The sequence below is a fragment of the Salvelinus fontinalis genome, chromosome 22, assembly GCF_029448725.1.
Source record: "Salvelinus fontinalis isolate EN_2023a chromosome 22, ASM2944872v1, whole genome shotgun sequence".
In the NCBI taxonomy this organism is placed as follows: Eukaryota; Metazoa; Chordata; class Actinopteri; order Salmoniformes; family Salmonidae; genus Salvelinus; species Salvelinus fontinalis.
Window position 1 is genome coordinate 9,181,113 of NC_074686.1, and position 69,170 is coordinate 9,250,282.

The 69,170-nt window shown below is 44.3% G+C and overlaps 2 protein-coding genes and 1 pseudogene across 5 annotated transcripts; 1 reads left to right on the forward strand and 2 right to left on the reverse strand.

Annotated features, from left to right (window-relative positions):
• The window catches only part of LOC129819722 (ladderlectin-like), a 12,618-nt pseudogene extending 11,067 nt beyond the window's left edge, over positions 1-1,551 (forward strand).
• A 3,350-nt stretch (positions 1,552-4,901) lies between these two features.
• Positions 4,902-21,755, reverse strand: LOC129819724 (glycogen synthase kinase-3 beta-like). Of its 2 annotated transcripts, none has more exons than XM_055876258.1 (10): positions 21,327-21,755; positions 17,173-17,360; positions 12,078-12,161; positions 11,756-11,866; positions 11,409-11,539; positions 9,901-10,105; positions 9,473-9,568; positions 9,150-9,336; positions 8,733-8,804; positions 4,902-8,121 (listed from the first exon to the last, which is right to left on the reverse strand). In XM_055876258.1, exons 1-10 carry the CDS (start codon positions 21,499-21,501, stop codon positions 8,051-8,053), a joined length of 1,320 nt encoding a protein of 439 aa, XP_055732233.1. In that variant the 5' UTR covers positions 21,502-21,755; the 3' UTR covers positions 4,902-8,050. The 2 variants fall into 2 exon arrangements, with proteins under 2 accessions (XP_055732233.1, XP_055732232.1); XM_055876257.1 differs by having other exon boundaries at positions 4,902-8,118; positions 21,327-21,598.
• A 4,105-nt stretch (positions 21,756-25,860) lies between these two features.
• Positions 25,861-60,068, reverse strand: LOC129819725 (protein capicua homolog). Of its 3 annotated transcripts, none has more exons than XM_055876260.1 (20): positions 59,880-60,068; positions 52,563-56,491; positions 48,978-49,109; positions 48,288-48,456; positions 47,229-47,328; positions 46,751-46,933; positions 43,640-43,772; positions 42,891-43,066; positions 42,462-42,600; positions 40,485-40,567; positions 39,286-40,180; positions 36,764-36,903; positions 36,348-36,508; positions 34,142-34,662; positions 33,678-33,886; positions 33,361-33,503; positions 31,249-31,400; positions 29,266-29,409; positions 28,876-29,001; positions 25,861-28,659 (listed from the first exon to the last, which is right to left on the reverse strand). In XM_055876260.1, exons 2-20 carry the CDS (start codon positions 56,320-56,322, stop codon positions 28,373-28,375), a joined length of 7,653 nt encoding a protein of 2,550 aa, XP_055732235.1. In that variant the 5' UTR covers positions 56,323-56,491; positions 59,880-60,068; the 3' UTR covers positions 25,861-28,372. The 3 variants fall into 3 exon arrangements, with proteins under 3 accessions (XP_055732235.1, XP_055732234.1, XP_055732236.1); XM_055876259.1 differs by having other exon boundaries at positions 34,100-34,662; XM_055876261.1 differs by having other exon boundaries at positions 34,100-34,662; positions 39,724-40,180; positions 59,880-60,067.
• Positions 60,069-69,170: the final 9,102 nt, after the last annotated feature.

Consider the following 69,170-nt stretch of genomic DNA (forward strand, 5'->3'; position numbering starts at 1 on the left):
AAAAGACAATGGACTTTGAGCAGAATTTGCATCTGGGTAATTGTAGTTTTTAATCTCTGTCCAAGAAACTTATGTCAAATGTATCTGCAGTACCACTAGGTAGACACCTCTCACAGGTTGATGGTTCTACGAAACAGAATAACAGTTGTGTGCAGGGGCGGTTGTTTGTGAACAACATTGCTATGACTTGTCCATTTGAATTCCTGCCTGTCTGTCCTTCTTCCAGGAGCTAAGGGGGCAGAGGAGGGAGTAGTGGCAGCAGAGAACAGGAACCAATGCCCCACAGGCTGGTTCCAATTTGGATGACGCTGCTTCATGTTCGTTGAGACTACAAGGTCATGGCCCCTAGCAGAGGTATTATGGTTACTCTCAATCGAAATCAACTCGCTTATTTGGTTTGAGGTTACCCTTAAAGGTGATTTGGCCTAATTTCTTTGTAGGCACCGCATGTGTCATGTAAAATACTGAACCTCCCCTTGAAGTTATTGTTTCATTGGAATTTTCTTTACCGTGGCATATTAATTGATATATTTATATTAATTAAGGCCAACTGTATATTGGAACCTGCAGGATATTGGTTAAAACAGAGATAATCTAATATCTCCTGGAGTATTTTTAAAAGAGCATTAATTGCGATGGACAATATTGGATTGTGAGAGTCCAGAAGATAAATTATCACAGACTGGACTACTGACTAATACTTACATTATGAAATGTCTTTGTCCCTGTCTACCTCTCACTATAGCGCCACTGTGTGTCCCTCGGAGCAAACCTGGCGTCTGTGCACAGCTCTGCGGAGTATCAATTTCTACAGGCAATTGTGGGGTGCAAGACTGGCGGTTTCTCAGCTACCTGGATTGGAGGATTTGATGCTGTTCAGGTGGAGTATACTCACAGATCAGTAATATCTTTGGTAAACTCATCAATATCTCAAGGGTCACTGATAAAGTCCGATCTCGGTTTGGAAGATCTTATAGATATAGGCAACAACAACAAAAGGTCACTGCAGTATCTATTGGCATACTATTATAATAATACCATGGGATTTCTTTGAAACTGAGACCTCACTGCTTCCCCACAGGACAGGCTATGGTTTTGGAGTGACGGCTCCGAATTTGATTACCAGAACTGGATGAAAGGAGAGCCCAATAACAGCGGTGGCAGAGAGCCATGTATGGTGATCAACTGGGGAGGTACAGTAAGCCCAGTATCATTCACTGATCCATTCATCAAATAAACTGACACGCACGCACACACACACACACACACACACTATTCTATTGTTGTGTGAACATCTGAGATTAATTGAGAGGTCATTTCTGTGCCGTGTTTCTTTTTAAGATGAATACCGCTGGAACGATATAAACTGTGGAAACAGATATCCCTCGGTGTGCTCCAAAAGAATCTGTGAAATCCAGAAAAACTGAAACAACAAATGCTACTCCATAGTGCCAACATCTAAATGAACAGTCTTTATGGTGAAGTCAAATATTCAGTAAAGATTATTTGTACTGGTTTTGTTTATTGTCAATAAAACGGGTGTAGACATTGTGTTTTCTCTTGAGTCATTATTAAACATGAATGATACTGCCATAATTGTAAGAGGATTATTAAAGGTACAGTCTAGGATCTCAGAGTTTGTTCAAAGAATCATACAAACAATTTCAGGATAAATACAAGGTGAGATAGCCACCCGCTAGCTATTAGTAGCTGCACGTCAACCAGTAGCTGCATGTCAGGACAACATACTTTAGCAGTTTGCATGAAAAGAGCAGAAACATAGCAACCAGAGCAATCTCAAATGAGTTTCAAAAAAGAGAAGCACTGGTTAATTCATTCATCCAGTCTGGAAATTCCACGAGACTGCGATGAGCCAGCCTTCAGAAAATTCAACCGAACATTTGATACCAAATGTAAAACTCCTGCTGCTGTTAGAGCAAACGGCTTGATTGCTTCGCAAAACTATACAGCAACCCAGAAAGTTAAAGCGATTCTGAAAGAGGCATGAAAAATAACCATGTGGATAGATGGATGGGCATATCAGCCTGCTTCTATCACCCCAGCTCCATCAAGGAAATTGAGCAAGTTGAGGAGATTTAACTGCTCGGTGTAACCGTGGATTGGAAACTGTCGTGGTCAAAACGTATTGATGCAATGGTAGCTTAGATGGGCAGAGGTCTGTCCGTAATAAAGCGCTGCTCTGCTTTCTTGACAAGGCTATCAACAAAACAAGTCCTACAGGCTCTAGTTTTGTCGCACCTGGACTACTGCCCAGTCCAGTGGAGGCTCCGCAGAAGAAGAATGAGAGTACCATCCTCAGGGAAATTTCATTAAAATAAAAATAGTGAAACACAAAGTTATCCTTTTTAGATTAAACTATACTAAATACATTCATATGTCACAATAATTGATTAAAACACATTGTTTTGCAATGAAGGTCTATAGCAACAGTACTCTCTGGGGTAGCACTATGGTGTAGCCGGAGGACAGCTATCTTCTATCCTCCTCTGGGTACATTGACTTCAATACAAAACCTAGGAGGCTCGTAGGCCTCAACCCCTTCAATAGATATACATGGTAATTATGACCACTTCCGGAGGATGACCTCCATCCAGTCAAAGCTTTTGCAGTATGAACAGACATGTTGTCCATCCAATCATAGGATTAGAATTAGAGAATTAACCTAATGTGTTGTATTCGGGTTGTGCCGAATACAAGAGATGGAGGAGGTAGATTATAAATTGTTTTCTTGGTTTTAGAACTTTATTTTTGTGTCCAGTTAGTGCAATTTATTTCAATTTGCCTTGCTAACTTTAACAATTAAATAGCAGTTTCAAACAATTGTTAGCTGGTAATGGTGTTCCATAGAGCTGATTTGAGGTATGATCAAATTCCAGATAGTAATGGCTTTTCATGGCAATGTTCTTTGAAATGTTGCCATGTGAGCTACAAAGGATTATCATTTTTTTTAAATGATTAACTAGTAATGGTGTTCCATGGAACTACAGTAGTATTCTGTTGAACAAAGTTCAAATACCATGTTCATGGCAATGGTATTTGGAATGGTTTTACATCCAGGGTTGGGGCCAATTAAAATAGAAATTCCTATTCAATTGTTGACATCACTTTGGAAGAATACTCTATGTAACGATGAGTCAGAAGTATAACTTTTTGGATGGCATGGGTCCCATTATGCCTGGCGAAAACCAAACAGTGCATTCCACAGTAACAACGGTCAAGCATGGTGGTGGTAGTGTGATGGTTGGCTTCCTCAGGACCTAGACGACTTAATAGAAGGAAGCATGAATTCTGCTCTGTATCAGAGAATCCGATAAGAGAATGTCAGGCCAACAGTCTGCGAGCTGAAGCTAAAGCGCAGCTGGGTCATGCAGCAAGACAATGATCCAAAACACACAATCAAGTCTACATGAAAATGGCTAAAAAGCAACACATTTGAAGTTTTGGAATGGCCTAGTCCTAATCCCAATTGAGATGTTGTGGCAGGACTTGAAATGAGCAGTTAATGCTTGAAAACCCACAAATGTCGCTGAGTTTAAGCAGTTCCGCATGGAAGAGTGGGCCAAAATTCCTCCACAGTGACATGAGAGACTGATCAACCAGCCAGTTTACAATTGGCTCATTCATCCCCCTCCTCTCCCCTGTAACTATTCCCCAGGTCGTTGCTGCAAATGAGAATGTGTTCTCAGTCAACTTACCTGGTAAAATAACGGTAAAAAAATAAAATAAAAATAATAAAAAAACTACAGGAAGTGTTTGGTTGGGGTCATTGCAGCTAAAGTTGGCACAACCAGTTATTGAGTGTAAGGGGGCAATTACTTTTTCACACAGTGGCATTAGTTGTTGGATAACTTTGTTTATTAAGTAAATTAAATAAGTATGTCATTGTGTTATTTGTTCACTCAGGTTCCCTTTATCCAATATTAACTTTGGATTTGATAACATTCAGTATCAAAAATATGCAAAAGTAGAGAACATTTGAAAGGGGGATAATACCTTTTCACAGCCCTCTATACATTTTATTTTGGAAAAAAACATTTGGGATGTTAAATGTTTTCAGTGTAAACTTAAAACTATAACCAGATCAAGTATGTAGAAAAGATAAATGGACCGATATATTTTAATAAGATCTGAGAACTAACAATCATTAAAATAAAAGCTAAACAGTCAGGGAAAATAAACAAAATAAGTTATTTTGTCATGGCATGGGGCCCCAATGGATTTCGTTATGTTTGAGAGACTCCGATAGCATTGCAGTAAACTAGCTTTCCACCCGCAAATGCTATCAGCCCCTGGCATTAAATGTAAAATTTGCTTTGAAACTGCACATTTTCCTCTCAGCCTGATGGAAAACGGTAAAAATTGTAGGAAATTTGCATTAAAACTGCAAATTCTCTCAGCCCCATGGCAAGATGTGTAGAATTGCAGAAAATGTGCTTTAAAACCGCAAAACTATCACTGCGTCCAACAGGAGGACCTCAAAAGAATTTGGTCGGCCACGGCCACCACCTAAGCCCCATTTGGATCCAGAAACGGGCCGGACACCATATCATACTAATTTGAGTGTCCCAGATTTACGTCCACCCCTTCGAGGTTGCAGCAAGAGTTGGTCCAAGTGGCTGCAGCGCACGATTCCATATAAACACTGTTCCATTGTTGGACCTCTGCACTTGTCTAGTCATTGACCAAAAACAATTAACTGATAATGAAATGGTACATATGCAGAAATACACTTCCATTGGAGCTGCTGTCTGTTAGGAATCAATACTTCTGGATTTGTAGGATATGTTTGTTCTTTTATAAAAAATTACCAAAAGGGTGACATGTGAAAGTGATGTTTCGAACATGTTACTCAGTCTGACACAATAACAACATGGCTCACAGGAGTTTCATCACTTTATTAAATGAGCTCATTTCATACAGACAAAAACAGAGTTGGGTTCTCTCCCTCCTTCCCAAAAGCACACCAGGTCTCCTGACCAGGAAGATACAATAGAAACAGGATTGGAATGAAAAATTACCGATAACAATTTTACTCACAGAACATTAAAAAGTGACCTCACTTGGTTTGCTATACACAGAACAGGGTACTTCTAGTATAATTGGCTAGTAGCCTGATCCTGCTGAGTTATGAAACCAGCAAACAGGCATGTACATCAGCACACAGAACAGGAGGGGGTTGATAACTGGTTCGTACTGCAGTCGCTGCATTTTGTCCATGGCGGACATTTTGAAAGCGGCAAAAGTCAGAAATGTCCGTGATGGGCGTAGGCATTGTCAAGGGAGGGAGGCTGGCTGCACCATCTGACCCCGTGTCGCCATCAAGGCCCTCAGGTTTACCCTACACATTCAGCGGGTATTATTATTTTTTAATATTATGACTTCTCTGCAGCACAACATGACAATTTCACACAATTTAAATCTCTTACATTGGGCGCCCATTGTAATGAATGGATACAGGGGCAGTGCATTGGCCAAATGGTTGTCTGGTAAACTCAAACAACCCACAATCACATTTCCCTGTCAAAAGGTCAGTACGTAGATGACTTAAGGTAAAAAATTAAATATATAAAAAAGACCAGGGAAATATATTCGTTGGAATCGTACCACAGATATAGTCTGATCAAATCTGGATATATCCAACCAAACATTTTCAGTCCAACTTTCCAAACATATCAACGTTGTGGGTTCCAAGTAGAGTACATGTATTCTGGAACATTCTACATAATGCCCACAAAACAGCCGGTGCCTCAACCTCTCCCTACACGAGAACACCAAGTGAGGTAATAAATAAAGCGGCGAGATACAGTACCATCACACGTTACGGGTGCGCACAACCAGAGAGAGACGGAGAGAGAGACATCAACAAACAGGGATTAAAAATGTGGTCTTTTTTGTGTGGGGGGGGGGGTATTTACATCTTGAAATCAGGGCATTGAAACTAATGTACTTAGACTTTTGAATGGGACTGAAACTGGTCCGTGACGACTTCAACAGGTAACGGAAAATAAAACACTGTAATAAAAACAATGAGAGGAAATTAAAAGTTGGTGATATTTACAGGGCGGAAAAAAATTATATATAAAACGGAATCCAAACCAATATGCTCCATTTCACGCAAATCAATAGGGATTCCGGGCTAGGAAGAAGATGGCTTCAGAGAGATAAAAGGAGGAAAAATGTGTTCTTTAAATCAACGTCAGAACATATGAGGGTTGTTTGTACAAGTGGGTGGTAGAGGTGGTACAATAATCAGAACACGCTTGTACTAGAAAGCTTTCAAGTGGTCAGTACTGAGAACTGATCTAAGCCTACAACACTGGCTTTTTAAAACGGTGCAGATTGGATCCGAGTACGATTACTCACATGAACAACAACACATTATCACACACAACAACAACAACAACTCAGCCATTCCCTCACCCGCTTCAATTTCTCACTCATTCACTCCCACAAGCACACGACTGTAGGGCTACTGTGAACTCACTACGGGCCACACTACACCAGTAACAGAGTACGCGTCTTCACACACACACACACACACGACCTCGACTCCATTTGAGAATGAACAGAACGGAACTGGAATCACGGTCTGTTTCAAATGTCCAAACTGGAGTCGGCTACTCCATGTAGGATACATTTATGTCCACATGGCTGAACTCATAGTTGATAATCCCTTTGTCCTCTACAATCTAGATGGGTGTGACACTGACAAAGATTCTTAAAAGTGTGCTGAAAGCACGGGGTGTATACACTTTCAAAAAAAAAGAAAAAGGTCCCTCTTACAAATCAGGAGTTCTGGAGAGTTCATGCTATGAATGCATGAGTGCCAAATTAGCCAGAACCAGATTTTGAAATCAAACATGTAACCTCACCATACAAGATTTTTATGGTATGCCATATATTGAAGCCAATAGGAAGGTGACATTTCACTACCACAGCAGCAGTCTTAACCATCTATAGGACCTTCATTTCTGTATTTGATTTGTCTTCCCATGGACAGTAAAGGGAGGCTCAGTTTCGGACTGTCTGAGAGATGCTGCTACACAGATGTGAGTCCTGGACGTCTCAGTCTTCACACGAACACCACCAGCCTCACCATCTGTCAAACCCTTTTCTTCAGATCCTCAACACACACACACACACCGGAAATTTGCTAGCAAGTATGGCTACCAATTATAAACTTGAACCCCCCCTTTCCATGTAAAAGTTCACAGTGCCGTCAAAGCAAATAAAACATTTAAATACATTTACAATTAAAAGAAAAAAAGCAGCTGTCATTTCATATTTTTTAATATAATTTTATAAAAAGTATTAAAACAAACACAGCCTCTTCCTCCCTCCATCTGGCAACCAGAACCATTTTATCCCATTTGTCTATAAATGACTGTTACTGGGAAACACCTCGATTAGCTTCTAGAGACAAACTCCTGTAGACTTTGTGTGTGGTTGTTGCAGAACTCTTCATGAAGTCTTCAGTCAAATAAATACACATTAGAATCAAAAGACAAAAAAAAACTTGATTTAAAAAAAATGTAAAAAATATTATAGAGAGAGGACCTGCCCCACCTACTGAACCTTTCGAATGCCACCCTCAATAGCAGGAACATGAGTGTTATAAACAGCCAGAGAGAAAGAGAGAGCTGGGCCAAAGGAGATGCAGCCAGGGAGTGGAATAATACTTAAGGTGTCGTCAGTACATGAGAAAGTGTGTGTGAGTGTCGAATTCTGCCTATAGTGCTGATCTAGTTTCAATTGAATGTAACAAAACTACCTTGTCAGCTAATGATACCCTCTAATGCTATAAATGGTTTGTTCAATGTATGTACAGTACAAAAAGGTATGTTTGTAACCAATGGGGAGAAAGAACAAGCAGTGAAGTAGAAAGAAACACTATAGTGTGTGTGTGTGTGTGTGTGTGTGTGTGTGTGTGTGTGTGTGTGTGTGTGTGTGTGTGTGTGTGTGTGTGTGTGTGTGTGTGTGTGTGTGTGTGTGTGTGTGGCAGACAAACAGAGGGTTTTGCAGGGGTGTTTCAGGTGCTGTTGTTGAGTGATCCGGGTACTGAGCTGTGCTGAGAGGAGCCATCTAACGCAGAGCCATCTACTGAGGGATAGAGGACAGAGAGGAACAGAGGGATGGAAGTGGTAGAGAAGAGGACAGATAGTGTTAGATATTTTGAATGGGTATAACACATTGATTTTGCTAGTCAAGAATAAACGGTAAACATATGCAATTACACAGCTAAATTGTAGTAAGACCTCCAATAAAACGGATCAGAAAACATTTTCTAGATTTACAATTAGAGGACCTCCTTAAGACTACAAAACATTTACAATGCACAAAGGTGTGGTTACTAAAACATAAAGAGACAGACATGTGTGGTTCTCAGGCTAGTGCCCCTTTGGCTGGCTGCTGTCTTATACAGAAAGGTTACAATGACCAGAAACATGGACAAAGAATATTTAAAGCAATAATGGAAGAGACATTATTTTTGCCATTTGTAAGAGCAGTCATCTTACTATCCATTTCCCTCATTTCATGTGGATTTAGCCTAGAACTCCACCGAACCTAGAATGTCTGCAAGACAATTACTACTCCATGACACTAGCTGCAGATATGGGAATGAATGATTGACAGCTACTCTATCCACTGTGTGGCACTGAAGTGACATGGGTAGCCAATTACTATATTTGGAATTGGGGATTGGGTCGTACCAGATGAACTGGTCTGTGCGCGGGCATGAGGAGGAATTAGGGTGGAGTTCAGTTGGGGCTGGATTGACAGCTCTGGAAGGATAGGAGAGAAAAAGAAAGTTGGAAAAAGCATTAGATTTATAAGAAAGTGCTGGTACAAGACTGTGGCAAGGTCATAGTGTTTGAAATGGGGTAAAAGTCTTACAATTTTAAACACCGCAACATATCGCTATACAACATTACACATGGAAAACAAACAAATATATTCAAAACTTCCTATTGTAGATATCCTAAAAGGACGTGCAGAATATATGTATGGGTCACAAAACAAAGTTGTGGTCAATTCTTGAATGGGAGTTTCAATTGATTCCCTGAATTTGAATTGAATCAACCACTTTTGGGTAACAAAAAGGTCAGGGGTCAACATGGTGTACAGACCGGTGGTGCTGAAGTTGAAGAGCAGGGGCAGCTGTCGGCCGCTAGGCAGCCGGGCGTTGGGCTGGCGCAGCTCGTCGAAGAAGGCGTGAGCGCAGGCCTCCAGGGGCGAAAAGCGGGTGACCGGGGTGTACTCCAGCAGGCGCGAGCACAGGGCGACGGCCTCCGGAGGGGAGCGAGGCTTAAACACCTGCGAGAGGAGGTACAAGTACACACAGCATGAAACAGTTCCAGAAAAATATATATATATAAAAAAAAAATGTCTTTACTTGAAAGACAAAAACATAACCAGGTTGACATTACTATTTATTTTTATAACCATTTACCTTTGTCCAGGGATGTGCTTTGATTTGGGGGAATTTGAACTCTGTGTAGTTGGGGTTCATTTCTCGGATCTGTTCCCGTGTCGGAGTTCCCAAAACCTGAGTGGCAGACATACAAGTACACAGTTAGTAGCGTACAATGGTTGTCATTTTGAATCTCTCCACGTCACTGATTATTAGAAACTGGGTGGTTCGAGCCCTGAATGCTGATTGGCTGACAGCCATGGGGCTGTTCTTAAACACGATGCAACGTGTGCCTTATTGATTAATTAGATCACCGATTATTACTCCCCTAGCTTTCCCCCACCACTCACACAAAACATTCTCATAAGTCAAATGTCCTCCTAACGTTGGTATGCAATCAGAATGGCAGGCATTTTGTGTCTGCAGTGTAAACCACATACAAACCCACATTCCTCCTATTTACTCACCTTGATGATCTCCACTAGCTGGTCCACTCCGCTGTCCCCGGGGAAGATGGGCTGTCCCAGTAGCAGTTCGGCCAGCACGCAGCCCGCCGACCAGATGTCGATGTTGGCCGTGTAGTCGGTGGCGCCGAAGATGAGCTCTGGGGCGCGGTAGTACCGCGAGCAGATGTACGACACATTGGGCTCCCCACGAATCAGCTGCTTCGCGCTGAAGGTAGGGTAAACCGCAGAGGTTGAAGGTTAGACTAATACAGCCTTCTAAGCTAAGTCTAGGTTAGGCTAATACCAAAGATTTTTTATAACTAACCCAAGATAGAACAGAGCCTGTCGTTTCCAATGGGAGCAAATTAATCACAGTGGGAAGAACAAGTAAGGAGATGGGCAGAGCCAAGCACGAGCTAGTGAGATCCTATTGGTGCGTTCTAGCGTTTATTAGTATATTTGCACAAGGGAACACCTACTCTGTGAAGTGCCCGTGTGCAATAACTCAATTCGTCCTAAACACCCCCATTTTTTAAAGGATGCTTTGGCAAAGGGTAAAGTCTACAGAACACAATCCACTCTGTTACAGATTCTAGTTCTCTCAAATAAATCTAGCTTAAGCTCATGCAGTCTTCTAAGCCGAGTCTAGGTTATTCTAATGCAGTCTTCTAAGCCGAGTCTAGGTTATTCTAATGCAGTCTTCTAAGCCGAGTCTAGGTTATTCTAATGCAGTCTTCTAAGCCGAGTCTAGGTTATTCTAATGCAGTCTTCTAAGCCGAGTCTAGGTTATTCTAATGCAGTCTTCTAAGCCGAGTCTAGGTTATTCTAATGCAGTCTTCTAAGCCGAGTCTAGGTTATTCTAATGCAGTCTTCTAAGCCGAGTCTAGGTTATTCTAATGCAGTCGTGTTCCAATACTTCCATCTCTACCCACTGCAACAGTTGTCACTGGTAAGATAAGCAGTAGATGCTCAGCAGTAGAGGCTAATACTGAGCCCTGCAGGTCTAACCACGTGGTACAGGATTATACCCGACTCTGGTGTCTCCATGAGACCACCTGACCCGTTGACATTTGGTGGAAACTGTTATATAGTGCTTGATAAACCCGATGAATGAGGGGTGGGGCTCACATGTCTCAGTGTAAATTCTTTTTTCATGCTGAAGTAAATATAAATATTTATACTTATTGACTTACAATTAAGACAGTCACAGTATACTTCCTATTGAAAGCAGCCCTGTCTCTGCACGGTAACAGCAATGGATGTATTATGGGCAAAATATACAATGAAAAGGGTGTAGTAGGAGATTGTAACTAAGGATACAACTGGATCAGTGTTACAACCCCATTCAAGGGAGGGCATAGATCCATTTTACATTGTGTCTGGTTGAGCCCATTTATTCAACACATTCAGTCAGGACACATATGACCCAGGTTTACTTCAATATTTCGGTACCAGTCAGTCATATCGGTTCAATAGTATATAAAACACTGTCTATGTGGAGGGAAATGGGAAATACCTGACCAGCTTACCTCCCAAAGTCACAGAGCTTTAGGATGGCAGTTTCAGGGTCCACCAGCAGGTTCTGGGGTTTGATGTCTCGATGGCAGACACCCTGGGAATGGATATAGGCCAGGCTGCGAAAAAGCTGGTACATGTACACCTGAGACGACACAAAATGGCCGACGTAGACCAATTAGAACCATAAACAAACAAATAAGGTGGGTTATTTTGTGTCAATGCCAAGCCTGTTTGGGAGAGTAAAAAAAGTATAGTTCATAGTTAAATGACTTATGCTAGACAATCACAGTCTAATGAAAAGACATTGAGGCAAGCAAAAGTTGGGACAATGAAAGAGAAAGGGAGGGAGTTGACATACCTTGACATAAATGATAGGAATGATGCTTTTGGCCTTGTTGAAATGCCGGGCCACCCTGTACACGGTCTCTGGGACAAAGTCCAGCACCAGGTTGAGATACACCTCATCCTTCTGTATAGGGGGAAGAGAACTGACAAATCACTATACGCCAAATGACTGCACCAGCCATAACTCGATATATACTCAAATTATTCATGCGTTTTGAAAATCCCAACTTTGTAGTAAGAAGAATGACTCATATGAAGAGGAAACAGACCCTTCAGGCCCTCCGCATTTTCATTTCTGCTTTAAGGTGTGCCAAACACAACGGACGGCAACCTACCTTTTCACCACTAGAGTAGAAGAAGAAGCGTAGCCTCACAATATTGCAGTGGTCCAACTTTCGCATGATCTGTAGCTCTCGGTTCTGCATAGGAAAGGTATTAAACAAAAGAACAGTTCTGGAATTGAACAGTGGGAAATGTCAAGGGTTTCTAATGGCCCTGTAAGTGAATTGATCTTTACAATGCGTGGGATATGTGTCTGTTCAGTAAGGTAAAGCCAAAGTGTCCATTTCGGTCACAGAAAAACATTGGCTACAAATAAAAACATTGTATTTGTGTGGAAATGTTTCTTCTGAAATTACAAAGGTGTGTCCTGTATTCAGAAAAAAAAGTAGCCTACGAGACCAATCCAAAAATGGATGTTCATCTCATGACGTAAAGGATAAGACAATTTAGTGTTGCCATGATACAGTATCACGATACTACATTTTCTATGGCAAAACCCCCCAAAGCAGACTCAGAGTTATGGTCTGTTAAAAAACAGCTTTATATACTGTACCAGTCAAAAGTTTGGACACCTTCTCATTCAAGAGTTTCTTTATTTTTGTACTATTTTCTACATTGTAGAATAATAGCAAAGACATCAAAACTATGAAATAACACATGAAATCATGTAGTAACCAAAAAAATGTATTAAAAAGTGTTAAAAAAAATCTAAATATATTTGAGATTCTTCAAAGATTCTTCAAAACCCTTTGCCTTGACGACAGCTTTGCACACTTTTGGCATTCTCTCAACCAGCTTCACATGGAACACTTTTCCAACAGTCTTGAAGGAGTTCCCACATATACTGAGCACTTGTTGACTGCTTTTCCTTCACTCTGCGGTCCAACTCATCCCAAACCATCTCAATTGGGTTGAGGTTGGGTGATTGTGGAGGCCAGGTCATCTGATGCAGCACTCCATCACTCTCCTTCTTGGTCAAATAGCCCTTCCACAGCCTGGAGGTGTGTTTTGGGTCATTGTCCTGTTGAAAAACAAATGATAGTGGGCAAACCAGATGATAAGGGCAAACAATGATAAGGGCAAACCAGATGGGATGGCGTACCGCTGCACAATGCTGTGGTAGTCATGTTGGTTAAGTGTGCCTTGAATTCTAAATAAATCTCTGACAGTGTCACTAGCAAAGCACCCCCACACCATCACACCTCCTCGCTTCACGATGAGAACCACACATGCGGAGATCATCCGTTCACCTACTCTGCGTCTCACAAAGACACGATGGTTGGAACCAAAAATCTCAAATTTGGAGTTATCAGACCAAAGGACAGATTTCCACCAGTCTAATGTCCATTGCTTGTGTTTCTTGGCCCAAGAAAGTCTCTTCATATTGGTGTCCTTTAGTAGTTGTGTATTTGCAGCAATTCGACCATGAAGGCCTGATTCACGCAGTCTCCTCTGAACAGTTGATGTTAAGATGTGTCTGTTACTTGAACTCTGAAGCATTTATTTGGGCTGCAATTTCTGAGGCTGGTAACTTTAATGAACTTATCCTCTGCAGCAGAGGTAACTCTGGGTCTTTCCTGTGGCAGTCCTCATGAGAGCCAGTTTCATCATAGCACTTGATGGTTTTTGCGACTGCACTTGAATAAAAAAAAAAAAAAGGAATGATAGACTGTCGTTTCTCTTTGCTTATTTGAGCTGTTCTTATCATAATAGGGCTATCTTCTGTGTACCACCCTACCTTGTCACAGCACAACTGATTGGCTCAAACACGTTAAGGAAAGAAATTCCAGAAATTAACTTTTAACAAGGCACATTTGTTAATTGAAATGCATTTCAGGTGACTACCTCATTAAGCTGGTTGAGAGAATGCCAAGTGTGTGCAAAGCTGTCAAGGCAAAGGGTGGCTACTTTGAAGAATCAAACATATATCGGGGTGGCAGGGTAGCCTAGTGGTTAGAGCGTTGGACTAGTAACCGAAAGGTTTCAAGTTCAAATCCCCGAGCTGACAAGGTACAAATCTGTCGTTCTGCCCCTGAACACCCACTGTTCCTAGGCCGTCATTGAAAATAAGAATTTGTTGTTAACTGACTTGCCTAGTTAAATAAATGTAAAATATATTTGGATTTGTTTAACACTTTTGGTTAATACATGATTCTATGTGATATTTCATAGTTTTGATGTCTTCACTAATATTCTACAATGTAGAAAATAGTACAAATAAAGAAAAACCCTTGAATGAGTAGGTGTGTCCAAACTTCTGATATATACACATACACACTGACCAAAAATATAAACACAACATGTAAAAAGTGTTGGGCCAATGTTTCAGGAGCTGAAATTAAATATCCTTGAAATGTTCCAAACGTACAACAACAAAAAAAGTCTCTAAAATGTTGTGTACAAATTTGTTTATCCCTATTAGTGAGCATTTCTCCTTCACCAAGACATACAGGTGTGCCATATCAAGAAACGGATTAAACAGCATGATCATGAAGTTGTCACGACACAATGCCACAGATGTCGCAAGTTGAGGGAGCGCGCACTTGGCATGTTGACTGCATTTATGTCCACTAGAGCTGCTGCCAGAGAATGTAATGTTAATTTCTCTATCATAAGCTGCCTCCAACATCGTTCTAGAGAATTTCGCAGACCACGTGTATGACGTCGTGTGGGCGAGCGGCTTGCTGATGTCATCGTTGTAAACAGAGTGCCCCGTGGTGGCGGTAGAGTTATGGCATTTTAATGATGGCAATTTGAATGCACAGAGATACTGTGACGAGATCCTGAGGCCCATTGTCGTGCCCATGTTTCAGCATTATAATGCAGGGCCCCATGTCGCAAGGATCTGTACACAATTCCTGGACGCTGTAAATGTCCCGGTTACCAATCTATTGCATCTTGCCTATGTCACTCAGTCATCCATATATTTATATGTAGTGTTAGGTTCTAATTTTCAGACAACAAAATAAACTCTACAGACACTATAGAAGCTTAACCAAGTTTATTCTTCCCAGAGGGCCAATACAGTTGCATTCAAACAAAAACATGGTTTCACCTGTGATGGTATGCAAACCCCACTTTGATAAAGAGGAGACTCCACCCACTAAACATTGCATCATTATTGCTAGGCAGGGAGCTGAGTGATCTGGGCCTTAAAACAGCTGTGTGTATTAGGTAGTTGTTGTGGAATTGTTAGATATTACTGCACTGTCGGAACTAGAAGCACAAGCATTTCGCTACACTCACATTTACATCTGCTAACCATGTGTATATGATCAATAACATTTGATTTGAGTTCTTCCATGCCCTCATACTCACCAGACATGTCAGCCATTGAGCATGTTCGGGATGCTCTGGATCGACAGCGTGTTTCAGTTCCCGCCAATATCCAGCAACTTCGCACAACCATTGAAGGAGAGTGGGACAACATTCCACAGGCCACAATCCAAAACCTGATCAACTCTATGCGAAGGAGATGTGTCGTGCTGCACGAGGCAAATGGCGGTCACACCAGACACTGACAGATTTTTTGATCCACGCCCCTACCGTTTTTGTTATCTGTGACCAAGATGCCTATCTGTATTCCCAGTCATGTGAAATCCATAGATCATTATATTTTTGTTCAGTACATTCGGAAAGTATTCAGAACCTTTCACTTTCCACATTGTTACGTTACAGCCTTATTCTAAAATGGATTAAATTGTTATTTTCCTCTCAATCTACACACAAAACCCCATAATGACAAAAACAGGTTTTTACTCAGTACTTTGTTGAAGCACCTTTGGGTATGACGCTACAAGCTTGACACACTGGTATTTGGGGAGTTTCTCCCATTCTTCTCTGCAGATCCTCTCAAGCTCTGTCAGGTTGGATGGGGAGCGTCGCTGCACAGCTATTTTCAGGTCTCTAGAGATGTTCGATGGGGTTCAAGTCCGGGCTCTGGCTGGGCCACTCAAGGACATTCAGAGACTTGTCCCGAAGCCACGCCTGCGTTGTCTTGGCTGTATGTTTAGGGTTGTTGTCCTGTTGGAAGGCGTACCTTCGCCCCAGTCAGACCCTGAACGCTCTGGAGCAGGTTTTTATCAAGGATCTCTCCATACTTTCCTCAGTTCATCTCAATCCTGACTCGTCTCCTAGTTCCTGCCGCTCAAAAAGACCCCCACAGTATGATGCTGCCACCACCATGCTTCACCGTTGGGATGGTGCCAGGTTTCCTCCAGACGTGACGCTTGGCATTCAGGTCAAAGAGTTCAATCAGACCAGAGAATCTTGTTTCTCCTTGTCTGAGAGTCCTTGAGGTGCCTTTTGGCAAACTCCAAGCGGGCTATCATGTGCCTTTTACTGAGGAATAGCTTCCCTGGCCACTCTACCATAAAATGCCTGATTGGTGGAGTGTTGCAGACATGGTTGTCCTTCTGGAAGGTTCCCCCATCTCCACAGAGGAACTTTGGAGCTCTATCAGAGCGATCATTGGGTTCTTGGTCACCTCTCTGACCAAGGCCCTTCTCCCCCGATTGCTCAGATTGGCCGGGCGGCCAGCCAGCTCTAAAGACCCTTGGTGGTTCCAAACTTCTTCCAGAATGATGGAGATGATGAGGCCACTGTGTTCTTGGGGCCCTTCAATGCTCGATAAAATCCTGCCTCGGAACTCTACAGATAAATTGTTCTACATCATGGCTTTTTGCTCTGACATGCATTGTCAACTGTGGGACCTTATATAGACAGGTGTGTGCCTTTCCAAATCTTGTCCAATCAATTGAATTTATGGCAGGTGGATTCCAATCAAGTTGTAGAAACATCTCAAGCATGATCAATGGAAACAGGACACACCTGAGCTCAATTTCAAGTCTCATAGCAAATGGTCTGAATACTTATGTAAATAAGGTATTTCTGTTTTTATTTTTTTCCATGTATTCTTAAAACCAGTTTTCATTTGTCATTATGGGGTATTGTGTGTAAATGGAAGAGAAAAATAAATAATTACTTTTATCTTTTTAAATAAGGCTGTAACATAACAAAATGTGGAAATTCAGGTGTCTGAATACTTTCCAAATGAACTGTAAATTAAGTGCTACAGATTTGAAAATAAACAAATGTGACTCTGGGTGACAACAAGGCTGTATTTCTCCAAGAGACTGGCCGCTATACCTTGAACCTCTTATCCTGCAGCACCTTCTTTATGGCCACCATCTCCTGGCTGTCTATGAGGCGTGCCTGGTACACCACACCGAAAGAGCCATTCCCGATCACCTTGATGTCCGTGTAGGACACCTCCTGTGGGCGGTCGGGACCCTGCCCAGATGTGGCCACCACCGTAGTCACCTTCCCACTGTCCCCTGGGAAACAAGGACACAAGTCGTGTCAAAAAAATTGTCCTCTTTTCAGATTTGAAATAGAGGAGATTAATTGGGTTTTGTTCAGTATGTACGAAACTGATGAAAACAGACCAAAACGGGCGTGTAGGCTTATTATCTGAACTCTAAGAAAAGCTGTTTTGCTACGGTGTGACATAATGAACATGACCATATATGGTCCATTTCTACAGTTATTAGGAATGTAGGCTTAATGTGGGTCACATGAGTGACCTATTCTAACACTGTGACGTAAACAAGGGCTCAAGTGTATTGACATTTCTGGCCTGGGGTGTGTAGTGGTTAACATCACCGCTCGTGACGGTATGGGTCGGAATGCTCTACCCACGGCTACTTTCTCACATACCCTCACTGACTTCCTTACTTCTAAACGCCCTGTCTCTTCAATAAAATGTCTGAAAATGTCCTACGCTTAAAAAAATAAATAGCTGAGGCTTATGGCATTGGCAGCATTTAGGTCAAATGATAACAGGCCTTTACATAGCCAAAACAGGCAGCAGGCAGAGTAAGCAATTGCTCAGCATAGAAAATAGGTCTACAGGATCATGTTAAGAAGAAAACGTTTTAAAAGTGGGTGAAATACTATCTAGACTTGTTTCAATAAATTGTTATTTGCCGTTGCAAAATTAGTTACTGAATGTCCTACGGAACTCAACCCAGGGCTCGTGTTATTAACTACCTCGTGTTTGTGTAACCACTAGAGTAGCCGCCTGCCTTGTTGGAGGATGAACAGGGCTATTTTGTGCTCCTTTGAACATCATTTGACCTAAGGAACACAAGACTTGCGATCCTTCAATAGGCCCATCATCGATCTCATCTAATACAATTGGAACTCAAAACAACAGTTACCTCCAGGCCACCTCAAACAACTGTGTGTTTGGTGGCCTGGGTCAGAGAGTTCTGAGGCAGGCCTACTTCATGTGAGATTCATTCCCTGTATGAGGACAGGGCCAGTTGGCTGGTTGAACTGGAGACCTTAGCACTTTGCACGGAGAATGACCCTGCTCTAACTCTGCTCAGATCACACAGCCTCCAACAAACAAATGCTTGTGCACACACACACACACATCACCATGGTGATGACATAATACACAGTGTGCTCCTGCAGAATGACATGTGAGGGTGTGGAATTGATACACCTGGACATGCAGAAATAGAGGGCATTGTTGTTTTTAAAGAAATGGTTGAATTTATGGACCTGCGAACTTGTGCCATAAATACCAGAGATCTGAGACAAAATTCGACTTTGAGTAAATTAACCTAACGCAATCAACGGCTAGACCAGTAGCCTATATTCTTGCTAGTGTCAAATCCAAAACACAGAAATCTTAATGACTTGTCCCACATGAAGCATTGAAAAACCTTGACAAAAAAGGAGACCTGTCATCATTTGGAACACCACTTTGCCATTTCAAAAGCATCCACAAGTCCTGTTGTCCACATCTTTGCTTAGTGTTTACCCAAGATTGACTTATACCATGAGGTTTGAGCTCCAACTTTCATCATCACATATAATACGATGTGACTGCAGATCAGACTTGTCCCAGAACTTGTTTCCTCTGGACTAAAGATCCCAAAGCTTCTGCGCATGTGTTTATTCTCTACTTTACGCACAGTCTCTGCTCTATCCGTAGAGAACAGGCTACTTTGGCAAATGGTGGTCATTTAATAAAAGATGGATGAAAGCAGAATCATTGTCTGCAAGATCACATAATGATAGTATTCTACCTAACAGAACCGAATATAATAGCATAGTATTACGTTACTGTAAGACGGGCAAAATTCGCTCACTGTACATCACTCAAAACAACACTGTAGGCTACTGCAAAAATATCACTATAACTCAGGTGAGATCTAAACGCATATGGACGATTCACCAGTAAAACCTGAAGAATTATTATTCACCATATTGACAGTGAGAAATATGAAGGGGACCCCAAATCTGTGCAGTAAAGACACACGTGCAGAACGTGATCTGCACATACCCTGAAGCTTCAAGACCTTTAGGTCAGGGGGAAGGAGGTCTGGGAAAAGTCAGATCCACAGCCAACAAAATGTACTCTGCACGACAAACGTTGATCATCATGGGGGATAAAGCCATCCAATTCCAATGTGCACTACAGGGCGCAAAGTGGAAACACGCTCTAAGAAAAAAAACATGGGCAAAGGAAGCATGGAAGTTGTTGATGTACAATGTAAGCAAGTATTTCAGCTTGTCATCTTTCTTCTGTATATCTACTAGCCTACTTCTTGGAGAATTACTAGCTCATAATATATTATACAGCTGGCTAGTAGTTACATGTTTCACCACTTTTTATCAAATTCTGTATCACCTGTTAACAGTCAGTGTATAACTAGAGATATCTTTCTAGGCTGGTTACTTATCTGGGCTACTGGATAGATACGTATCTACTATCGACCTAATTTGAACAATAGGTAAGGGTGTGCTTAACATGAATCTGTGTTGGGAAGCACAGAGCTAGTTTTCTGGCTAGCTTAGTTGTCAACCGTTATGAACAAACAATTAAGTTAGGCTACCTTGCCTAAGCCTACCAAGTCTGTGACAGTTAACGTTAGCCTGTCGTTTGTAGTGTCACGTAGCTAGCTCGTTCGGTAAAGAGAATTGTTTGAACTAGCTGGCTAGTTATCACTGACTCGTTTGCTGTTATAGCATAAAAGTATGTAACTATCGTTAGCTAGCTAGCTACTGTAGCTAGGTTAGCTAACTAGATTGAATCTCCTTGTAAACTAGTTAACGTTACCACCTAGCCATCTAAAACCCATCTTAGATGCTAGTTATCCATCTGCTATAGCTGCTGATTACAAGTTAGTCAACTTGACTAGCTAGTTACAGTATGGTACCGCGAGGTCATTAATTAGCTAGCATGCTAATATACACTGAACAAAAATATAAACGCAACATGTAAAGTGTTGGTTCCATCTTTCATGAGCTGAAACAAAAGATCCCAGAAATGTTTCATACACACATTCTCAAATGTTGTACACAACATGTGTTTACATCCCTGTTAGTGAGCATTTCTCCTTTCACCTGACCGGTGTGGCATATCATGAACCTGATTAAACAGCATGATCAGTACACAGGTGCACCTTGTGCTGGGGACAATACAAGGCCAATGTACAGTTGTCTAAAGTTGAGAGAGCGTGCAATTGGCATGCTGACATGTCAACCAGAGATGTTGCCTGATAATCGATATACTATAAGCAGCCTACAACTTCGTTTTAGAGAACTCGACAGTATGTCCAACTACCCTCACATCCGCAGACCACGTGTATGGCGTCGTATGGGCAAGCAGTTTGCTGATGTCAATGTTGTGAACAGAGTGCCCCGTGGATGGTGGTGGTGGGGTTATGGTATGAGCAGGCATAAACTACGGACAACGAACACAATTACATGTTATCGATGGCAATTTGAATGCACAGAAATACCGAGATCCTGAGGCCCATTTTTTTTTTAAAGGTCTGTGACCAACAGATGCATATCTATATTCCCAGTCATGTGAAATCCATAGATTAGGGCCTATTGAATTTGTCAATTGCCTGATTTCTTCAATCATATGAACTGCAGCTCAGTAAAATCTTTGAAATTGTTACATTAATATTTGTGTTTAGTATAACTAATCTAGACCTAGCAAGCTAGCTAGTTAACGCGAATTACTTGGTTTTTGGCGTGGGTTAGCTAGTAACTAGTTTGCTAACTGACAACTCAACCGTTCAGACAACGACAGTTAATCAAGGCAGTTAACTAGTTAACTCGTTTTTTCAAACTAACGTTACAACAACAATGTTCGCTGTGGCAATCGTGCAAAATTTACCACATTCGCTACAACATTGGACACTGAACTGTAGCTACAATGTGTGTCTTTTAATCATCCAAGGCAATATTTTTCAGAAAACACATAATTAACTTACTGGCCAGCTTTAAATTTGAGCATCCAGACGAACTGCTCCCCGAGGCCTGCTGGACCCCGGTCTTTCCTGTGCTGCTCCCCACCGCAGCGGCTGATCCGGTGGATGCTGTAGCGGCTCCGGGATTACCTTGTGGCTCAGCAAACGAGCTAGTTCTGGGCCGCCCGCTGCCGCTCATATCTCTGTGCAAGGGTAGCGGGCGGGGGGCTAGGGATTCACACCAATTGAGTTTAAATGTTGCCTCTTTTGACTGCAAATGCAATAATCGTTGTAAAACAGACAGAATTGTCACCGTTCCGATGAGTTCTCCCTTGCACTGTCTGTCTGAGCTCGTAGACAGTAGAAACTGACAGATTGCATTTTCTCCTGGGAAATGAAGTTCGATTTGGTTGCTGCTCACGACTGTTCCATTGTCTTTGAAAATACCTACAGAACTACACTGCTAAAATAATAGTGTTGAGTTTCACCAGAGGTGGCGCTTCCGCCTGGGATTTCTTGATTTCTACCGTGACTGTAAAACGAATGTATACACGAAAGGGAGTACAGACATGAAAACTACAAATCCCATTGTTTTAGATAAGAGGAGAGTAACAGTAAGAATTTCACATAAAAATAAGGGCCATTGCTTTCCGGCATCCCGACCCTAAACCCTACCCTAATCTTAACCCTTACCTAACTGTAACCATTTTTACATTTCAATGGGGTTAAAGTTAAGGTTTCAATGGGGGGAGGGGGGTAGAGAATCAAAAATAGCAGACTTAAAAAATTATCCTTAATATTTATTTCAATACCCTTCACATGCATCTGGTGGCCTCACAGCAGAGCCCTCCCACTTCTCACACCATTGTAGCAAATTCGGGGGGTTCCTGACCTGGCCTTGAACCCAGGTGTCTGGTTCAGAGGCAAGTATACAGTTCACAACAATGATGTCAGAAGTGGAAAGTGACTCAAATGTAGTGCCTGATGTCAACTAAAGGACAATGCGAATAGTGTCACCCAGGTATTGGTTCTTTAAATCAACACACTGCCCAAAATCTCTGAATGGTCTGGTACACCAATTGAAGTTTTGGATTAACGAGCATGAGATTATGAGTTCATAGCCTTGGCAGGAAGGATCTTGACATTGTAATTGCAGGTAATCCCACTTTAACATGACTGATGGACAGGTGTGACATGTCTACTTGTGTATAGAAAATCAATCAACCAAAACTCTGAAACCTCCATCCCTAACTACAACATTTTCAGACAAGATAGAACGGCCAAAGGGGGCGGTGTTGCAATCGACTGCAGAGATAGCCTGCAGAGTTCTGTCCTACTATCCAGGTCTGTACCCAAACAATTTGAACTTCTACTTTTAAAAATCCACCTCTCTAAAAACAAGTCTCTCACCGTTGCCGCCTGCTATAGACCACCCTCTGTCCCCAGCTGTGCTCTGGACACCACATGTGAACTGATTGCCCCCCATCTATCTTCAGAGCTCGTGCTGCTAGGTGACCTAAACTGGAACATGCTTAACACCCCAGCCATCCTACAATCTAAGCTTGATGCCCTCAATCCCACATAAATTATCAATGAACCTACCAGCTACCACCCCAAAGCCGTAAACACGGGCACCCTCATAGATATCATCCTAACCAACTTGCCCTCTAAATACACCTCTGCTGTTTTCAACCAATATCTCAGCGATCACTGCCTCATTGCCTGCATCCGTAATGGGTCAGCGGTAAAACGACCTCCACTCATCACTGTCAAACGCTTCCTGAAACACTTCAGTGAGCAGGCCTTTCTAATCGACCTGGCCCGGGTATCCTGGAAGGATATTGACCTCATCCCATCAGTAGAGGATGCCTGTTTTTTTTTAAATGCCTTCCTCACCATCTTAAATATTCATGCCCCATTCAAGACATTTAGAACCAGGAACAGATATAGCCCTTGGTTCTCTCCAGACCTGACTGCCCTTAACCAACACAATAACATCCTATGGCGTTCCGCATTAGCATCAAACAGCCCCCGTGATATGCAACTTTTCAGGGAAGCTAGAAACCAATATACACAGGCAGTTAGAAAAGCCAAGGCTAGCTTTTTCAAGCAGAAATTTGCTTCCTGCAACACAAACTCAAAAAAGTTCTGGGACACTGTAAAGTCCATGGAGAATAAGAACACTTCCTTCCAGCTGCCCACTGCACTGAGGATAGGAAACTCTGTCACCACCGATAAATCCACTATAATTGAGAATTTCAATAAGCATTTTTCTACGGCTGGCCATGCTTTCCACCTGGCTACCCCTACCCCGGTCAACATCACTGCACCCCCCACAGCAACTCGCCCAAGCCTTCCCCATTTCTCCTTCTCCCAAATCCAGTCAGCTGATGTTCTGAAAGAGCTGCAAAATCTGGACCCCTAAATCTGGACCCCTACAAATCTTTCTAAAATCATCTGCCGAAATTGTTGCAACCCCTTTTACTAGGCTGTTCAACCTCTCTTTCGTGTCGTCTGAGATTGGAAAGCAGTTGCAGTCATCCCCCTCTTCAAAGGGGGGGACACTCTTGACCCAAACTGCTACAGACCTGTATCTATCCTACCCTGCCTTTCTAAGGTCTTCGAAAGCCAAATCAACAAACAGATTACCGACCATTTAGAATCCCACCGCACCTTCTCCGCTATGCAATCTGGTTTCAGAGCTGGTCATGGGTGCACCTCAGCCACGCTCAAGGTACTAAACGATATCTTAACCGCCATCCATAAGAAACAATACTGTGCAGCCGTATTCATTGACCTGGCCAAGGCTTTCGACTCTGTCAATCACCACATCCTCATCGGCAGACTCGACAGCCTTGGTTTCTCAAATGATTGCCTCGCCTGGTTCACCAACTACTTCTCTGATAGAGTTCAGTGTCAAATCGGAGGGCCTGTTGTCCGGGCCTCTGGCAGTCTCTATGGGGGTGCCACAGGGTTCAATTCTTGGGCTGACTCTCTCTGTATACATCAATGATGTCGCTCTTGCTGCTGGTGATTCTCTGATCCACCTCTACGCAGACGACACCATTCTGTATACTTCTGGCCCTTCTTTGGACAGTGTGTTAACAACCCTCCAGACGAGCTTCAATGCCATACAACTCTCCTTCCGTGGCCTCCAACTGCTCTTAAATACAAGTAAAACTAAATGCATGCTCTTCAACCGATCACTGCCTGCACCTGCCCGCCCGTCCAGCATCACTACTCTGGACGGTTCTGACTTAGAATATGTGACAACTACAAATACCTAGGTGTCTGGTTAGACTGTAAACTCTCCTTCCAGACTCACATTAAGCATCTCCAATCCAAAGTTAAATCTAGATTCCTATTTCACAACAAAGCATCCTTCACTCATGCTGCCAAACAAACCCTCGTAAAACTGACCATCCTACCGATCCTCGACTTCGGCGATGTCATTTACAAAATAGCCTCCAATACCCTACTCAATAAATTGGATGCAGTCTATCACAGAGCCATTGGTTTTGTCACCAAAGCCCCATATACTACCCACCACTGCTACCTGTATGCTCTCGTTGGCTGGCCCTTGCTTCATATCCGTCGCCAAACCCACTGGCTCCAGGTCATCTACAAGACCCTGCTAGGTAAAGTCCCCGCTTATCTCAGCTCGCTGGTCACCATAGCTGCACCCACCTGTAGCACGCGCTCCAGCAGGTATATCTCTCTGGTCACCCCCAAAACCAATTCTTCCTTTGGCCGCCTCTCCTTCCAGTTCTCTGCTGCCAATGACTGGAACAAACTACAAAAATCTCTGAAACTGGAAACACTTATCTCCCTCACCAGCTGTCAGAGCAGCTCACAGATTACTGCACCTGTACATAGCCCATCTATAATTTAGCCCAAACAACTACCGCTTCCCCTACTGTATTTATTTATCTCCTTTGCACCCCATTATTTCTATCTTTACTTTGCACATTCTTCCCCTGCAAATCTACCATTCCAGTGTTTTACTTGCTATATTGTATTTACTTCGCCACCATGGCCTTTTTTGCCTTTACCTCCCTTATCTCACCTCATTTGCTCACATTGTATATAGACTTATTCTTCTACTGTATTATTGACTGTATGTTTGTTTTACTCCATGTGTAACTCTGTGTTGTTGTATGTGTCGAACTGCTTTGCTTTATCTTGGCCAGGTCGCAATTGAAAATGAGAACTTGTTCTCAACTTGCCTACCTGGTTAAATAAAGGTGAAATAAATCAAAATGTAAAAAACTAAGGGAATCTCAAAATAATCATGGAAGCAGCCATAGTCGACTGTGTGGTGGAGTCACAGGTTCAAGTTCTCTGAATTCAGATTCTCTTCTAGGCATCATTTCAAGTATCAGTACTCGCTCAACCTTCAGGCATAACATCTACATAGGATAAAGTAGTTCTTTGTTATTACCGACCTTACAGGGGCACTTTCGTTGGAATCTTGGGTCAGTTGTACAGAGATGGATTCAATCAAACCAGCACACTCACATTCACTAATCTGACTCAGAACAAAGTCAAAGACCAAGGATATTGTGTTAGGTCTTTAATATTTTCAATATTTAGTTGTTTATTTTGCTTAGAAATATTGCACATGGTCAACATGCCTGTTTATGAGCTCACACTCATCTCTCTCATTCTAAAATTCCTTCTCCAAAGTATGGACAGTTTATTTTAAGCACAATCATACAGTGTACACGCATACATGTGTGTGTGTGTGTATGTATGTCTGTGTGTTTGCGTGCGCACATGCATGTTCATGGAAACATTTCAGGCCTCACCTTTGCAAGACTTAACAAATCTTTGATAAATTCTATACGTTTGATCTTGGACTATCTCATTATATAACAGTCAAGGTGGCATATAATAGTCCTGGTGACTGTAAAAATAATGCCTCCAGTATATGTGAAGAACATATGATTGATAATGTCTTATTGTATGGTATGTGAAGGAACCAGGGTATGGCCGTGTCCATATATGCATGTGCGCAAACACACACACACCACATCTATATGCACATATGGAAATATAGATATTTTTCACACATCCAACTGTATACAGAGAAATAAAGGTACACCCATAACTACCCCAACTCTTCCCAAAACATGTGAAGAGGCAAAAAGTGCTATTTGAATGTCTTTGACTTTAGTTAGTTAGCTATGCTCTATCTCTTCAAATATAGCAATCTCAGAGAGTTCTTCTTATGCCATAGTTGTTAGAATGGGTCTTCTGACTGTACTGTAAATATCTATGGCACAGACCCACATAACCCACCCATTCCAAATGTCCTATTGCACCATTTAATAAGGAAAAAATAAAGTGGCAGAGAGGGAAGAGAGAGGGCTCCAGAGAATGCCCTACGGGGCTGGTCTAGGATCTGTTTTCCCTGAACTAAACTCTAACCAGAGCCATCCTGAGCTACGTAACAGAACTGACCCTGGACCAGTGCTTAAGGGCACTTTCTAACAACACTTGGTTAGAGGGGCAGGGAAAGGAAGCAAAGGGGAAAGGGGCTCCAAATGGAAGAAGGGGGATTGATAACATTGAACAACAAGGTTATTTCTATGAAACAATCTCTAAAAATAATACTTTCCTGATTTAAATTGCAGTCACAAGACCACACATTGTGCAAACACCTGATTTCAACGTTTAAAAACGAACTGCCTGCCCCCTCCTCTATGTGTCTACTGAGCAGTTATGGGAGAGGGGGAATGGCCCAAAGTCACATTTAGAAGAGGGGTTGCGTGGGCTGTTTCCAAGCCCCTTTTATATACGTTTATGCTGGAGAAACACCAATGAGAGCCACAAGAGAGAAAACAGGCCACAGAAAAAACGTGTTATTTCCACTGCAACAATACAAGATAAAGCCACATATCCACTGGGTGACTCCTAGACGTTGGTTATAAATCTACTTTTGCTTGTCAACTGTCACTTGGGAGCCAAGTGAGCCATGTCACATCATCTGCTTCCGGCTTCCTTGATGGAATCCGCAGCCTCTTGAGTTGACCAATGAATGGACGATTTGTCTCGTTCAGCCTTTCTCTGTGCTCGTTTACAGCCAACCAATGTTGAGTATGTTGCTTTGTCACGCATCACCCTTCAATCTTTACATATTTCATATCTCATAACGGCGTCCACAAGGGGGAAACCCCAATATACAACATCCTCTCCAGCCAATAGGAACTCAGCCTGTCTGTGACGTTGATTACTGATCGGGTCAGGGATTGGTCAATGGTCACGCTGAGTCCAGCCTCCCTTTTTCGGGAGCCAATGGTTGACTCACTTTCTCCAATCTCTAAAAACTGTGCAGGCCAAAGGCTTGGTCAGGCGAGTGTTGAGTTGACTGGCAGACTGTGTGTGTGCAGTGTGTGTCCAGTTCAGTGCTGTCTGTTGTTGCAGCATAGAGGGGCTGTGGAATTTCAGTGGATGTTACATTGGATACATCCCAACCACTGTGCTGAGGAGTGGAGGGAGGGAAGTCAATGGCAACAGAGGGCTGCAAACTGAATCCGCACAAATTGTTACAAAGTGCCATTGTGTACGGTCGTCTTCTGTGTGACAGTGCTTGTGACTGCCACCCAAGAGTAACAGCCTGAGTTGGTGGGGTGTGTGTGCGCGAGAGAGAGAGACAGTAAGAATGTGTGTACCAGTGGAGGCTGGTGGGGGGAGCTAAAAGAGGACGGGCTCATTGTAAGGGCTGGAATGGAATGAATAGAACGGTATCAAACATATGGAAAGCACGTGCTTGACTCCGTTCCTTTTATTCCATTCCAGCCATTACAATGAGCCTGTCCTCCTATAGCTTCTCCCACCAGCCTCCACTGGTGTGTACCACAGAGTGTTCTGTGTCAAACTACAAATGTGCTGAGGGTACAGCCAGTACAGAACTGTGTCGAAGTAAAACTGATGTCCTGTTACTACATGTACAAGGACATGCTGTGGCTCACAACAACACTCCCCTCTCTCTCGTTTGACACTTTTTATCTCCACCTTCTCCATTCTTTTGCTTTTCTCCTTCTTTCCACCTCTCTTTCTTTCCATTCCTACAATTTGCCCCCATTCCTGAGCTCCTCAGGACTCCGCCCTCTTTCTCCTGGCTCCGTTCCTGTACCATCTCGAGTGTTGGTATTGGAGGAGCCGATGGCGGCCGAGGCGGAGTCCGTTGAACCCATGACCCCTGTTGTTGACCCGCCGGGCTCAGAGATTCCGGGGGTTCCAGGTGTGGCTGTCTGCATGATCTTCTGCCTCACCTCCCTGATCTTCAGCTGCAGACACAGTTTGGTGGGGAAGGTGTCTGAGTAGCGTGCCTGGAAGGCTGCAGTGGCCTGAGCTAGATGGGTGGGGAGAGGCAAGAGGAGAGGGAAAGAAGATGAGCCCTCTCTGAAGAAAAATAATTGCAGTGCAACCTTTGTCTGGTTGTATCAGAAACTAGTTGGTTGTAATCTGGCCTCGCTCAACCACAAAACCAGTATACAAGTTGACCAATGACAGTCAACAATTTGGCTACATGAGCCAATGAGAGAAGCAGATGGTGCCGGGTGGTTACCTGAAGGGAAGAAGCCGTGTTCATGGAAGAGCTGCATAACGAGAGCCCTGCGCTGGTCCAGAGTCCTCCGGAGAGAGGAGTACGGCACTTTGTCCATCTCCCCCAAGACATCCTCAGACTCAGCACCTACGGTAGAGAAATGACAGGACAGAGAGAGAGAGAGGAAAAGACGGTGATTGAGAGAAGGGAGGGATGAGAAGAATGGAGAAAAGAGGAGGCACCGAGGGGAATCCAAACTGATGAGTGAGAAAAGAATGCGAGGAGGAAGGGAAAAGTAACTAAGGAAAAAGCTACAGGGGCCTAGCCAAAAGTAGTGCACTGCATAAGGTACCATTTAGGACACAAGACATAACCTATGACAGACCTCCAGGTACACTCCACACTACATACCAGCTCTGTCGAAGGTGAAGATGTCCCCCTCGCACTTGGCCTCGCTCTTTGGTGTGTTGGGCTCCGAGCTGCAGCTGGAGAGACGGCTCCGAGCGGCAGCCTTCCTCCTGGGAGAGCTGGGGTCCTCTGCAGACGAGTCCAGGTCTGAAGGGGAGGAGAATGATACAGAAGAACAAGAGAAGGGGGGAGAATGATACAGAGGAAAAGGAGATGGGAGTGAGTGAAGAAGGACAGAACCACAGAATCCAATAGAACACGGAATCATAATATATTCTACCTCTGTTTTTAATGGAGGAAAGAAATCTGTTGAAATTAATGTTAGTGGCCGTGCTAGATTCTTAATACATTTTCTTTTGAATATGTTCGACAACTCTCTCCCCAGTCATGCTTGTTTCAGGATTTAACCAGACAGTGCAGCTCAAAGCCTTAATCTTGAGACTAACCAAGACAGCAGGGAAGAGTATTGGCATGACACTTCCCTCCTGTCTCCAGTTCATTTCCCAGGAGACCGTCATCAGACAGGCCAGAAAGGTCATATCATTTCCCAGGAGACCGTCATCAGACAGGCCAGAAAGGTCATATCATTTCCCAGGAGACCGTCATCAGACAGGCCAGAAAGGTCATATCATTTCCCAGGAGACCGTCATCAGACAGGCCAGAAAGGTCATATCATTTCCCAGGAGACCGTCATCAGACAGGCCAGAAAGGTCATATCATTTCCCAGGAGACCGTCATCAGACAGGCCAGAAAGGTCATATCATTTCCCAGGAGACCGTCATCAGACAGGCCAGAAAGGTCATATCATTTCCCAGGAGACCGTCATCAGACAGGCCAGAAAGGTCATATCATTTCCCAGGAGACCGTCATCAGACAGGCCAGAAAGGTCATATCATTTCCCAGGAGACCGTCATCAGACAGGCCAGAAAGGTCATATCATTTCCCAGGAGACCGTCATCAGACAGGCCAGAAAGGTCATATCATTTCCCAGGAGACCGTCATCAGACAGGCCAGAAAGGTCATATCATTTCCCAGGAGACCGTCATCAGACAGGCCAGAAAGGTCATATCGAACCCCATACGCAGAGTTCCAGCTAATGCCAGCGATGAGGCATTCTACGGTGCCTAGATGCAGGCTGAACAGTTATAAACATTAGTTTGTCCCCCTGTCAATAAAAGTGCTTAACAGCAGGGGAGACAGAGGCAGACGGAGATGATGTACTGAATCTGGCATCTAGGCCTTAAAGGGATACTTTGGGATTTTGGCGATGAAGCCCTTTATCTACTTCCACAAAGTCAGATGAACTTACGGATACCATTTTAATGTCTCTGTGTCCAGTAGGAAGTAAATTTTTGCAAGCTAATCCTAAATACGTTTTTATTCAACCTGGCAAGTCAGTTAAGAACAAATTCTTATTCACAATGACGGCCTACACCAGCTAAACCCGGACGACGCTGGGCCAATTGTGCGCCGCCCTATGGGTCTCCCAATCACGGCCGGTTGTGATACAGCCTGGATTCGAACCAGGTTCTCTTTAGTTACGCCTCTAGCACTGAGATGCAGTGCCTGAGACCTCTGCGCCACTCGGAAGCCCAGAAATTGAAAGCGCTATAAAGCATTAGCGCAATGACTGGAAGTCTATGGGTATGTGCTAGCATTGCCAGAATCCCAAAGTATCCCTTTAATCGTGTGGAACTGCCACCTAGTCTCAGTCTTGCCTGACATGAACTTATGAACTTTTTTTGTGTGAGTGGGGAGGGGTGTGTATGATGGGGTGTTCTTCTCAACTGATTCTATGTATTTATGTGGAAGCAGAAGCACTTTTTGAAGATGTCGTTTTATTTAACTAGGCAAGTCAATTAAGAACAAATTCTTATTTACAATGACGGCCTACCAAGAGGTAAAAGGCCTCCTGCGGGGACGAGGGATTAAAAATAAAAAATGTAGGACAAACCTCACATCACGACAAATCTCTCTCTCTCTCACCTGTGGAGTTCCTCCTCTTCTTCCGATAGCTGCCCAGTATGGCTCGGGGGGAGGTGGCCAGACTCTGGAGGGTGGGAGAGGGCAGCACCTCTTCTGGCCTGAACTCTGGCAGCTCGGCAAAGCGCTCCTCGAAATAGGACCCCGACAGGACCCTGTACAGTTGAAATATAGTTCGATTTTATGAGACCCGTGTTGGGATCCAACCGTACCCAGTTCAACGAGTGGGCTAAAAAAGGGGCTTGTGCACCTCAGTTATATTTTCTCCATATAAAAAAAGCAAAAAAAACGATTGTGACGGGTTGGGAAAAAACAAAAGATGCATCTCCGCTGTGGAGAGAGCCTCGCGGGGTGTAGGGGGGCTCTTGAAAGCCACTGGGGCGGTTAGGTATGATTCCTCTGGGTTTCCATAAAAAGGCGGGGGAAAAAACACTTCTCATCTCTGTGGTAGGCTAAGTGAATAATGTGATACGCCTCCGCCTGTCATTTTTTGATTTATACTGTAAGGGCGGGTTCAAGTTGACCAGTCTGGCCCTGGTGAGGACGCCGTGTTGGAGACTGAATTGTCTCCTTCCTGGTTCTCTCCTGTTCCTATGGGGGGGGGGGTGGGGGGGCTCTGCGGGAGTGTCTCCGGAGCCTGGAGAGGTGAGGGTGTGCTCCATACCATGTTGGTCAATATGCATCATGTGTCCAGTGTTCACTTGGAATGTGCCATTCTGCCTCGCCGTCACATGTCCATTAGTTTGGGCAGTGTGTGCGTTTAAGGGGTGAGGGGGAAGGTTAGAAATACTGAACCGTATTGATTTCAGTTGAAGGGAGAATGACCACTGCTACGTTCTGGCAATGTTTAGGAGGTTCCTGCCGATGTGGGAGGAACGTGTCTGGAGCATCATTTAAAAATGTCGAGACCAGAATAAGCGAAGACGCTGTATAGCCACGTCTCTCTCCACTATTAGCATCTCTCTCCACTATTAGCATCTCTCTCCACTATTAGCATCTCTCTCCACTATTAGCATCTCTCTCCACTATTAGCATCTCTCTCCACTATTAGCACACTGACACGCGCTAATTCGTGAGCACTATTTGTTTCTTTGTGTCAATTGGTTGTCCCTGTTTGTCAACTCTCCGTGAACTCTGTATTCATCCGTGAAGTTACATTTAATCCCAATATACTCCCCCATTCATTTAGTTGGTTAAGGAAATGTTGATAAGTTATTCAGTATAATACGCATCCATACCATTCTCCAAGAGGAAACGTTGTTTTGGAGAGCGCACAAACGTTTGATCTATTTAATTGCATTTACCAGTTTCCTGTCCATTTCTCATTTGGAGAGCATGTGTCCGGTTCCTCCGTCATGTTTAATGTTGTGTGAACGAGCAAGAATATGTGTGGCCAAATGTATTTAAGTGCCCGTTTGGGGATGTAGTAGTTAGTACATGTTTGGGTAACTCAAAGAGCAGGCTGTACATGAGCCTGGTACACCCCAGCTGTGATGTATTGGTTCAGACAGGTTTTTACCTGATGAGAGGCTTTTTCTTTAGAATGCTGACATTTTGAAGTCAGAACTTGGTATATACATTTGTAAATATCATCGTCATCTCTGAAACACCAGCGCTATGTAAATAAACCCAACACTCATTTGCATTGCTACCTGCATGCCTCCTGTTGACTCTTTGTCCTTACGACTGCTAGAGGGACCCCTATTCGACGCTGATGCAGTGCAATGGAGAAAGGCTACCGATTTCGCGCCAACCGGTCACTTCAAAAGCCCTCAATGATCTCAGAGTCTCTGCATTTGAACTTCATGTTTATTGTGATAAAAAGAATCCAATGTGATTCCAAATGCAACAACACACCCCCCCCCCAAAAATGCCGATTTCAACTGCCCCCTTAGTCACTTTATCCTGTCGCCGGGTCTGGATCGAACCCTAAACGCTAGTGATGTAAGCACCAAGCTCCAACCAACTGATTCCCTGGTTACAAATTCTTCTCCACTTGGGTCTTAACTGTCAACTGTCAATAATTTACCACATAGTGACCACAGAGAGAAGCAACGTGATGGTCATGTGTTTTCATTTCCTCCCATTGCACCCCTCCCCATCCCTATCACTCACTTTTCAACGGCGTCTGAGGGCTTTTTGAGTGGCGGGGGGCGGAATTTGGTCTTCTTGGCTGAGGGGGGCGCGTCCCTGTCAGTCTGTGGGGGAGGCGGAGGGTCCAGTCCTGTGGGAGGGTGGAGCGGTTCCCTCGGTCCTGCCTAGAGAGAGAGAGAGAGAGAGAGAGAGAGAGAGAGAGCCCCGTCCTTGATAAGTGCTTGCGATAATTGTTTGCATCGCAATAATACAATTGTTTGCGTTGCGCTTTGCAATCTCTACAGGAGTCATTGTTTTTGATGGGTGCTTAATCTTCAGCAAAACCCAGAGTCTCATACCTCTTTGCTGTGGCCCCCGTTGCCACTGGCCCCTTTGTTGTGGCCCTCGTGGGGCCAATCCTCTGCCTCCCTGGACTCCTCTGGTTCAGGCGTCCCACTCTCCTTCTTTATCTCCCTCTCCCTTTCTCCATTCCCTCTGGCATAATCTCGGTCATCGTCTGTATTCTCTTCTTTCATGTGGCTGGCTCGACCACTGTCTTCTTCACTCCCTGCAGGAAAATACACAATAGTGGCTCATGATTCCTAGTAATAATATATTGTAACATAGCTAGTTATAAAAGAGGCAACTATAGCAAAAGAGATGCCCTGAAAGTACATTCAAAAAGGCCATAAGCAAGGGAAGAGAGGAGAGATGGAGGTGAGCGAGGGGTGAAAAGGTACAGCGTGAAAGTGAGGGGAGGCAGACCACAGTTTCGACCTACCTGTTGGTATATTGCTGCTGGACTTAGCCATTAAATTAGCACCTGGTTTGCTATATGCCTCGACATCCTCCGTCGTATTCTCTTTCTTTATGCTCTCTTTCTTTATCTGAGCCTTGTTCTTCCGTTGGGCCTGGCCCTCCACCTGTGACTTTTGCTCCAACTCTGCAGTCAGGTGTGGCATTCCCTCTTCATGTGACCGGGTAACGTCCTTTGAACCCTGGACGCCGACAGCCGAGGGTGATGATTGGCCGGACACTTCTTGAGCCAAATTGGGGAGCACGGAAGCCATGGCGACCCCACCTGACGCTAGGGTGTTGCTAGGGGCCGGGTAGATGGCGGTGAGGAGTTGACGTCCGGTCCCAGGGGCTCCAGGGGAAAGGGCCGGGGCTAGCAATGGCGGTTGGCCCGCTACGAGAGGCTGCATCAGGGCTTGGCCAGCAGGAGTAATGGCGGTGAAGCCCAGAGTCGTCAGGGACGACGGCAGGTAGGCGGGTCCTGGAGAAAGAGGGGCCTGGACCATTGCCGTGGAGACCACTCCAGTGCTGGATTGGACATAAGTGATCCTAGAGTGAAGAAGAGACAAAAAGCAGATGGGTTAGCTATGAACACACTGTTCTGATGAAGGTCAATTGATGAGCCACAATAAACTAAAAGTCTGCTGGAGTTCTCTTGCCATTTAATAGTGGGACATACAGTGCATTCGGAAAGTATTCAGACCCATTGAATTTTTCCACATTTTGTTACGCTACAGCCTTACTCTAAAATTGATTAAATTGTTTTTTCCCCCCTCAATCTACATGTAGTACCCCACGATGACAAAGGAAAAACAGTTTTTTAGAAATTGAAATATCACATTTAAAAAAGTATTCAGACCCTTTACTCAGTACTTTGTTGAAGCACCTTTGGCAGCGATTACAGCCCCGAGTCTTATTGGGTATGACGCTACAACCTTGGCACAGCTATATTTGGGGAGTTTCTCCCATTCTTCTCTGCAGATCCTCTCAAGCTCTGTCAGGTTAGATAGGGACAGTTGCTGCACAGCTAATTTCAGGTCTCTCCAGAGATGTTCGATCGGGTTCAAGTCCGGGCTCTGGCTGGGCCACTCAAGGACATTCAGAGACTTGACCCGAAGCCACTCCTGCATTGTCTTGGTTGTGTGTTTAGTGTTGTTGTCCTGTTGGAAGGTAAACCTTTGCCCCAGTCTGAGGTCCTGAACGCTCTGGAGCAGATTTTCATCAAGGATCTCTGTACTTTGCTCCATTCATCTTTCCCTCGATCCTGTCTCCTAGTCCCTGCCTCTGAAAAACATCCCCACAGCATGATGCTGCCACCACCATGCTTCACCACCGTAGGGATGATGCCAGGTGTCCTCCAGACGTGACTCTTGGCATTCAGGCCCAAGAGTTCAATCTTGGTTTCATCAGACCAGAGAATCTTGTCTCTCATGGTCTGAGAGTCTTTGGGTGACATTTGGCTCAAAGCAGGCATGTGCCTTTTTCTGAGGAGTGGCTTCCGTCTGGCTACTCCACCATAAAGGCCTGATTGCTGCAGGGATGGTTGTCCTTCTGGAAAGTTCTCCCATCTCCACAAAGGAACTCTGGAGCTCTGTCAGAGTGACCATTGGGTTCTTGGTCACCTCCTTGACCAAGGCTCTTCTACTCAGATTGCTCAGTTTGGCCAGGCGACCAGCTCTAGGAACAGTCTTGGTGGTTCCAAACTTCTGCCATTTAAGAATGATGGAGGCCACTGTGTTCTTGGGGACCTTCAATGTTGCAGAAATGTTTTGGTACCCTTCCCAATATCTGTGCCTCGACACAATCCTGCCTCGGAGCTCTACGGACAATTCCTTCGACCTCATGGCTTGGTTTTTGCTCTGATATGCACTGTCAACTGTGGGACCTAAATATAGACAGGTGTCTGCCTTTCCAAATCATGTCCAATCAATTTAATTGACCACAGGTGGACTTCATTCAAGTTGTAGAAACATTTCAAGCATGATCAATGGAAACAGGATGCACCTGAGCTCAATTTCGACTCACATAGCAAAGGGTCTGAATACATCTGCAAACATTTCTAAACACCTGCTTTCACTTTGTCATTATGGGGTATTGTGTATAGATTGATGAGGACATTTAAAAAAAATCTAGTCTGTAACGTAACAAAATGTGGAAAAAGTCAAGGAGTCTGAATACTTTCCGAATGCACTGAACATACTGTATGTTGTTTATTGTAGGTTTAAAGTGAGTACCTTGTTGGAGGCGAGGTCAGCAACACGGTCTGAGGGGGTTTGATGCCCGGAGTCATCACAGTGGCTGTTGCCATGGATACAGGGAAGGGACTCCCAGGATGCACTGCTCCAGCAGGGTGGACATTTGTCTGGACCATTGGCATGGGGGCAATCTGGATGATCTGTACAGGACAACACACACACACACAGATCAGACAGGAGGCTAGTGGTCCACATGCATACTTGCACCATCAGAGTTGTGGTTTTATTCCCGCAGTAATAACAAATTGAACTGTAGATCGTGTTTGTTTAATGCCTATATTGTTCTCATCACAGTGTATGCCTATGTATTTGACCGATGTTCAAGTCCTTTTTTTCCCGGAAAAAAGGTCTACAAGTTGCTGTTATGTGGTATGCTCGTGTGTAATAATCACTACCTTGTTTCCTGGTATAGCACCATTTTGCACAGGAAGGGGAGGGGCCACGTGGGAGATTGGCTGAGGAGGAGTAGAGCCGGTTCTCACTGTTGCTATGGGAACCAACATCTTGCTCTGCAAGACTGGAGACTGGGCTTGGACTGATGAAAGAGAGAGAGAGAGAAAGACAGAGAGAGCAGTTGAGGTAAGACTGTGTTGACATGACAACTAATGACAATCATACAGTGATGAATTCTATCTCTCACTGAGTATGCAAATATTGGAGATAGTTAGATTAGCATAACAGTCTGATTAAAACATTTACATGCAAGAAGAACGATTTCCCTAATAATCCTGTTCACATGGACACATCTGAAATCAGGCTACTTGATGCCACTCTGATAAATGCAGAAAATCACAAATCAAAATAAAATGTTCAACCACAGCGAATCATTTGGTTCGGAGTTCAAACATTTAAAGTTTGTATCGGAAAACTACTTGGAAAACATTCAGCTGTTCACTCACGCTAAAGAGGGAGGCTCGCTCGGCTGGTGCTAGCACAGATCAAATACACCGCTGGAACGTCGATTAAGGTTTTTACATGAGCTAATAATTTGAAAGATTGTTCTGAAAACCAGGTGTTTTAATCGGTGTATGCTTACTTCGATCTTGACCGTATGCCGATTAAGATAAGCAGTGTAAAGTGTTGCGTAATCTGTCTACTGCCATAATCCGATTCATATTTAATTATTTGCGTGCATGTAAACGTACTCACTTACAGGTAATATTAAAGAGCAGGGATATGCAAGACTAAATACAAGGTTACACTTATTCTGGGATTGAAGGGGATTTCAACTAATTTCCCCCTAAAAATAACACTTAGACCTACAGTTGAAGTCGGAAGTTTACATACACCTTAGCCAAATACATTTAAACTCAGTTTTTCACAATTCCTGACATTTAATCCTAGTAAAAATCTCCTGTCTTAGGTCAGTTAGGAGCACCAGTTTATTTTAAGAATGTGAATGTCAGAATAATAGTAGAGAGAATGATTTCTTTCAGCGTTTATTTCTTTCACCACATTCCCAGTGGGTCAGAAGTTTACATACACCCAATTAGTATTTGGTAGCATTGCCTTTGAAATTGTTTAACTTGGGTCAAACTTTTCGGGTAGCCTTCCACAACCTTCCCACAATAAGTTGGGTGAATTTTGGCCCATTCCTCCTGACAGAGCTGGTGTAACTGAGTCAGGTGTGTAGGCATCCTTGCTCGCACATGCTTTTTCAGTTCTGCCCACAAATGTTCTATGGGATTGAGGTCAGGGCTTTGTGATGGCCACTCCAATACCTTGACTTTGTTGTCCTTAAGCCATTTTGCCACAACTTTGAAAGTATTTCCATTTGGAAGACCCATTTACGACCAAGCTTTAACTTCCTGACTGATGTCTTGAGATGTTGCTTCAATATATCCACATCCTTTTTCTTTCTCATGATGCCATCTATTTTGTGAAGTGCACCAGTCCCTCCTGCAGCAAAGCACCCCTACAACATGATGCTGCCACCCCCTTGCTTCACGGTTGAGATGGTGTTCTTTGGCTTGCAAGCCTCCCCCTTTTTCTTCCGAACATGACAATGGTCATTATGGCCAAACAGTTCTATTTTGGTTTCATCAGACCAGAGGACATTTCTCCAAAAAGTACGATCTTTGTCCCCATGTGCAGTTGCAACCCGTAGTCTGGCTTTTTTATGGCGGGTTTTGAGCAGTAGCTTCTTCCTTGCTGAGTGGCCTTTCAGGTTATGTCGATATAGGACTCGTTTTACTGTGGATATAGATACTTTGTACCTGTTTCCTCCAGCATGTTCACAAGGTCCTTTGCTAATGTTCTGGGATTGATTTGCACTTTTCGCACCAAAGTACGTTCATCTCTAGGAGACAGAACGCGTCTCCTTCCTGAGCGGTATGACGGCTGCGTGGTCCTATGGTGTTTATACTTGCGGACTATTGTTTGTACAGATGAACGTGGTACCTTCAGGTGTCTTGGCTGATTTCTTCTGTTTTTCCCATGATGTCAAGCAAAGAGGCACTGAGTTTGAAGGGAGGCCTTGAAATACATCCACAGGTACACATCCAATTGACTCAAATGATGTCAATTAGCCTATCAGAAGCTTCTAAAGCCATGCCACCATTTCCTGGAATTTTCCAAGCTGTTTAAAGGCACAGTCAACTTAGTGTATGTAAACTTCTGACCCACTGGAATTGTGATACAGTGAAATAATCTGTCTGTGAAAAATGACTTGTGTCATGCACAAAGTAGATGTCCTAACCGTCTTGCCAAAACTATAGTTTGTTAACAAGAAATTTGTTGAGTGGTTGAAAAACAAGTGTTAATGACTCCAACCTAAGTGTATGTAAACTTCCGACTTCAACTGTATGAATCTTGGATGGTCGTAACCATATCGCCTTGTATATAGCAAAGTACCCTCCCCTTTTCCATAGGTCCACCCCTTTTCAATCCATGTCAGCCATTCACTCCTCTCTCTCACCTCTTGCTCCAGGACTGACCCCTCCCACTGCGGCATATCTTATTCCCACTCCTGCCCCCGAATGTATTCCATTGGCCTGGGAGACATGGGTGGGCGGAGTGGAGGGTAGCGTGAGGACGCCGGTTGGCTGCTGGGTAAGCTGGGGGGAGGGGCTCTTGGGGTTGGCACTGACACAAGACAGGATGGGCAGGATGTACTGCACCTGGGTGAGGCCAGGCTTTGCACCACCAGCGGAGGTGAGAGAGGCGGCAGGAAGGAACTGGGGCTGCAGCAGGGGAAGTGGCAGGGTGCTGTGGGTGGGGCTTAAGAGAGGCTGAGGCGGGGCTATGAGCTGTATAGACTGGTTGGGGAAAGCTCCTCCCAGCACTAGACTGGTGACCTGCAGCCCCCCCGTCCCCACACTCACGGGATTGGGAGAGGACGAGGACAAGTACCCACCCCCTGCTGTGATAGGCCCGCCTACTGCTCCCGGTCCGCCAATCAGAAGCGTGGCTTTCTTCTCCCCAGGGAGGGCACTGAGGGCGATGGGGCCTTCCATTGGCTTGCTGGTGATAGGGATGGGCGTGCTGGCGATGGGGCATACCACGTTGGTCACCATGGTGGGGGCCATCCGGACTGCACCGAGCACCTGGGTGAGTCCATAACCCAGAGCGGGGGTCGAGGTGAAGGGCGCCGATCCAGGGATGGAATTAGAGGGAACCTGCCCCCCTCCACCTCCTCTTTTGGATTCTCCACTTCCCTCTTCTCCTCCCTCCATCCCTCGTTTTCTCTTCCTCTCAGAGCTCTCTCCGGTGCTCCCCCCTGTGTTCCCCTTGGTAGAGTCGGAGTGAGAGTCGGCGTGGGAGGTGCTGGTGGCATAGGGGAGAGAGGAGCGGACCACTGGCTGGAAGGCTCGCTGGAAGGGGAGAGATCAAAGAAAAACGTTAACTAAGGTCCCTCCTGAATTAAGTCTCTCAGTGCACCAGTGTAGAATTCAAAACTGGTGGGGGAATGAAACGGATCAGACTCACATCATCTTAGCATGGGTGGGAGGAAAGAGTGGGAATTGAATATGTATCTTTTAGATGTCTGTTCAAATTCAGTATGGCTATGCTACTTCATTTTGCAGTTCCATTACCCATGAAATCTAAATTGTAACTAGTTCATAGCACCTACAGTCCAAATGGCTAAGAGGCTATATGGCTAAACGGGTAGGGTACCTGTCCATCCGGCTCATCCTCGTCACTGTCAGTCACCCTCTCTTTACACTTGAGGTCTATGGATCCCTCAGGGCACGAGTCCTCTGGAAATAAAGAGGATCCGATAGGTCCAATCAGACATGATAGGACAGTAAAGACATGGAAATAAAACAATAGTGAACGTGCCATTAAAAACGGACCACTATGAGACAGACAAGCAGCACAGCAGCTATAGGAGTTGTCTTTAGGATAGTTACTGTAGTAAAACATATATAGACTAAATGTGCAAGACATTGAGGAGCCACAGAACAGCTATAGAGCAGCATTAAGACCATATACATTGCATTCAGTAAGTATTACAGCCTTATTCTAAAATTGATTATCAATCTACACCCAATACCCCATAATGACAAAACAAAAACCGTTTATTTATATATATATTTATATATATATATATATATATATATATATATATATATATATCCCGAGGCTGTAATCACTGCCAAAGGTGCATATATATATATATATATTTATATATATATATATATATATATATATATATATATATATATATATATATATATATATATATATATATATATATAAAAACATTTACATAAGTATTCAGACCATTTACTTTGTTGAAGCACCTTTGGCAGTGATTACAGCCTCGGGTCTTCTTGGGTATGACCCTACAAGCTTGGCACAACTGTATTTGGGGAGTTTCTCCCATTCTTCTCTGCAGACTCTCTCAAGCGCTGTCAGGTGGGATGGGAAGCGTCAATGCATAGCTATTTTCAGGTCTCTCCAGAGATGTTCGATCGGGTTCAATTCCGGGCTGTGGCTGGGCCACTCAAGGACATACAGAGACTTGTCACTCCTGCCACTCCTGCGTTGTCTTGGCTGTGTGCTTAGGGTTGTTGTCCTGTTGGAAGGTGAAACTTTGCCCCAGTCTAAAGTCCTGAGCACTCTGGAGCAAGTTTTCATCAAATATCTCTCTGTACTTTGCTCCGTTCATCTTTCCCTCGATCCTGACTAGTCTCCCAGTCCCTGTCCAGGCCAAAGAGTTCAATCTTGGTTTCATCAGACCAGAGCATCTTGTTTTTCATGGTCTGAGAGTCCTTTAGGTGCCTTTAGGCAAACTCCAAGCGAGCTGTCATGTGACTTTTACTGAGGAGTGGCTCCTGTCTGGCCACTCTACCATAAAGGCCTGATTGGTAGAGTGCTGCAGAGATGGTTGTTCGTCTGGAAGGTTCTCCCATCTCCACAGAGGAACTCTGGAGGTCTCTTAGAGTGACCATCAGGTTCTTGGTCACCTCCCTGACCAAGGCGCTTCTCTCCCGATTGCTCAGTTTGGTCGGGCGGCCAGCTGTAGGAAGAGTCTTGGTGGTTCCAAACTTCTGCCATTTAAGAATTATGGAGTGTTTTTGGGGACCTTCAATGCTGCAGAAATGTTAGATCTGTGCCTTTCCAAATCATGTCCAATCAATTGAATTCACCACAGGTGGACTCCAATCAAGTGGTCGAAACAGGATGCACCTGGGGTCAATTTTGAGTCTCATAGCAAAGGGTCTGAATACTTATGTAAATACCTTTTAATTTTATTTGAAAAATTTAATAATTTGAAAAATATATAAAAAACAGTTTTATAAAAAAATATATAATAATGAATCCATTTTAGAATAAGGCTGAATACTTTCAGCATGCAGTGTAAATAGAATAGGGAATCTACTCTATTTTATTTCAGCGAATGAGACAGTGGACACACAGAGTAGTCACCATAGAGATCCTATTAAATTACTAGAAAGGCTATGTCATTAACCTTACAAGTTCCAGAATGGAACGATAATGGAAGCCATTTTGGTCAGGGAGAAATCCAAACCAGTCTAATTGAAATTAATGGCGGTAGAGGCATAGGTGATGCATTTTCTGCTTCTATTTTTTAAATTCTACTTCCTAATTCTATGGGAGCCACACTAAATATGACTGCGACCTCACCCATGACATCATCGTCCCCCTCTTCCTCACAGATGACCATGCGCTCCTCGTCGCTGGTCACGTCCTCGCTGGCCCCACACTGTGTCAGGGAGAGAGTAGGGGGGCGGCTGCGGAATGAGCCTGCCCCTTCTCGACACAACTGGGAGTGAAACACAGAGCTAGAAGTTAGCTCCACTGTGATAGAAGGTTTGGCTCAAAATAGCCGCCGTGCATGACCTGGGTGTGGGTGCTATTCATTGGTGGTGAAGGTGAGTGAGTTCCCTTCTTACTATGCTAAGTGCTTTGAGATATAATGCAGTATTTTACTGGAAAACTATTACTAAACGGAAAAATAAGAAAAATGAAAGACCAAAAAGGGGAGAAAATGGTGTACAAAACAGGTAGAACAGAAGAAAAAGTGATGTCACCAACTATATCAGTCCTCTGTACCTTCTCCACATCTCTAGCCCGCTCCCTCTTCTCCAGGCTGTGTACTGCACTCTGGGAGAAGGCCCGGGGGCGAGGGAGCTGACCACTGTAGGCCCCCGCATGACGCTCAGAGCCCCCAGGCCAGTCCGGGCCTGCCGCACCCTTCAACTCCATTCCCTGAGAGACTGACTCGGGCTCTACGGCAGAAGAGGGGGGTAAAATAGTCTTAGTAAAATCACATTAAACAGGGCTGGTTACCCAGACACAGATTAAGCGTACTCCTGGACTAAAAAGCACATTCAATGGAGATTTTCAAATGAGCTTGCCATTTAGTCCAGTGTCCGGGAAACAGGCCAATAGAGTACATTGTATACAAGACATACCAAAATAGCAAATACACTCATACAAGCACACAATCACACAATTACACACAACCAAGAAGCTTAAAAATAGCTTGTACAAGCACAGGAAAAAACAAACCCACCCACACACATGCACCTTCAGAGGAGTGGAGCACGGAAATATACAAATAAGTAGATAACACTTTTCATCAAAGTGCTCTCATTACTATGTACATAAAGTGTAAGACCTTAAGATGATAAATAAGCACACACAAAACACACCTATAGTGAAAAGACATGCACAAACACACACACACACACACACACACACACACACACACACACACACACACACACACACACACACACACACACACACACACACACACACACACACACACACACACATTAACACACACGCACTCTGACCTGTGCTCTCAGACATGCTCCTCTCGCGTGCCTCTTTGGCCCCTGGGGTCTCTCGGCCCTCAGAGATAGACTTCCTCCTGTCCTTGTTGCACCACTTCCAGTCTGGGTGGGCCTTGAAGTGAGCCTCTTTCACCTGGGAAACAGAGAGGGAGGGAAGGAGGGAGGGAGAATGGAGGGAGGGAGAGAGAGAGAGAAAATGGAGTCAGGCACGGAGTCATAACATGAAAAGGATAGAAGGAAGGACGGAAAGAAAACATAATATCCTATTCTCCAGTTTAGAGTCCTTGGGTGTATTGAAAGGCACAATAAACAATACAATCAATTGATATTAACATCATTATTATAGCCTGGTCCCAGATCTGTTTGTGCTGTATGGTATATGTACGAGAGGCATGGCCGATTTAATTAGGGCCGATTTCATAACAATCGGTAATCTGCCTTTTTGGACACCGATTATGGCCGATTACATTGCAATCCACGAGGAGACTGTGTGGCAGGCTGACAATCTGTTACGCGAGTGCAGCGTCAAAAGGACTTGTGGCTGGAAGGAGCCAAGGTAAGTTGCTAGCTAGCATTAAACGTATCTTATAAAAAACAATCAATCTTAACATAATCACTAGTTAACTACACATGGTTGATGATATTACTAGGTTAACTAGCTTGTCCTGCGTTGCATATAATCAATGCGGTGCCTGTTAATTTATTATCGAATCACAGCCTACTTCAACTTCGCCAAACGGGAGATGATTTAACAAAAGCGCATTTGCGAAAAAAGCACAATCGTTGCATAAATGTACCTAACCATAAACATCAATGCCTTTCTTAAAATCAATACACAGAAGTATATATTTTTAAACTTGCATATTTAGTTAAAAGAAATTCATCTTAGCAGGCAATATTAACTAGGGAAATTGTGTCAGTTCTTTGCGTTCAGTGCAAGCAGAGTCAGGGTATATGCAGCAGTTTGGGCCGCCTGGCTCGTGTGAAGACCATTTCTTCCTAACAAAGACCGTAATTAATTTGCCAGTATTTTACATAATTATGACATAACATTGAAGGTTGTAGAATATAAGAGCAATATTTAGACTTAGGGATGCCACCCGTTCGATAAAATACGGAACGGTTCCGAATTTCACTGAAAGAATAAACGTTTTGTTTTCAAAATGATCGTTTCCGGATTTGACCATATTAATGACCAAAGGCACTTATTTCTGTGTGTTTATTATATTATAATTAAGTCTATGATTTGATAGAGCAGTCTGACTGAGGGGTGGTAGGCAGCAGCAGGCTCGTAAGCATTCATTCAAACAACACTTTACTGCGTTTGCCAGCAGCTCTTAGCAAAGCTTGAGGCACAGGTGTCACGGCCGTTGAAAGAAGTGGACCAAGGTGCAGCGTGGTAAGCGTACATTTTCCTTTTTATTTCAAATTTCGCCAACAAAACAACAAACGAAAGAGACAACCGTGAATCTTACAGGATATTAGTGCCACAAACAAAGTTAACTACCCACCACGAAAGGAGGGAAAAAGGGATACCTAAGTATGGTTCCCAAGACAACGATAGACAGCTGTCCCTGATTGAGAAACATACCAGGCCATAACAAAGAAACACAAAATCATAGAAAACAAAACATAGAATGCCCACACCAAATCACACCCTGACCAAACCAAATAGAGACATAAAAAGGCTCTCTAAGGTCAGGGCGTGACAACAGGGCTGTTTATGACTTAAAGCCTATCAACTCCCGAGATTAGACTGGTAATACTAAAGTGCCTATAAGAACATCAAATAGACAAAGGTATATGAAATACAAATGGTATAGAGAGAAATAGTTGACGCGTTATATTTCATAGAATAACTTGCGGCGGAACATGAAAGGGTTTCCTTCGTTATTTTACCGTTCATGTCTTCCATAGAGAATGTCTTGATCTACTTCAAATAAGGTCTGCGTTTCGTGCAGGTTTAAACCGCCTCAGTGTTTTGATACCCGTGTAAATCTGGCTAGGATAAGGTAACGTTTGTCAACATATTTTAATAAATCCACTCTGCAAAAAAAGAAAAGTGTTATATTTAGCCAATATTGATCAGAGTTACCTTGTCCTATGGATATCTACACAGTTATCAAACTGGTATGGTGGTGTAAGCCTACACGAAACAGACCTTATTTGAAGTGAATCTAAAAATATCCTATGGAATAAATGAATGAACGGCTTTTCAGATTTTGCTGGAAGGTGCCATGGGAATTATGAGTCACACTTTGGTAGTCAATTCCTACCATACCCATTATTAAAATAAGATTTCCTGCATATAGAAATTACAGTTTTTGTTTTCAACATTCATCACAGGTAACTTAAACTCTAGTTTTTTGTTATTCAAACAGTTGAGAGTATTTGTGTCTCCTAAGCAGACTCTTCAGTATCCTTGTCACTTCAGAGAGCTGTGCGTGTACGATTATATTCATTTTACAGATGGCTGAGAAAAGCAGAGCACCAATGTGGGACTATTACATTGAATTGGCACCACGGAAAGCAATGTGTCTTATTTGTGATAACTGTCATAATTACAAATATATAAATAAAAATCGTCCGATTAATCGGCATCAGCTTTTTTGGGTCCTAAAATAATCTGTATCGGCGTTGAAATATCATAATCGGCCGACCTCTAATATGTACCAATGATATATATAACCCCTGGATTGCTGATGCTGTGTATTGGCCACTGAGAGGCTGTGAAGCCACCGGTCGGCCATATTGGCACTCCCCAGTAGGAGCAGTCCATAGGAATGAAAGGAATTGTACAGTATTTCAATTAAATGTTTCAAGGACAAAATTACATATATTTAAGTCGGGTTTTTTTGTACTGAGGACAGTAACATTAGTACTCTCAAATAAATAATTTAATATATTTTTATTAGATTTATGTTTAGTTAACATAATTGAATTTGCATTAAGGTGTCTGTAACAGAAGATGAATGTAGACATTAATAAATGCATTTCTATCGCTTTCAAAATCGTTTTCACAATGGAGGAGTACCAAGATGGCTGTGCGGTGGCTTCAATACAGAGCCCCCTGTCAGTCATCCAGGGTTTATATACATCATTGCTATGTACCTGGAAGGCGAGGTCGTGGTACTTCTGCTTCTCTTTGGGCCCCAGGGCGTACCACCACTCGCCCAGGATCTTGCTGACCGTGCGGTTGTCCTGGTTGGGGTGCCTCTGGTGCACCAGCGCCCGGTGACGCTTGCTGAAAATCATGAACGCGTTCATCGGCCGCCGAATGTGGTCCTTTTCCCTCTAAGAGAGAGAGAGAGAAAGATAAATGTGATAAGAGGGTGCATGGAAGGGATGAGCCACAAGGAGTATGTCAAATTTGTCCCTAATCACTGATACAGGGTCAGTAGCCCCCTAATGGTAAGATTGGGATCGGGGGTCAGGTAATCTGATCCTCGATCTGTAGATAATGGCAATTTCTAGTTTGAGCTAATAGCACACAGAGAGAAGGACACATAATGTATGTGAGTGGGAGATATTGGACTGAGAGACACAGATAAGAAAATAAAAGCCAGAGACAGACAAGCAGAGAGCTCACCTTTCTGTCTCCATCTTTGGGAAGGGCGCTGAGGGACTGAGTGCGCCTCTTAATAGGGCTCGTAGACGGGGCAGGATCATTGGCTACACCCGGAAAAAACCTGCCAATCAGAAACTCAATGTGATAGCGGCCAGCCAATCAGAAAGTCAGTGTGAATATGGCCTGCCAATCAGAAACTTAATGTGAATATGGCCTGCCAATCAGAAACTTAATGTGAATATGGCCTGCCAATCAGAAACTTAATGTGAATATGGCCAGCCAATCAGAAACGTAATGTGAATAAGGCCTGCCAATCAGAAATGTAATGTGAATAAGGCCTGCCAATCAGAAACGTAATGTGAATATGGCCTGCCAATCAGAAACGTAATGTGAATATGGCCTGCCAATCAGAAACGTAATGTGAATATGGCCTGCCAATCAGAAACGTAATGTGAATATGGCCTGCCAATCAGAAACTTAATGTGAATATGGCCTGCCAATCAGAAACTTAATGTGAATATGGCCTGCCAATCAGAAACGTAATGTGAATATGGCCTGCCAATCAGAAACTTAATGTGAATATGGCCTGCCAATCAGAAACATTTAATAATGTATGAATGTGTAGGACAGATTTTCCAATCATCTTCAATTCTGTGCTAATAGCTATTTCTTCAAGAGAATATGCCATTAGTAACATACTGTACCTGGATAAAGAAAGGTTGAGGAGGACAAAAAGCTTTTATCCTTCTTCATCACTTAAATACCAAGCAAATGTTGTGGTTTTAAGTGGTACATTCTATTGTATACAAACACAACTATGACACTTTCTCTATGTAGGTCTCTCCATCAAACTAAGAGAATTCAACAATCAATTACGCCAGTGCAATTGAAAGAGAACTGGTCTTGTCCTACTGCAATGCAAGCCTTTGTGATGGAATGTTCTAGAAAGCCATAGTGGGGCTGTCAAAGATTACAGACAACATTATTTCCTTTGACATCCCACTCGTAGTGTGTCACCTGCAATACAACAGTCGACACACCTTCAATCGACCATTAAACAACCTATTTTAAAAAACGTACGGGTCGTCTGCATCGCTCTCCGTCTCGCTGTCGGCTCCACCTCTTTCTGCTCTTCCAGCTGGGGGGTCGTTGTCTTTGGAGGAGGGTGGTGGGCGGGATGGAGACCCTTGCTCTGCGTCTGGTGGACCCACCCATCCGTCACTCACTAGGGCCACCCCACAACGGGGCTCTGAGACAAGTGAGAAGGGAGTTAGTTGGTGGACGCTGGTTGTTTTTCATCCCTCATCTATAACTGGTTGGTAATTATCACTCTGCTCTGTGTCCTGACACCCACCTCCTGCACAGTACATTATTTCCAGAGAACGCATAGCCCCTTGTTGATTATCCCTTACATTAAGAAGCTAAAATGGTTTAATAGAGAAATTATGATTATTGGACACAATGATCAACTCGATGTAACCCATGTAACTAGATCTCAAGGTAATTGCAAAAACACGCAGGTCGAATGTCACCAACATTAAAAAAAAAAATGTTTTATTTGTACTAAGAGTTATTTATTTTTGTTCAGTTATTGAAGTTATTTATTTATGAAGTGATGCAGTGAAAGATTTAGTGAAAGATGTAATACGGTATACTGTACACTAAATATCTTTACAAAAGAAGTAAGTACAACACATGAGTTGTGTATGCAACCTGACTAGAATAGGCCTATTTATTTCAACACGAGTGAAGTGTTGAACAAATCCTCACCTTTGCTCTGATTGACAAGCTGTTGGCCATCAGCGGGCTGGGCAGCCACACTCGATTGGCTGGGCTCCAGGAAAGGGACCAATGAATGCCAAGGAAACACTGGCACTGAACGGGGCTCCACATTGGTCCATACTGTGGGAGGAAAAGGCAGATTCGGAAGGAAAATATTAAGAATAGTTGGTGATTTATTTTTAGTCTCAAATAGTGAGGGTTAACTGTAGTGGTTCCCAAACGTCTTCGTGCCATGACGGCGTGACCATACTGAATTCTCCGCCATTTGAATTCTCTTGTGACTCTTAAGAAAACAAAATATTTCCTGTCTGAGCAGTCTTTAGTCATGCCCCTCTCAGCCCCATTGGGAATTGACCCACCATTTTAGAAAACACACACTCTTAGAAAAAAAGGGTTCCAAAAGGGTTCTTCGGCTGTCCCCTTTGGAGAACCCTTTGGAGAACCCTTTTTGGTTTCAGATAAAACTCTTTTTAACATTTGATTTAATGTGATGTTGGCCAGGTGAGATACTGTACACGAGGAAGGATGACTGAGTTGTGTTTACAGGACAGAGGGGTTTCTTCTCACAAGTGTTTGAAGTCTTGAACTTGCAAGCCCTCCTCAGATAATCTCATGACATTTGGGAGGGCCACGGCGGAGCACGTTACTTCATACACACACGCTGAGACTACCGCTCTAGACAGGCTAGCGTTAAGCATTCACTTCCTCTCCCGTTGACTTCAATGGGACCAAGTGAACATTTGAAGTGGAAGTTAGGATTCGCCCCCATAGAGTACGACTTGACAGAATAGCGGAGAAAAGCACGATCCAATAAGCAAAGAGAGCTCTACACTTGACTGCACTAATTCTATCCAGAGACAAAGTATCCATGACAACACTGTAATACTATTGGTCCTTTCCATTTCAGCGGGATAAAAAAAAAAAACACTGGACTTGCCCTTGGTACTCTGCCCGAGGTTGTGCAGTGTCTGCTATATTGAGCGCTGTGTGTGTTTGTGTGTGTCCTCCCTGCCCTCAGCTGCCTTGCATGTTTAGACACGTCCCTTTTTCAAAGTTGAACTGAAACTGAAGCACACAGACCCACACCCCTTATCACACACTCGTTGAACCCCCCCCGCCCCACTACACACACACACACACTGAGCCACACCCCTACAAAACATTCTGAAAGGCACACCAGACGGCTGAACCACAAACGTTACACTACCATATGCCTGACACAGCGCTCTTGCAGCCATGTTGCGCCATTTCACCACACTCAAATGTACAATTATTGTCACTGAAGTCACTCATTTTTAAACATACGTAACTGCCCAAATAAAGAAAACACTTGAGTAAATGAGGGTTCTGGCGCCTCTGCTAAGGTGTGGGGTGCAGTTTCCTGGCATGGTTTAGATCCACACAACCCCTTAGAGGGCAAGGTAAACAGCAATGAATACACAGCCATTCTGAGTGATCACCTTCGACCTGTGGTGAATCATTTCTACCCTGATGGGAGTGGTCTCTTCCAGGATGACAACGCCCCCATCTACAGGGCACGAGTGGTCACTGAATGGTTTGATGAGCAGGAAAACGATGTAAACCATATGCCATGGCCGTCTCAGTCACCAGATCTCTACCCAGTTGAACACTTATGGGAGATTCTGGAGCAGAGCCTGAGTGAGCTTTTTCCACCACAGTCAACAAAACAACCAACTGATGGAATTTCTTGTGGAAGAATGGTGTTGCATAACTGCAAAAATAACTCTTCCCATTTCCCTTATCACTGATGTATGTTACTATGATGTCTATATACCCCTAACCTCTATACACATCTATATACTAACCCCCATACACCTCTATATACTAACCCCTATACACCTCTATATACTAACCCCTATATACCTCTATATACTAACCCCTATATACCTCTATATACTAACCCCTATACACATCTATATACTAACCCCCATACACCTCTATATACTAACCCCTATACACCTCTATATACTAACCCCTATATACCTCTATATACTAACCCCTATACACCTCTATATACTAACCCCTATACACCTCTATATACTAACCCCTATACACCCCTATATACTAACCCCTATACACCTCTATATACTAACCCATACACATCTCTATATACTAACCCCTATACACCTCTATATACTAACCCCTATACACCTCTATATACTAACCCCTATACACCTCTATATACGAACCCCTATATAGCTCTATATACTAACCCCTATATACCTCTATATACTAACCCCTATACACCTCTATATACTAACCCCTATACACCTCTATATACTAACCTCTATACACCTCTATATACTAACCCCTATACACCTCTATATACTAACCCCTATATACCTCTATATACTAACCCCTATATACCTCTATATACTAACCCCTATATACCTCTATATACTAGCCCCTATACACCTCTATATACTAACCCCTATACACTTCTATATACTAACCCCTATACACCCCTATATACTAACCCTTATACACCTCTATATACTAACCCCTATACAACTCTATATACTAACCCCTATACACCTCTATATACTAACCCCTATATACCTCTATATACTAACCCCTATACACCTCTATATACTAACCCCTATACATCTCTATATACTAACCCCTATACACCTCTATATATTAACCCCTATACACCTCTATATACTAACCCCTATATACCTCTATATACTAACCCCTATATACCTCGATATACTAACCCCTATATACCTCTATATACTAGCCCCTATACACCTCTATATACTAACCCCTATACACATCTATATACTAACCCCTATACACCCCTATATACTAACCCTTATACACCTCTATATACTAACCCCTATACACCTCTATATACTAACCCCTATACACCTCTATATACTAACCCCTATACACCTCTATATACTAACCCCTATATACCTCTATATACTAACCCCTATACACCTCTATATACTAATCCCTATATACCTCTATATACTAACCCATATACACCTCTATATACTAACCCCTATACACCCCTATATACTAACCCTTATACACCTCTATATACTAACCCCTATACACCTCTATATACTAACCCCTATACACCTCTATATACTAACCACTATCCTATACAACTCTATATACTAACCCCTATACACCTCTATATACTAACCCCTATACACCTCTATATACTAACCCCTATACACCTCTATATACTAACCCCTATGCATCTCTATATACTAACCCCTATATACCTCTATATACTAACCCCTATACAGCTCTATATACTAACCCCTATACACCTCTATATACTAACCCCTATACACCCCTATATACTAACCCCTATACACCTCTATATACTAACCCCTATACACCTCTATATACTAACCCCTATACACCCCTATATACTAACCCCTATACACCTCTATATACTAACCCCTATACACCTCTATATACTAACCCCTATACACCTCTATATACTAACCCCTATACACCTCTATATACTAACCACTATCCTATACAACTCTATATACTAACCCCTATACACCCCAATAATAATTGTTGTCTTACCTGTCCCAGGCCGTCCAATGATGATGTCCTTGCGGGGTGCAGGGTGAGGGGACTCGGCTGGTAGGATGAGGGGCAGCAGGGCGGTTGGAGAGGGGTGGCAGGCTACCGGCTGGGGCAATGCCCCTCCAATGGCGTCCTGGTGCCCGCCGGGCTTCCTCTCCCACTCTCTACCTCCTGATCCAGAGCTGGTTAGGGCGGAGCCAGTAGAGGAGATGGAGGCGGAGCCACCACTGAGGGTGGGGCTGGAGTGGGCAGGGTGTCCGGCGACGGCTGGGGTCAGGGACTGGGAGGAGGTTACAAGGACCAGGGTGGAGGCGGGGTTTCGCAGGAGGACTGCGCCATTGGTGGCGGCGCCGTTGATGGGCACGGGTGCTTGGAGGCCGGTGGCAAGGTGCAGGGGCTGGCTGTGCTCTCTGGAGGAGCGGCCTCCTCCTCCCCTCCTCACCAGGGGTCCATCTGTGAACTTGGCCAGGGGGACGTCGGGGTTCCGCACGATGACGGGGGAGTCTCGCAGGGGCACGACGCGGCGGGGACTGGGGTCCTGGGGCAAGGGGGAGGGAGGGGTGGGGGACACCAGCATTGGCGGGGGGGTGGAGGCGGCGGAGGACGGGGGGCGGCTGGTGGCGCTCCGGGGCCGGGGGAAGGAGAGGGAGGAGGGGGTGGTGGGCTGGCTCTGAGGAGAGAGCACCCTGAAGGCGGCTGGGCTGAGGCCTATAGTCTCCCCTAACTGCTGGTCGGGCTTGGCGTAATCCTGGGCAGAAAGGGGCAGGGGCGGAGGAAGGGCATCCAGTTTCCGCTTGCTGGGGCTCATGGGCACAGTGAAGGTGAGGTTGGTCTGGAAGGTGGGTACGATGCCCGACAGGTGGCGCTCGCGCTCCGAGCCCGGCGTGACCATCTTAGTGCCGCTCAGGTGACGGTGGCGGCGAGGGGTGAGCGAAGGCGGCGCCGTGATGGGGCTGAAGGTGGCCGGGCGGAAGACGAAAAGCGGGGAAGGCGAGGGCGACGGTGTGGGCGAGAAGGGCGACTGGTTGGAGATGGGAGAGAAGGAAGGCGTGCCCGAGCGGGAGCTGCCCAGAGATACCAGCATTGTGGCCGCCTCGCACTCATCAAAGTCGAAGCGTGATAAGTCCTGGGGCAGGAGCGAGGGCAGGACCAGGCGGGGGCGTGAATCCCCTCCCCTACTGCTCGCTTCGCTGCTGTCTCGCGACGTGTTGTCCCAGTCGAACTCTGAACTGGTCCGGCCGCAGCCCAGCCTCAGGTCTGACGGGGTTAGGGTGCCCGTACTGCTGGCCCCACCACGGTCTCTGCCCCCTCCGCTGGCCTCCATCTCTTTAGTTCTCATGGAGAGATGACGCGAGCAGTACCCTCTTCTCTGGGACTCCTTAGAGCAGCCCTCTCTGGAGCACAGCCTCCTCCACTGCTTGCCGTTGAACTTCTTGCGGATGCCCGTGGGGGTACACACCACGTCGCCCTTCTTGTACTTCTGCTGGGCCGCCGTGAGCGGGGTGCGGGAGCGCGACGAGGATGTCGAGCACGAGCCTCCACCCCCTCCAGATGCACCGTGGGAGATGGAGTTTGAAGAGGGTGGCTTATCCAGGGAGCCACGGGAGGACGAGGAGGACAGAGGAGGGAGCTGAGGGGTGGCGATGACGGCCGCCCCCGCTGCCAGCGCTCCCGACTCCAGCCCCAGTAGCACCGTGGGGGAGGGAGGGGGGTGGGGGTTGAGGGCCAGGTGGGGGCCCACCAGCGGGGTGCCGCCGAGGCTCCGGACCACGGACAGGTGGGGGCTGAGGTAGCCCGGGGGCGGCTTGGAGAGTATGTGCCTGTGCTGGGACACCGCCAGGGCCTTGGCCGCCCCCCCCGCCGCCCCCATGGGCACCATGCTGAAGTGGGACACCTCTATGTCCTCCTCGGGGGTCAGGGGCATGAAGTGGTGGTGCTGCTTGGCCCTCTCTCGGTTATCTCTCTCTTGTTTCCTCTGGAGCTCCCGCTCTCTCTCCACCAGGTCCTTCTCTCGCTCCCAGTCTCTTCCAGCCACCAGACTCAGCACCGAGGCGGGGGTGACGGGGGAGCTGACAGTGGAGGAAGACGAGGAGGCGGGGGCCGTTCCAGGGTATGAAAGCCTCCCCAACACGGACCCAGCCACAGTCGCGCTGAGCCCCATCCCACGGCTGAGGCGACACAGCTCCTGCTCCACCTCTATCTCGTCCCTGTCCTCTTTCTCTCTCTCGCTCTCTCGCCCTCTCTTGGCGGCAGCATCGCTTTCCTCTCGCCCCCCTCCGCAGGGTCCCAGGTCCAGGTCCCAGGGGGGCACCAGCAGGCGGAGGCTCTGACGGGACACCCACACAGCGGTCGGAGTGCCCACCCTGCCATCCCCCTCCTCATCCCCTGGGGGCACTCTGTCCTCTAACAACACTCTATAGGGGTAGGACACAGCCGGGTGGGAGTCCACCTGGGTGACCAGGCCCTCTCGGTACCACTGGCGCTGGGCCTCTGTGGTGCCGCCGTCCTCGTTACCTCCGAAGGGCACGCACACAGCGGTGCCGATGGGGACGGCTTGGGAGCCGGGCGGCGGGGCGTCCATGATAATGTCCACGGGTCCCTGGGAGCCCTCACGGAATGGGTAGCGGTAAAGCTCCTTCTCACCGTTCAGCTGCACCTCCAGGCTGCCGTGCTCGCCGCTCACCCGCCGCACCACTCCCGCTCTGAACACTGAGTCCATGCTCTCCCTCCCCCCTCCTCCGTTCTCCTCTTCCCCCTTTCCAGTCCTCCTCCGAGCCTGCCTGGCTAGCACCCGCTGGTTCTTTAGACCTTTGGCCAGGGCGTCGGCGAGCGCGTCCGACAGGCTCTGTGGGGTCGGAGTGTGCTGGGTGCTACGTTGCACCAGGGCCAGGGTGTGTGCTTCGGTGGTGAGGTTGGTGTGGTGAGAGTTGGAGCGGTGTGGCTCGCTCACGTCCAGGTCGTGTTCGCTGGCCGTGTCTGTAGAGGAGCAGCGGACAGGGCTGGGGGAGATTTCTCTGCCTCCCTCTGGGCCTCTCCTGACTCTGTCCCCTGTGGGAGGGGGTCCAGGTGTGTTATCCCTGTCCTGTGGTGGAGCTATAGTGGTGATGTAGTCCTCCACTGGTCTCCTGGTCTGACTGTTGATGTCAGTGAGCGAACCGCCCTCACTCGCCGCAGACCCGGGCCCCGAAGATAAGCTCGACAACTGACTTCCGGCGTTACTGTCACAGTGAGCACTATTTCTGTTCAGTGGAGGTGCGCCGGTGTTGCCGGGGTGTCCGTGGTTGGCGGCGGCAGCGGCGGCGGCAGCACAGTGCTCAGAGGTGTACTTCTTCTTGGGGACGCGGGCCTTGAAGGTGGCCGTCTTGCGGTTGGATGAGGGGTTGGGGCTGTTGGCAGCGCTGGTGGCACTGCTGCTGCTGTCTGTGCTGTGGGCGCTCAGCGACTTGACGCTCCCCGGGCGGGAGTCCTCCGACTTCACAGGGAGGGACCCTGCTGCTGCGGCCGCTGTCTCTGGGAGCCGGGGCCCCTCTCTGTGACCCTCCCTCTCTGGCATGGCCATCGTTGTGAGTGTCACAGACTCCTCCTGAGAAGACTCTGAGTGAGATGAGGTTTGGGGTGAGGTCTGAATTTTGGGGGATCGGTCTCTGTTCTCTTCCGAGTCTCTTTTCTCTCCACTGTCCCCTGTCCCCCGTCTCTTCCCCCCTTTCGCTCGGGTCGACGGGGGCGAGCGCCTTCCTTGCTTTTTAATCGGCTTCATCTCTGCATTGGGAGTTTTCTTTACTATTTACAGTGGCTTAATTTTTCCAGAGTCCAGAATCTTTGTTCCTCTCTCCTCCCTCTATTTCCCTGCTCTTCCAGCTCCTCTCTCTCTTCTCCCGCCCTTTCCTCTTTCTGTTTCTCCAGCTCTTTCCGCCTTATTGCAAACCCTGAAACAGAGCAGAGTGTAACAAGGGATGGATTATTCATGTGGTGAATGCACTGTGACATTATACAAAGCCTATTCACCAGATAAGGTAACGGTGGGGAGAAGTGGTTGTCAAAGAAAAACTGGACCCAGTTTTACCAAATAATTTCAAATACAGACCTATTCTATAAAACCATGTATTTTGTGTCCTTGGTAATGCATTCATTATTGATATGAATGATATATCATTCAACTCAAGAAGTAATGGGTATTACCATTTTATTACAAAATCATTTCACATGAATTTCACTGAGTGTACAAAATATTAGGAAAAACTGCTCTTTCCATTACATAGACTGACCACATGAATCCAGGTGAAAGCTATAAGTCTTGATACAACTGAGACATGGATTGTGTGTGTGTGTGTGTGTGTGGCATTCAGAGGGTGAATGGGCAAGAGAAAAGATTTAAGTATCACATATAATTATACACATAACCCTGTGTGAATACAAATGAAACCATAATGAAGCAATCTTATATAGTGTGTAAAGTAATATAACAATATAGCAGAATAGTGGCGAGCACATTTGGAAGTGCTTGTCCAGACAAGTCTTCACCCACACACACACACACACACACACACACACACACACACACACACACACACACACACACACACACACACACACACACACACACACACACACACACACACACACACACACACACACACACACACACACACACACACAGACTCTCTCTCTATCTCTCTCTGGTTTCTTGGCTATTACAGTTGAGGAGGGGGAATTCCTTCTTGTTCACTCGCATTTCTCTCTTTCTCTTACTCACTCCTTCTTTCTCTCTCTCTGGTTCTCGGTGGTGACCTTCATCTATTTCGTAGCTGAACCAATCCGCCCCTACAATCCACACTTCCTGTCATTACCTAACTTCCTGCTACTTCATTATCCTCTGTCTTTAGCCCTCTCTTTCTCCTTAGATTTCATACCAACAACCACTCTCTCATTTAGAGGCCTTTTTCACTGCCAGGGAAAACATCTATGTTGCTCGAATTCTGACAAATGTTGATGACAGAAACGAACTGAAAACCAACAGGTTTGGTTTGGGTTTTCCATTGAAGCAGGCAGCGCCATGTGTTGTAGGCCTATCATGCTTACATTCTGGGTCGTTTGTTCCAGCACACAGTTCCCATGCGCCTCAGAGTTTCAGACAACACAACGCCGTGATTCAACAAAAAGTCTATCTAATCCTCTAGCAAAGCAGGACCAAAGACAAACATCAAAGTCTAGACAAAATGATATTGTGGAGTATGAGTTTGCTTTTATCACGTTGGGATTTAATGCTACATGTCATGGAGAAATGATCATATTTATTGAATATTAGGTTGTTACAATGTCATGTACGTCTAGTAATTTAATTCATTTAGCTCTACAGAACTCCAAGGTATCTATCCACTTGTAATGAGAAACTACAGACCTGTATTGTTGTGACCACACTACACGTAAACTGCTGTTTGATAATACACACAGATACAACCCGGTACCTGTGTTATGCAAATTATATTTGGGAGACTTGAGATTGCGTTCAAAGAACTGTCATCATAATGTCATTTGTTGACTCACTTTTTTCAAGTTAGAAGTGTGCACATTGTTTACTCAATAGTGCACACCGGCAAGTATGTGGGTGAGTGGCATAACAATTTCGCTAAACGAAGGTACAACGCGTTTCCCTTCTAAATGTATGAGCCTTATCCATTTATCAATATTGCGTCAATGTTCACTCTTCTGTTGTGTCAACGTTCACTCGGGCTCCAGAGTGGCGCAGCTGTCTAAGACACTGCATCTCAGTGCTAGAGGCTACAGACACCCTGGTTCGAATCCAGGCTGTATCACAACCGGCCGTGATTGGGAGTCCCACAGGGACACAAATGGCCCAGCGTCGTCCGGGTTTGGCCGGTGTAGGCCGTCATTGTAAATAAGAATTTGTTCTTGACAGACTTGTCTAGGTAAATAAAGGTAATAAAATATATATGTTGCCTATATCTATGCTGTATAAACTTAGCATATTACCATGTTATAACATTGCCATTTGTCACAATTGGAGAACTTGTGGTAATATCCTATGTGACCATAATGAAAATCAATATTCACATAACATCCCAATGTGCACAGACGTCAATTCAAAGTATAGTCTACGTTGGATAAAGGTAATTTCATTTAAATGACGTGGGAAACACGTTGATTCAACCAGTGTGTGCACAGTGGGGTGAATTTACACCTCTACAGTTTCGATTCATCAATACATAACTATTAAACGATGATAACTACTGGAGAATATTGACCTATAGTGCAACTACCGGATAATTTACAAACTTCACGTAGGGCCTGCCTACCAAAGTACTTAGGTGTAGATCAAAAATGTAGCTCAAAAACAAACTACAACCCTAAACTGAAGTACTGTTAGATGCAAACGAATGCAAGAACGGCGTCACTGTTAGTTTTGCTGAATAGTAACGTTACCGTGCTGTATATGTGTCAACCACTCTTATTGGTCGTAGTGCTTTGCGATTACTATCAGCTTACTACACAACAGGGCCGTGAAGTCCAGTGACGCAGGTCTAACAACACAAGGCCGCTTAGAAAAATCTTCTTCGTGCAACATTTAACACGGGACATTAAACATTTAAAGGCCTAGTATTCCAAAATATGTTGCTGTGGAACAACTCATAAAAAGGTATTACAAACAGATTTAGGCTTACTTAAATCTAACAATATGTAATTAACGTTACATCGTGCGACAGAAGCCAAAGTAATTATGCTGCGAATTAATTCGTGACAACCGTTGTAAAATGTAGACATTACTGGATGCAACTTAGTAATTAATTTACCGGCGAGTGCAAACTGCAACGTTGTACATTAAGTTACAATAAAAAGTAAAAATTGTGGACACAACGTAGAAACGCGGCCCACAAGCCTGCAGGCGAAGGACAGATTCAAATAGACATTTTGTATCACGAATAGTAGCCTATGTAGAGATAATAAAGCTAATAACTATGTCGGTGATACAGATTGCTTCAATGTTTGCTTTCAATCGCAACCTAAGAAAAACACTTCTAGGAAGTCTCAGTCTTATAATGGCAGTTATGGCGTTGAATATTTTCTGGGGGAAAAGTTTTAGGCTGACAATCCACCCGCACCGCTCCCTTTTCATGAAGTGTGGCATCCAATCATCTCTTTACTTCTCTCCGTAGAGTATTATAAAATATGAAAATATAATTGTATTAGTAGTTATAGAGGGTGCTTATTATTTGCAACGTCTACAACGTAGCAGGTCGACAAAGCAAAACAGGCTACTGCAGTGCTGCAGAAGAAAGATTTGTAGGTTTTACTCACCACAAAATTATTTTCAATGCAGATATTTATCGAGTCAGTAGCGAAATCGTTAGGCCTATAATCGGATATCCAGGGTTGACATTTAACAGACTGTCACATTATCTTTATTCTGTAAAGCAACTTAAAGGAGGAATAACTACTGACTGCTCTGTACATTCTACTCTACAGTCGCAAAATGGTGAATGAAGCCCTAAGCCTTGACACTAGTCCATGTAGCCAATCAGAGGACACATTTGAGTACAGTAGCCAGTAGATTTCATGAATCCAAGGAACTACATGCAATGTATATTTGATTGACACCGTGTTTAGTCGAATCGTGCTGTGGCAAAACACCAAACAGCTGTTTAGCACAGGGCTGCGGCATCCAATAGTGCTTTAGGGGAGGTCTGCTGACGGAGTAGGCGGGCGAATGGAATAAAAATAACTCTCCTCACCAATCTACAAACGCATACAGCGGAGATAACAGTCCTATAAAAATTGTAATTTGGGACCTGATGTTCTTTAACGCTCGGTTTTGCAGTTGTGGTAATATATGGACATCTGTTGTAAAAAAACAACAACAACATTTAACCTGTAGCTTACATGACCAGTATTGAAGAGGCAAGTGACGTTCAACCAGCAAGTAAATGGGGAGGGGAATGGGATAGAAAAAAGTTTAGAGATGTTTATTTTCGCTGATCAATGCGCTCAAGCAAGTGACATCGAAAACCTAGACATTATGAATGTCCATTTTGTTATTTATTTCGAATATACGTTTTTTATCCATCGTTTTCCCCCTATTGTATCCTTTGATATTTTCATTCTTCTCCTTTACATTAGCCAGTCTAGCCAATCACAGCGCTCTATATACTATCGTTGACGTCAGTGCGCGCTTTGTCCCGCCTCCCCATCCAACCGATAGACTATAAAGCTAACGTCACCAAATCAATCTATGATTGGCCAAATGATAGAGGGTCTCTAGGCCAATGACCAAGTACTGTGATGAGGTCATCATGCTTGTTGCCATCAGCTGAGCCAAACAGGAAGGGTCCAGAGTAAATGAGTCTAAACCTAGGATTACTGTTCCAAAGGGAATGAGCCATATATATTCCCCTATAACATTTCATAATGATGATAGGTATCATGTTCGTATGGATTGGTTTGTAGCAGTGCAACTGTTCCCTGCATGTACAGATGGTGAGCGGACTGGTCTTGGTCAACACTATAGTTCTGCTTACTGCGGCAATGAAGTGTGTTTGTCACGTACATACCATGTAGTTATAACATGTTAGGGTGTTACGTAACCTGTGTGCGTGGAAGTGCACGCACACACAGAGCAGGTTCATACACACATACGTGCATGCATGGACGCGCATACACACATGCCAAGCTCGTACACATATATGCGCATGCATAGGCCTACATACCAGGCTCATACACACATACTGCACATGCACACACACTGCAGTGCACTGCAGTCTCTCAGCAGTCTTTGTTCATTCACAGTGTCTACGCATCATCAGAAATGTAGGACAACAGAATATGAGAGAAGTAACTTTGAGAAATGATTTCGTAAGCCGGTGACATAGAGATGCAAACATCATACAGAATCTCTCGTTTTTCAATGAGCTCGTTGAGTAATCTGGTAAGATTTGACCTACAGTGAAGCCTGCAGGTATAATGGTTTATAACTCTGAATAATAACATTACAATGGCTTATAATAAGGCTTATATTATTTCATACTATTTTCAAATCATTCTAAAAAGCAATTTGTCAAAATCATTATGTGATGATTATAAGGCTTTACAAGGGGACTATACGTGGGCATGACAAATCTTACAATGCATTATAGCTGCATCATAACCCATTACACCTAATCCTGTTCTTATCTCAGAGCCCTTTTAGGAGCATGATAAATACTACATGTAGGAAAGCAAAAATCCTATATCCACATTACATAAACGCATAGCTATGCGGGAAAGCTCAATCCCTCTGTGACACTGACTTACTGAGGATATCTGCATGGACAGAGAGGAGATAGCATACAGTAAACATGCACTAACATGCAATGCTGCTACTGTGGGCAGAGTTCAAGTGGTGAGTCTGGCCAGGTTAGAAAAGTAGCTCTCCCATTCACATGACACACTGGTAATGAATCCCAATTACAGGGCTCTGGCTCACATGCTGTCCAGGCCAACAAGTATGCTCTCACGCACACAGTAGCTCTTGGGCTTTGAGTTTCTGTTTACAAAAGGGGCTTGATGCAGTCTATATCTCCAATTGGTTGCAAGGACCCTGGAATAAAAGTACTTTCACTGTACATTGAACATGCTTTGTACTCCAAGGTTAGGGTTACCTTGGGTCCATGTAACCATCACCTTATGTTCAGAAAAGGATTATAATGGAGGTCGCTTCGAAAAATAGCAGAGAACAATATGTGATGTAAACCAATGTAAATAAAGGCAAGGACAAGTGTACGCTATGTAACCCATAATGCAATAGGCTGGAGTTCTATAGATGCATACCATCTGAAGCCTATAGACCTGCACAAAGCAGACAAGGACCACAGTTCTATTGATATAACTTTATTTTACAGCACATAGTTGCATATTGACTACAAAAATGCTAATTACATTTGAATAATCTTTGAATAACTTATTTGTTTCTACTAATTATAAATAAATTATGTTAACGTTATGTAGTTACCAATTGTGTAGAAGTGTTTTTTATAAAACCACTGTAATTTTTTTTTAAAGTGCTACCATTCTATCAACTAGTTTCCTCAATCACAGAAAAGTTCTGTCAAATAAATAATTTCAATATTTTTGTTGCACAAAATAAACAATGTATTTGCTTTACCCACTAGCTGACACACAACATTATCTGTCTGTGTTGAGTTAGTGAGAGAGTAAAACATTGGGTTACTACGGCGACACACACAACTGAGAATAATTAGCAGTCTTTGTGATCTTGTTCTTCGGGCCCGGCCTCCATCTCTTCTCAGAATGTTGACCTCTGCCCTCAGCCTAGGGCCAGGCAACAAACCCACCCAGCGGGCAACTCAAAGTGTCCTGTCAATCAACTTTTGTGGAACGGAGCCCCCTGGTGAGCTGCTCTGCATAAGATTTGATGAAAGTTAGACTGGCAAATGTAGAGCAGGGAGAGATCACCTGATGACATTCGCTCCAATGAGAGGTGACAGTGAGAGACGATGATGGAGGAGAAGTTTGACAAGGAGATAAAAGCAGAGAGGAGAGAAGAGATACATTTACATGTTGTTGGGACAGGTCCTAAAGCAAGAGGAAGTGTCAGGGCTAATAGTGGGCGCGTTAAACACGGCAAGGTATCAAAGGGTGATATTCTGCAATGTTTTTAGAGTGATATAATATCCAATATTCCTAAGGCTAGGGTCCGGTGAGGTTTTGGGTAGTTTTGTCGTGACCATCTTCTAGTTCTCTGAATAACCTGCAAAAGGTCCTGCAAAAAAAGCATGTTAACACATCCAGACTCAAGACAGGCCATTTCCCCTCAGACACATTTTGGCAATGCAGCATCTATTATGTAATTGTCCAATCATAAAAGCCTTTTTATCTTAAGATTTTAAATGTGTATGTCTGTCTCTAAATGCCTCTTGGTATGTGTTTTGAGTGGCAGACTTGTTTATATTTAGTCAAGTTAAAGTAACAAGTAATGCGTTGTAGCTTTTATATTATTTTAAGCACTTACATGTCTCTCGGATAAAAGGATAAATATCACAAATAAGGAACGTAAAAAGTGGATGTTTTAAAGTCCGGAATGTCCCCTCTTACCCTTTGCCTCAATGAACATGGAGTGGCCACCTGATCTCTCTCTAGGACAACGAAACTAGGCTTTATGATCCTAATTGAGGACATTTTTCCTTTTATTAGGACATATCTTCATGTTTAAAGGACACTTTTTGTACATTTCTGGACTCAAACAGCCCCTTTCTCCCCATTTTGAGGACAGCATATCCGTATGCAAAATCTGTACGTGCATACATCATTTAACAAGGACTGTTAGCCCTAACAATGTATTTTGCAGTCCTATTTCATCTAGTATTTACTATAGAACGATATACTAGTTATAATTACATAACCATCATAAAACTCTGTAAAACAATGAAATATGATTTTGTATTCAATAATATAGTACTGATATTTCCCATCGTATCGTCTCTTGTGTACGTAACTGGTTGGAGACACTGACATAGTACACTACTGAACTGGTCTCAAGGCAGGACCGTAAATGACCAGCAGAGGGGGGGCAGTCTCCAAGTTGAGGAAAGCCATGGGAAAATCCTAGGTCAGATACGACATCTTTCAGTGTAGCCTACTTCCCGGTTAAGGAGTTTGGTTGGTCGTGATGTTCACTGGCCTTCAACAACAAGAGCTAGCTGGTCGTGATATTTACTAGCTTTCAAGTAAAAAAAAAACTATTTTAGCACAGCAATAAGAGTCCAGTTATGGATGGGTCTGAAAATGTCACAGAATCAAGGGGATGGAATCTGAATAGAGAAGGATGTATAATGACACCCAAGACAGATAGAATATGGAATAACACCATACAAAAGGATTTAAACAAACAGTTACACTCTTCAAAGAAACACACATACATGCACACTCAATTCCTGTCTGAGTACTTCCATTACAATAGCTACAATGCATTTAGAAAATATTCATACCCCTTAAATTATTCTACATTTTGTTGTGTTACAGCCTGAATTCAAAATGGACTAAATATTTTCTATCACCCACCTACACACAATCGTCCATAATGACAGTGAACACATGTTTAAATGTTTAGCAAATGTAGTGAAAATGTCATGCAGAAATATCTAATTTACATAAGTATTCACACCCCTTTGCTATGACACTTCAAACTGAGCTCAGGTGCATCCAATTTCCTTTGATCATCCTTGAATGTCGCTAAAACTTGATTGGCGTCCACCTGTGGCCAATTCAATTGTTTGGACATGATTTAGAAAGAAACACACCTGGCAGTCCCACAGTTGACAGTGCATGTCAAAGCAGAAACTATACCGTGAACTCCAAGGAACTGTCTGTAGATCTCCAAGATAGAATTGTGATGAGGCATATATCTGGGGAAGGGTATAACACTTGCTAGAGTGTTGAAAGTTTCCAAGAACACAGTGATCTCAATCATTGGGAAATTGAAAAAATACTGAACTACCCAGACTCTGCCTAGAGCTGGACGTCCGACTAAACTGAAAGACTGGGCAAGAAGGACTTTGTTCAGGGAGGTGACCAAGACCCCAATGACCACTCTGACAGAACTGCAGAAGTTCCTTGGCTGAGATGGGAGAACCGGCCAAAAGTACAACATTCTCTACAGCACTTCGCCGATCTGGGCTTTATGGGAGAGTGGCCAGACAGAAGGCACTCCTGAGAAAAAGGCACGACGGTACGCCTGGAGTTTGCAAGAAAGCACGTGAAAGACTCCGATCATAAAAGCCCAAAAATCTGTGGTCTGATGAGACCACTTGAACTCTTTGGCCTGATTGCAAAGTGCTGTGTCTGGAGAAAACCAGGTACAACTCATCACCTGTCTAACACCATCCCTACTGTGAAGCATGGTGGTGGCAGCATTATGCTACGGGGATGCTTTTCACTGTCAGGGAGTGGGAGACTGGTAAGGATAACGAGAACAATGAATGGGGCCAAATACAGGAAAATCCTTGATGATAACCTGCTTCAGAGTACAAACAACCTTAGACTGGGGCGTACGTTCCAACAGGACAATGACTCCAAGCATACATCCAAAGCAACGCCTGAATGGCTTCAGAACAAGAATGGTGAAAAGTCCTTGAGTTGCCCAGCCAAAGCTCAGACTTGATTGCCATTGAAAATCTGTGGTAAAGACTTGTAGATTGCTGTTCACCGCCGCTCCCCATCGAATTTAAGAGAATGGGAGACAATCCCCAAATCCAGATGTGCAAAGCTGATACAGATGTACCAAAGACAACTCAAAGCTGTAATCGCCGCAAAACGTGCTTCCACAAAGTACTGACTCAGGGGTGTGAATATCAAATCAAACTTTATTTGTCACCTGAGCCGAATACAACAAGTGTAGACTTTACAGTGAAATGCTTATTACAAGCCGTTAACCAACAGTGCAGTTCAATAAGAGTTAAGAAAATATTTACCAAGTAGACTAAAATAAAATGTTATAATACAAAGTAACACAATAACAAGGCTATATACAGGGGGCACCAGTACCGAGTCAATGTGCGGGAGTACAGGTTAGTTGAGGTAATTTGTACATGCAGGTGGGGGTGAAGTGACTTTGCTTAGATAATAAACAGCGAGTAGCAGCAGTGTACAAAATGGAGGGGGGGGGGGGGGGGGTCAATTGGCCCCAATACCCCAATTTGATTCATTGTTCAGCAGTCTTATGGCTTGGGGGTAGAAGCTGTTGAGGAGCCTTTTGGTCCTAGACTTGGTGCTCCGGTACCGCTTGCCATGCGGTAGCAGAGAAAACAGTCTATAACTTGGGTGACTGGAGTCTCTGACAATGTTATGGGCTTTCTTCTGACACCGCCTATTGTATAGGTCCTGGATGGCAGGGAGCTTGGCCCCAGTGATGTACTGGGCCGTTCACATTACCTTCTGTATCGCCTTACGGTCAGATGCCGAGCAGTTGCCATACCAGGTGATGATGCAACCGGTCAGATGCTCTTGATTGTGCAGCTGTAGAACCTTTTGAAGATCTGGGGACCCATGCCAAATCTTTTCAGTCTCCTGAGGGGGAAAAGGTTTTGTCATGCCCTCTTCACAACTGTCTTGGTATGTTTGGACCATGAGAGTTGGTTGGTAATGTGGACACCAAGGAACTTGAAACTCTCGACCCACTCCACTACAGCCCCGTCGATGTTAATGGGGGCCTGTTCGGCCCGCCTTTTCCTGTAGTCCATGATCAGCTCCTTTGTGTTGCTCATGTTGAGGGAGTGGTTGTTGCCCTGGCACCATGCTGCCAGTTCTCTGACCACCTCCCTATAGGCCGTCTCATCGTTGTCTGTGATCAGGCCTACCACTGTTGTGTCGTCAGCAAACTTAATGGTGTTGGAGTCGTGTTTGGCCATGCAGTCGTGGGTGAACAGGGAATACAGGAGGGGACTAAGTGCACACCCCTGAAGGGCCCCAGTGTTAAGGATCAGCATGGTAAACGTGTTGTTTTCTACTCTTACCACCTGGGAGCGGCCCATCAGGAAGTCCAGGATACAGTTGCAGAGGGATGTGTTTAGTCCCAGAGTTCTTAGCTTAGTGATGAGCTTCGTGGGCACTATGGTGTTGAAACACTGAGCTGTAGTCAATGAACAGCATTCTCACATAGGTGTTCCTTTTGTCCAGGTTAAAAAGGGCAGTGTGGAGTGCGATTGAGTCATCTGTGGATCTGTTGGGGCGGTATACGAATTGTGTGGGTCTAGGGTGTCTGGGAGGATGCTGTTGATGTGAGCCATGACCAGCCTTTCAAAGCACGGCATGGCTACTGATGTGAGTGCCACGGGGCGGTAATCATTTAGGCAGGTTACCTTCGCTTCTTTGGGCACAGGGACTATGGTGGCCTGCTTGAAACATGTAGGTATTACAGACTCGATCAGGGAGAGGTTGAAAATGTCAGTGAAGACACTTGACAGTTGGTCTACGCATGCTTTGAGTACACGTCCTGGTAATCTCTCTGGCCCTGCGGCTTTGTGAATGTTTACCTGTTTAAAGGTTTTGATCACATCGGCTACCGAGAGCGTTATCACACAGTCATCCAGAACAGCTGGTGCTCTCGTGCATGCTTCAGTGTTGCTTGCCTCGAAGCGAGCATAAAATGTATTTAGCTCATCTGGTAGGCTCGTGTCACTGGGCAGCTCGCGTCTGGGTTTCCCTTTGTAATAGTTTTCAAGCCCTGCCACATCCGACGAGTATCAGAGCCGGTGCAGTAGGATTCAATCTTAATTCTGTATTGACACTGCTTGTTTGATGGTTTATCTGAGGGCATAGCAGGATTTCTTATAAGCGTCCAGATTAGTCTCCCGCTCCTTGAAAGCGGCAGCTCTAGCCTTTAGCTCGATGCGGATGTTGCCTGTAATCCATGGCTTCTGGTTGGGATATGTACGTACAGTCACTGTGGGGGCGACGTCATCGATGCACTTATTGATGAAGCCGATGACTGAGGTGGTGTACTCTTCAATGCCATTGGATGAATCCCGTAACATATTCCAGTCTGTGCTAGCAAAACAGTCCTGTAGTGTAGCATCCGCGTCATCTGTCCACTTCCGTATTGAGCGAGTCACTGGTACTTCCTGCTTTAGTCTGATACTTTCAGTACCAGTCAAAAGTTTTAGAACAGTTATAGAACAAGGGTTTTTCTTTATTTTTACTATTTTCTACATTATAGAATAATATTGAAGACATTAACTATCAAATAACACATATGGAATCATGTAGTAACCAAAAAAGTGTTAAACAAATCAAAATATATTTTATATATTTGAGATTCTTCAAATAGCCATCCTTTGCCTTGATGACAGCTTTGCACACTCTTGGCATTCTCTCAACCAGCTTCATGAGGTAGTCACCTGGAATGCATTTCAATTAACAGATGTGCCTTCTTAAAAAGTACATTTGTGGAATTTCTTTCCTTAATGCGTTTGAGCCAATCAGTTGTGGTGTGACAAGGTTGGGGCGGTATACAGAAGATTTCCCTATTTGGTAAAAGACCAAGTGCATATCATGTCAAGAACAGCTCAAATAAGCAAAGAGAAACAACAGTTCATCATTACTTTAAGAAGGTCAGTCAATCCGGAACATTAAGTTGTGTCAAGTGCAGTCGCAAAAACCATCAAGCGCTATGATGAAACTGGCTCACATGAGGACCGCCACAGGAATGGATGACCCAGAGTTACTTCTGCTGCAGAGGATAAGTTCATTAGAGTTATCAGCCCCTGAAATTGCAGAGTTCATGTAACAGACACATCTCAACATCAACTGTTCAGAGGAGACTGTGTGAATCAGGCCTTTGTGGTCAAATTGCTGCAAAGAAACCACTACTAAAGGACACCAATAATAAGAAGAGACTTGCTTGGGCCAATAAAACGAGCAATGGACATTAGACCGGTGTAAATTTGTCCTTTGGTCTGGAGTCCAAATTGGAGAGTTTTGGTTCCAATCGCCGTGACTTTCTGAGACGCGCTGTGGGTGAACAGATCTCTGCATGTGTATTTCCCACCGTAAAGCATGGAGGAGGTGGTGTTATGGTGTGGGGGTGCTTTGCTGGTGACA

Bases quoted from the DNA above. Each gene is read 5' to 3' on its own strand.
- LOC129819725 (XM_055876259.1), bottom strand. From the start codon at position 56,322: ATGAAGCCGATTAAAAAGCAAGGAAGGCGCTCGCCCCCGTCGACCCGA. The intron at 42,601-42,890 runs GTACAGAGGACT...TTTCACTCCCAG, and splicing joins GGGCTAGAGATGTGGAGAAG to TTGTGTCGAGAAGGGGCAGG. The intron at 40,181-40,484 runs GTACCCTACCCG...CTCCCCTTCCAG, and splicing joins AGGATGAGCCGGATGGACAG to CGAGCCTTCCAGCCAGTGGT.
- LOC129819724 (XM_055876258.1), bottom strand. From the start codon at position 21,501: ATGAGCGGCAGCGGGCGGCCCAGAACTAGCTCGTTTGCTGAGCCACAA. The intron at 12,162-17,172 runs GTATAGCGGCCA...TTTCCTATGCAG, and splicing joins TGCAGGATAAGAGGTTCAAG to AACCGAGAGCTACAGATCAT. The intron at 9,569-9,900 runs GTGAGTAAATAG...TCTGCCACTCAG, and splicing joins AGCTAGTGGAGATCATCAAG to GTTTTGGGAACTCCGACACG.